This window comes from Aquarana catesbeiana, linkage group LG12, assembly GCF_042186555.1.
Source record: "Aquarana catesbeiana isolate 2022-GZ linkage group LG12, ASM4218655v1, whole genome shotgun sequence".
NCBI classification, from domain to species: Eukaryota; Metazoa; Chordata; class Amphibia; order Anura; family Ranidae; genus Aquarana; species Aquarana catesbeiana.
The window spans coordinates 35,406,655-35,475,128 of record NC_133335.1 but is presented as its reverse complement, the minus strand read 5'-3'; the positions used below and the strand labels follow the sequence as shown (position 1 = coordinate 35,475,128).

Below are 68,474 nucleotides of genomic sequence, written 5' to 3'. Positions count from 1 at the left end.
CATGTTAAGACAGTTATGGATGTTCAATAGGAGCCGTGTCTGAAGAAGGGTGGTATGCGCCCTTTAGGCGCAAAGCGGCATATGTTGGAATTCAACGTGAATAACAGATTTCTGGATTTTGTACATATGTTTCCTTACTCCCAAGAGAAGCCAGGCTCCCATGGTTTTTGAAAGAAAGAGAGTTTCACACTTCCAGGAGGACAGGATACTGCCCCCCCCGGTTGGAATGTAGCTCGTTAAGCTTCTAGCTGTGCATGACAATGCTGGCTCTAAACTGTCTATGGGAATTGTCTGATTAGCTGCTCTGCAAGCGAACTTCAAAGAGAACCTAACTGACAGGGATAATAAATTAGTTGGGACACAGGAGATCAAGGACCCAGATATCTGTGAAAGTTGACTCCGGTCGGATAATGGCAGTTCATGGACAAACACTGCCCCCAGAGGCCAGTTATGGCAAGACGGTCAGTGATATAACCTGTTGAGGAAACGCCCCAGAGATACTGTGATTCGTCCAAAAGCAAAGTTGGGCAGGCAATGGGAGGGGGTTTGGATGAGGTGTGTTTGTGAAAAAGGAATGTTTTCAAGCAGAGCTCCCTCTTTTCAACACCTAGAGACCAGCCGATAGGATGTGTTAAGTATAAGTCTGGTATTGTGTTCTAATTGTAAGCTTTGCAACATTGCAATTTCTTGTAATACCTTTATGTTAGTTTTATGTTAGTTTTTTCCTAATTCTGCTGTTTTAGTACATTCCTATTTTATTGGGAAATAAATGTAACTTGTTTACTAAGCAGAGGTGTTTGTTATATCATTGTGCTTATCAGACTCTTATAGATTAGCAACTATAGGGATTAGACAAATTATTACATGTATGCAATAGTTATATAGGATATATTAGATTGTATAATATTGCACCGATTACATCAGGCGCGAGAAAGTAAGAAGAATGTAAGGGCTGACGCCCTAAGAATGTAAGGGCTGATGCTTTGCCACGACAATTTTCCTCCACTTCCAAGATGGAGTCGGTTCCTGTGATTCCTCCTGATCGTATTCTGGCTACAGTTCGCACCAGTCTCACTTCTCCTTTGGGTGACAAAATTCTTGCTGCTCAGGTTCATGCTCCTCCTGAGAAACCTTGTGACCACTGCTTTCCCCCAGAGAGTGTCCATACTGCTGTGCTCTAGACTTACCATTCTCCCAAGGCTGCTGGCCACCCTGGGAAGAATCAACTCTTTTGGGCCATTTCCCAACAATTCTGGTGGCCTAGTCTACGTGCTGATGTAATTGCCTTCGTAGCTGCCTGTTCCGTGTGTGCTCAGAATAAGACTCCACAGCACCTTCCAGTGGGCCTCCTACAACCCATACCCAATGGAGAGAGGCCCTGGACCCACCTGTCTATGGATTTCATTGTGGAATTACCCAACTCCTAGGGCAACACAGTTATCCTTATGGTGGTTGACCGGTTCTTGAAAATGTCTTATTGTATTCCATTTAAGAAGTTGCCCACCTTCTATGGAACTGGCTTCTATTTTTTCTCGGGAGATCTTTTGCTTACATGGGCTACCCAAGGTGATTGTCTCGGACAGGGGTAGTCAGTTTGTGTCCCGGTTCTGGCGAGCGTTTTGTGCACAGATGGGAATTCAGCTTGCTTTCTCCTCTGCGTATCACCCGCAGTCTAATGGGGCCACAGAACGAGCCAATCAGTCCTTGGAGCAATTCCTACATTGCTATATTTCTGACCATCATAACAACTGGTCAGATCTCTTACCATAGGCGGAGTTTGCTCACAATAGTGCCTTGAATTCTACTTCCCGATTATGGTGAACTATGGTTTCCAACCTTCCATGTTGCCTGACTCTTTTGTTCCGCAGAGTATTCCTGCTTTAAAGGAGCATAAAGGCTTTGCGACATGCTAATGATAGGTACAGACCCCATGCTGACCACAGACGCCTGCCTGCGCCTTCCTACCAGGTTGGGGACCTTGGTTTATTGGGCCTTTCTGTATTCTTCGCAGAATTAACCCAGTGGCTTACGCATTAGACCTTCCTTCTAATATGCAGATTTCAAATGTATTTCATGTCTCCTTATTAAAACCTTTGGTCTGCAATCGCTTTACCACCTTGGTGCCTTGTCCTTACCCTGTACAGTTTGAGAACCATGACTAGTATGAAGTACAGTCCATTGTTGACTCCCGTAGGACGCATACAGTACCTGGTGCATTGGAAAGGGTACTGTCAAGGAATCTAATAGACCAAACTGTGTGGACTGCACAGAGGAAACCCAAAACACATATAAGTGAAATAATGGTGTTTAATAAATAAGTGACAAGTAAAAGAAATATAAACAGTGCAAAACCAATACAACAAACCCACTACAAACAACAATATATACAAGGAAATGGAGATACCGTAATCGTAAACAAAGCCAGGCCAAGGTCATACACAGGGAGATCAAACCAGCAGGACAGGAAGAGGGTGGATGGATGGGATACAGGGCAGGGATCCAAGGTAACCAGGAACAGAGGGGATAGGCTCAGGATAGGGATGGGATAAGATCAGGTCAGGTCAGGACAAGGCAGATGCAGGCTCAAGGTCAAAGTAACGGGCAGCAAGGTTAGAGTGCAGGGAGAGAGAGAGAGATACCAAGGCGAGCAAGTGAGGGCTCGCCGGGTATTTATAGGGCTGACTAATTGGCTTCAAGTTACACCTGAGCGCAGGGAGTGTTGTCTGCCCCCTACTGCCAGGATCCATCCGCTGGTGGACATCAGTACTGCAGCCAAAAGATGACAGGACACCAGCAGGGAAATATTCTCCTGACAGTTCAACACTGCCAGGAGACACCTGCTGGTGGACCCCAGTACTGCATGCCAAATAATATAACTTACCAGCGAATGGACCCTTTCCTGACAGTACCCCTCCCTAAAGGAGCGGCCTCCGGACGCTCCAACTGGTCTTAATTGTCCATGGTCTATGGCATCAGGCAGAATGGTGGAGGAAGGTATGTCAGGCTGGTCATCAGGCACATCTGGGCAGACGGCTGGCATGTCAGAGTCATTAAGCTGGGCAGCAGACGACAGGAACCACTCAAGCTGGGCAGCAGACGACAGGAACCACTCAAGCTGGGCAGCAGACGACAGGAACCACTCAAGCTGGGCAGCAGACGACAGGAAACACTTGAGCTGGGCAGCAGACGACAGGAAACACTTGAGCTGGGCAGCAGACGACAGGAAACACTTGAGCTGGGCAGCAGACGACAAGAAACACTTGAGCTGGGCAGCAGACGGCAGGAAACACTTGAGCTGGGCAGCAGACAGGGACAACTTGAGCTGGGCAGCAGACAGGGACAACTTGAGCTGGGCAGCAGACAGGAACAACTTGAGCTGGGCAGCAGACAGGAACAACTTGAGCTGGGCAGCAGACAGGAACAACTTGAGCTGGGCAGCAGACAGGAACAACTTGAGCTGGGCAGCAGACAGGAACAACTTGAGCTGGGCAGCAGACAGGAACAACTTGAGCTGGGCAGCAGACAGGAACAACTTGAGCTGGGCAGCAGACAGGAACAACTTGAGCTGGGCAGCAGACAGGAACAACTTGAGCTGGGCAGCAGACAGGAACAACTTGAGCTGGGCAGCAGACAGGAACAACTTGAGCTGGGCAGCAGACAGGAACAACTTGAGCTGGGCAGCAGACAGGAACAACTTGAGCTGGGCAGCAGACAGGAACAACTTGAGCTGGGCAGCAGACAGGAACAAGCCGAGCTGGGCAGCAGACAGGAACAAGCCGAGCTGGGCAGCAGGCTCCGGGTCATCGAGTTGGGCAGCAGGCTCCGGGTCATCGAGCTGGGCAGCAGGCTCCGGGTCATCGAGCTGGGCAGCAGGCTCCGGGTCATCGAGCTGGGCAGCAGGCTCCGGGTCATCGAGCTGGGCAGCAGGCTCCGGGTCATCGAGCTGGGCAGCAGGCTCCGGGTCATCGAGCTGGGCAGCAGGCTCCGGGTCATCGAGCTGGGCAGCAAGCTCCGGGTCATCGAGCTGGGCAGCAAGCTCCGGGTCATCGAGCTGGGCAGCAGGCTCCGGGTCATCGAGCTGGGCAGCAGGCTCTGGAACATTGGGCCGAACAGCGAGCACCGTAAGGGCAGGCCAGATTACAGGCACCGGCTCAGCAAGCTGGGTAACGGACCCTGGCCCAGTGGGCTGGGTAACAGGCCCCGACTCAGCGAGCTGGACACCGGGCACTGGTTTGGCAAGCCGGATAACGGATACTGGCTTGACAGGCCAAGTGACGGACTTCGGTATAGCAGACTGGGTAACGGGCACCAGTTCAGCGGACCGGGTAACGGGCACCGATTCAACAGACTGGGTAACGGGCACCGATTCAGCAAGCTGAGACACGGGCACCAAAACTCCAGGCTGAAACACGGGCACCGAAACTTCAGGCGGAGACACGGGCACCGAAACCTCAGGCTGGGATACCAACATCACGACATCAGGCTGGAAGACAGGTACCAGGATATCAGGCTGGAGGATGGACACATGAAACCGGAAAGCAGGCTCATCAGGCTGAACAGTGGGCACATCAGGCAGAACAACAGGTACTGGCACAACAGGCGGAACAGGTACATCGGACTGGTCAGTAGTCGCTGGAGCGTCAGACTGGAACATGGACACTGGGATTTTGGGCTGAGCAGCAGGCACTGGGACCTCAAACTGGGCAGCGGACACAGGCATTGGCACAACTGGCTGAGTCGTAAACACTGGCACATCAGGCTGGAAAGCGGACTGGAAAGCCGGCACCGAGACATCAGACCAGGCAGCGGGTGCTGGAACTTTAGACTGGGCAGCAGACACAGGCGCTGGCACATCGGGCAGAACAGCAGGTACATCAGACTGGTCAATAGTCGCTGGGGCGTCAGACTGGAACATGGACACTGGGATTTCGGGCTGGAAGGCAAGCTTCAAGACTTCCGACTGGAAGGCAGGCATATCAGACTGGATAGCAGGTGCATTAGACTGGAGAGCGGGTGCGTCAGACTGGAAGGTGGGCACACCAGACTGGAAGGTGGGCACACCAGACTGGAAGGTGGGCACACCAGACTGGAAGGCAGGGACATCAAGTTGGAAGGCAGGGACATCAAGCTGGAAGGCAGGGACCAAGACATCAGGATGAAAAGCAAGCTTCGGGGCATCAGGCTGGGAGGCAGGCGTGAAGACATCAGACTGGGGAGGGGGCACAGACTGAAAAGCGGGCACCGGGACTTCAGGCTGGAAGGCAAGCTTCAAGACATCCGGCTGGAAGGCAGGCATATCGGACTGGATTGCAGGTGCATTAGACTGGAGAGCGGGTGCATCAGACTGGAAGGTGGGCACACCAGACTGGAAGGCAGGGACATCAAACTGGACAGCAGGCACAGGCATTGGCACAACAGGTTGCGTAGAAGACACTGGCGCATCAGGCTCGGTAGCAGGCACTGGTTTGACAGAATCAGGTGGGTTAGTTGGTGTGGAAGCAAGTTGGGTTACTGGCAGGATCGTGTGGGTAGGAAAGAATTTTTGTTTCTTTTTTGGTTTAGCCCGTGCAGTCTTGTATGTAGGTGCAGGGCTGAAAGAAAAGAAAGTAGCTGGATCGAAGGAAGACCAAGGAACTGTAGCTAGAGAGGGGTTTTGTGGGACTGTTACAGGTGGAGGAGAAGAGACAGGTGGATTGAAGGCGGGATAGGTGCTACACTTGGAGACTGGGTAGTAGTATTTGGTAGGGGGTTTGATAAACTGGGCTGTAGCTGAGGTTGCCATAGGCGACGGGGAGATACATTTTTGGGGAGACAGAGGATTAATGGCAGGGCTGGAGTATTGTGGCTTAGCAAAAGACAGGAGATCTGACCATACCTGCAGCACAGGTTGAACAAACGCTGATTCACACACAGCCTGACTAATCAAGGATTGCACTGACTGGATGCAATTAGACAACACTTGCTGTGAACAGTTGGAATAATGTTCCATAAAATAGGCTGGATCATCCTCTAACAACCAAACCAGGGATTCAACTTGGCCATAATTGAAGGGGGGTGAAAAATCATCACTTCCCTCGGGAATGCATGACAGGGCTGGTTTTGCACATAACTGGATCAGGGGCTGAACATCTTCAAAAGACATATACCCCTGATCCACTAGGGAATGAGCTGATCGGATAGTTTCCATCAGCCTGTCACTAGTCCACCCTTTTAAAATCTGGCGACAATATTCACCATCCTCTTCTGCTAGCAGAGAATAATAAAGGATTTCATCGAAATCCATATTAGCAGACCCGATAAACCAGGATGGTTTCCTCAATGCAGCCACGTCTGGTCAGGGATGGCCTTGGTATACTGTCAAGGAATCTAATAGACCAAACTGTGTGGACTGCACAGAGGAAACCCAAAACACATATAAGTGAAATAATGGTGTTTAATAAATAAGTGACAAGTAAAAGAAATATAAACAGTGCAAAACCAATACAACAAACCCACTACAAACAACAATATATACAAGGAAATGGAGATACCGTAATCGTAAACAAAGCCAGGCCAAGGTCATACACAGGGAGATCAAACCAGCAGGACAGGAAGAGGGTGGATGGATGGGATACAGGGCAGGGATCCAAGGTAACCAGGAACAGAGGGGATAGGCTCAGGATAGGGATGGGATAAGATCAGGTCAGGTCAGGACAAGGCAGATGCAGGCTCAAGGTCAAAGTAACGGGCAGCAAGGTTAGAGTGCAGGGAGAGAGAGAGAGATACCAAGGCGAGCAAGTGAGGGCTCGCCGGGTATTTATAGGGCTGACTAATTGGCTTCAAGTTACACCTGAGCGCAGGGAGTGTTGTCTGCCCCCTACTGCCAGGATCCATCCGCTGGTGGACATCAGTACTGCAGCCAAAAGATGACAGGACACCAGCAGGGAAATATTCTCCTGACAGTTCAACACTGCCAGGAGACACCTGCTGGTGGACCCCAGTACTGCATGCCAAATAATATAACTTACCAGCGAATGGACCCTTTCCTGACAGGTACGGTCCAGAGGAACGCTCTTGGGTCTCATCCTCGGATGTACATGCCCCTGTCCTCCTTTGTGATTTCCATAGACGTTTTCTCCTATCTCTCCACAATGACTCACCTGTTGATGATATCCTGCTCGTCAGTCCGTTTGAAAATAAAATTTTTTTCTCAGTTTCTGTCATATATAAAATTTTATCTTCCCCTTCACTGATGGGCACTAATGAGGTGGCACTGATGGGCACTGATGAGGCAAGACTGATAAGGTGGCACTGATGGGCACTGATATGTAGAATTGATGGGCACTGATAGGCGGCACTGATATGCAGCACTGATGGGCACCAATAGGCGGCACTGATATGCAGCACTGATGGGCACTGATAGGTGGCACTGATGGGCACTTACAGGCGGCACTGATTGGCACTAATAGTTGGTACTGATTGGCACTGACAGGTGGCACTGACAGGTGGCACTGATGGGCAGCACTGATGATGAGGTACTGATGTGTTACTGACAAGTGTTACTGCTGGGCACTGATTAGCTCTGTAATGGGCACTGATTGGCACTGTGGTGGGCTCTGATTGGCACTGTGGTGGGCACTGATTGGCACTGTGGTGGGCACTGGCAGTCTTTTATTATGGGGACACTGCTGGGCACTTATTGGCATGTGATTGGCACATCTGAGGGGGCTGTGCTGATAATCAATGTGCTGATTATCAGCACAGACCCCCCTCTGACAGGGAGAGCCGTCGGTTCTCCCTGTCAGCGCAAACTGAGGAATGCCATTTACCGTTTACTGTGAGACATCATATGACGCCCAGTCAGGATAACAGAACCACTTCCCGGATGTCAATATGCTATTGCCAGGGCGGGAAGTGGTTAAACAAGTGAGATTTAACTGTACTTCTATTTCAGTCTAATTCATGGTTTCTGACACATGGGGACTCCACCAGCATTTGACGTTCACATGGAGACTCCACCAGTATGTGACGTTTACATTGAGACATCACCAGCATGTGATGTTCACATGGAGACTCCACAAGCAAGTGACGATCACACGGAGGCTCCACCAGCATGTGTCATTCATATGGAGACTCCACCAGCATGTGACGTTCACATTGAGACTTCACCAGTATGGGATGTTCACATGGAGACTCCACCAACATGTGACATTTACACGTAGACTCCACCAGAATGTGACGTTCACGTTGATACTCCACCAAAATGCCAGGGGAATGTCTCCAGTGAAGATTGGGGCAAGGTTACAAGAAAGGATAGACAAATACTAGTAGTAGGGGATTCAGTTATTGGAAGGATACAGAGGGAAATCTGTCACAAAGACCATTATCGCCAAACAGTATGTTGTTTACTGGGAGCTTGGGTTTGGAACATTGCAGATTGAATGGACAGATTGTTGGATGGGGTTGGAGAGGACCCAGCTGTCATGGTATATAACGGTAACAATGACAACGTTCGAGAAAGATGGAGTGCCCTACAAAATGATTTCAGGGACTTAGGGGCTATATTGAAGAAAAGGTCCCCAAGGGAATATTTTTTTAGAAATACTGCCTGTACCTTGAGCCACACCAGAGAGGCAGCAGGAGCTTATGGTGCTTAACAAATGGCTGAGGAACTGGTGCAGGGAGAAGGAGTTTGGGTTCATGGAGAACTGGGCTGACTTTTCAGTCAATTACTTGCTCTATAGCAGGGGCGGACTGCAGTTAAATGGGCAGGGTGCTGCTCTGTTGGGAGAGAAGATGACCAAAAAGCTGGAAGAAATTCAGGTTGACACTCCAACAGAATGTTCACATTGAGAACCCACCAGAATGTGAGGTTCACATGGAGACTCCATGAGTATGTGACGTTCATATGGAGACTCCACCAGCATGTGACGTTCACATGGAGACTTCCCCAGCATGGGATGTTCACATGGAGACTTCACCAGCATGGGACGTTCACATGGAGACTCCACCAGCATGTGATATTCACATAGAGACTCCACCAGCATGTGACTCTCATGCTGAGACTCACCCTGAATGTGACGTTCACATCAAGACTACACCAGGAAGCTATGTTCACATTGTGACTCCACCAGAATGCGACATTCAAATTGTGACTCCACCAGAATGTGACATTTAAGATGAGACAAAATGCCAGAGGAACCTTGGGAACATCTCCTCCAAGGAAGATGGGGGCAAGGTTACAGGAAATAATAGGAAGATACTGATGGTAGGGGACTCAATCAATAGGACAGAGAAGGTTTTCTGTCACAAAGACTGTTATTAGTCCGAACAGAATGTTGTTTACCGGATACTCGTGTTTGGGCTGTTGAAGAACAGATGGACAGATTGTTGGATGGAGCTGGGGAGAACACAGCTGTCTTCATACATATTGGTACTAACGACAAAGTTATAGGAAACTGGGCCACCCTAAAAAATGATTATAGGGACTTAGGTGCTATATTGAAGAAATGGACCTCCAAGGTTTCAGAAATCCCGCCTGTACCTCGAGCCACACCATAGAGGCAGCAGGAGCTTAGGGAGCTTAACAAGTGGCTGAGGAACTGGGGCAGGGAGGAGGGGTTGGTTTCATGGCAAAGTGGGCTGACTTTTCAGACGGTTACCATCTTTATAGCAGTGACGGATTGCACTTAAATGGGAGAGGTGCAGCTTTTTTGGGAGTAAAGATGGCCAAAATGTTGGAAGAAATTTTAAACTAGGCGATGAGGATGATTTGCTAGTGAATATGAGGGAGAGGGTCTTCAAGTCAAGCCATCATCACCAGAGTCCACTATGTCATCACTCTCTTGAAAGATTCTCATCAGCACCTTCAAAAGAGCAATACCACCAGCTTTCTTTACCAACAGGAGTGCCACAGTACCTTTTCTGCATAGTCCAAGTTTTGTGTGTGGGGATAGAGTGTTATAAGACTCAGTGGAAAGCCTAAAGAACCCTCCCAGGGACCAGGTACAGCTGTATCAACACATGTCTCTAAACTGGTGGCGGCTGTCACTCCAGTAACTAGGGAGGTCCTCCATCGGCCCTTTATTTCCCTTTCTGCAGCTTCTGAATCACCAACTATAAATGTATCTGGACAAACAAGACAATTGGCTGTTCCTAGAAGAAGACTCAACAAAAAGTCTGAGGAACCCTCCCAGGGACCATGTACGGCTGTACCAACAAAGGTCCCTACACTGGTAGTGGCTGCCACTCCAGTAACCAGAGGGTGTTCCTATTAGCCTACCATTTTGATATGGAGCTTCTGGATCACCAACTGCAAATGTATCTGGGCAAACAAGACATTTGGCTGTTCCTAGAAGAAGACTCAATGGAAAGCCTGACGTGCCCTCCAAGGAACCAAGTACGGATGTACCAATACAGGTCCCCACAGTGCTGGCAAATACCACTCCAGCAACAGGAGGGTCATCCCATCAGCCCTCCCAGGGACCAGGTACAGCTGTACCAACAGAGGTCCCCACACTGGTGGCAACGGCCACTGCAGTAACCGAAGGGTCTTCTAATCAGTCCTCCCAGGGGCTCGATATGGCTGTAACAACACAGGCTGCTACACTGGTAGGGGCTGCCACTCCAGAAACCGAAGAGCCTTCCTGTCAGCCCTCCCAGGAATGCGGTATGTCTGTACAAACACAGGACCCTACAATGATGGTGGCGGCCAATGCAGTAACCAAAGGGTCTTCTCATCAGTCCCCCCCAGGGGACCGATATAACTGTAACAACGCAGGTTCCTACACTGGTGGCGGCTGGCTGCCACTGCCGTAACCGGAGCGTCTTCTAATCAGTTCTCCCAGGGGCCTGATATGGCTGTAACACAGGTTGCTACACTGAACCAAATAAGTTTATCTTGGTCTCATCAGACCACAGGACATGGTTAAAGTAATTCCCCACCCCTTCAACCTCTGCAGCAATGCTGGCAGCACTCTTACGTCTATTTCCCAAAGACAAACTCTGGATATGATGCTGAGCACGTGCACGCAACTTCTTTGGTTAGCCCTGGGCGAGGCCATTTCTGAGTGGAACCTGTCCTGTTAAACCGCTGTATGGTCTTGGCCACCGTGCTGCAGCTCAGTTTCACGGTCCTGGCAAACCTCTTATAGCCTAGGCCATCTTTGTGTAGAGCAAAAATTCTTTTTTTCAGATCCTCAGAGAGTTCTTTGCCATAAGGTGCCATGTTGAACTTCCAGTGACCAGTATGAGAAAGTGAGAGCGATAACACCAAATTTAACACACCCGCTCCCCATTCACACCTGAGACCCTGTAACACTAACGAGTCACATGACACCGAGGAGGGAAAATGGATAATTGGGCCCAATTTGGACATTTTCACTCAGGTGTCTACTCACTTTTGTTGCCAGCGGTTTAGATAATAATGGCTGTGTGTTGAGTTATTTTGAGGGGACAGCAAATTTACACTGTTATACAAGCTGTACACTCACTACTTTACATTGTAGCAAAGTGTAATTTCTTCAGTGTTGTCACATGAAAAGATATAATAAAATATTTACAAAAATGTGAGGGGTGTACTTACTTTTGTGAGATACTGTAGCTGTATCGACACAGGTCCCCACACTGGTGGTGGCTGCCACTCCAGTAAACAGAGGATCTTCTCATTAGCCCTCCCAGGGACCAGGTACGGCTTGAAAAAACATGCATGATCTATTGGCGCCTGCCATCTCAGCTATCTGGAGGAAATTGTAATCAGCCCTCATCCATCTGCTGAGCACACCTAAAAGGTATTTCCAATTTTTCAGCCACATTTTTACACCTACTTTATATTTGTTACGTGTTCCCATTCACATAGCAGAGCTTTAAGAAAATTGTAAAAATTGCTGCTCACCATTAAAGGTGAAACCCCATGGAAAAAAAAAAACATGGCCACCCAAAACCCAGACCCACTCCTGAGTGCGCATCCTGGCAGTCCAGGAAAGGGGAGGAGGGGGGTTAACATGCACCGCCCTCTTCTCCTCATCCATACCAGGCCACGTGCCCTTGACAGGAAAAATTCTAAAAAACGCCTCTGAAGAAGGGACATCGTCCTGAAACATGTTAGGCCTATGGAGGAATTTGTATTTGGTTTTGAAATTGTAGAAAATGTATTATATGCAAATCTTGTTCTGCACGAATATTTTGTATAGATTGCTATCATGTTTTTATAAATATGCTTTTTTTAAGCAAAAACTTTTTTCTAATAAACAATATGTTTTTATATGTTTTTATAAACTTTTGACTGTTCGCCTTCAAGGTCCCGGGGGGTACACTCTTTTTTGAGGGTTCCCTCTATGACATAATTTGGGATGTTGGCAACTCCTTATTGAGAATTTAATTGCTTCTCTTTGTGGTTCACCACTATACTGATACAAGAGATGGTCAGAGACTGTGGACATGAAACAAGAGATGGTCACAGACTGCAGACATGCTACAGGAGATGGTCAGCGACTGCAGACATGATACAAGAGATGGTCAGAAACTGCAGACATAGTGCAGGAGATGGTCAGAGACTGCAGACGAAGTACAAGAGACAGTCAGAGACTGCAGACATAGTACATGAGATGGTCAGAGACTGCAGACATAGTACAGGAGATGGTCAGAGACTGTGCTCATGCTACAGGAGATGGTCAGAGACTGCGGACATGATACAAGAGATGGTCACAGACTGCAGACATGCTACAGGAGATGGTCAGAGACTGCAGACATGATACAAGAGATGTTCAGAGACTGCAGACATGCTACAGGAGATGGTCAGAGACTGCAGACATGATGCAAGAGACGGTCAGAGACTGCAGACATGATACAGGAGATTGGTTTGTTCCCCCATTAAGGAGATCGTTCTTTATTTCCTGTCAGGACAGGAAGTGAGGGGAATTCTCTGCAGCGGGGACCTCCACGTAGTATTATATCTAGACATGTGACCCCTGGAGGGCGAATTTATAGGACGGTGACACCATTTCGGTGGTGGGGGGTGTGGCTTGGACTCCAGTGAGGGGAATTCTGGGAGAATTGTGTGTGGTGTGACTTTAGCTCTCCAATGATCTTATGACTTCCTGTCCCAGTTAAAACCACTCTAAGACCCCACCTGTTGTCACACAGACAGGAAGTGAGGGAAATCTCCACAGAGGGATCACAATAATTGAAAAAAAAACTGGAACAAGTAATAAAACAATTCCTAATTAAATCCAAAAAGAATGGCATGCGTCTTTGCCGTCTCTATTGTGCGATAAAATAACAAACACAGAACAATGAACCAATCCACCTCTGATGAGACCGGCCAGCCCACACTGCCTTCTGCTACCCAGCCAATCAGCTCCCAGAATGGAGTGACATACGCGGGCACGCAGTGGGCATGTGGGAAGGGGGTGTATCCCGGCGGTGATGATTGATAGCTGAGATCTGGAGGTGTGTACCTGGCGGGAGCCGTGTCAGCAAAGGTAAAATGGCAGGAGAGGCGTGCGAAGGAGGGGTGGGTGTAATATGAGGTGAAGAAATTACACTTTGCTACAATGTAGAGTAGTGAGTGTACAGCGTGTATAACAGTGTAAATTTGCTGTCCCCTCAAAATAATTTAACACACAGCCATTAATGTCAAAACTGCTAGCAACAAAAGTGAGTACCCCCTAAGTGAAAATTTCCAAATGGGGCCCAAAGTGTCAATATTTTGTTTGACCACCATTATTTTCCAGCACTGCCTTAACCCTCTTGGGCATGGAGTTCACCAGAGCTTCACAGGTTGCCATTGGAGTCCTCTTCCACTACTCCATGACAACATCAGGGAGCTGGTGGATGTTAGAGACCTTGCACTCCTCCACCTTCCGTTTGAGGGTGTCCCACAGATGCTCAATAGGGTTTAGGTCTGTAGACATGCTTGGCCAGTCCATCATCTTTATCCTCAGCTTCTTTAGCAAGGCAGTGGTCGTCTTGGAGGTGTGTTTGGGGTCCTTATCATGTTGGAATACTGCCCTGCCGCCCAGTCTCCGAAGGGAGGGGATTATGCTCTACTTCAGTATGTCATCCTGTTGGCATTTATGGTTCCCTCAGTGAACTGTAGCTCCCCAGTTCCGGCAGCACTCATGAAGCCCCAGACCATGACACTCCCACCACCATGCTTGGCTGTATGCAAGACACACTTGTCTTTGTACTCCTCACCTGGTTGCCGCCACACACGCTTGACACCATCTGAACCAAATAAGTTTATCTTGGTCTCATCGGACCACAGGACATGGTTCCAGTAATCCATGTCCTTAGTCTGCTTGTCTTCAACAGACTGTTTGCGGGCTTTCTTGTACACCATCTTTAGAAGAGGCTTCCTTCTGGGATGACAGCCATGCAGACCAATTTGATGCAGTATGCAGTGTATGGTCTGAGCACTGACAGGCTGATCCCCCACCCCTTCAACCTCTGCAGCAACGCTGGCAGCACTCATATCTCTATTTCCCAAAGACAACCTCTGGATATGACGCAGAGGACATGCACTCAACTTCTTTGGTCGACCATGGCGAGGCCTGTTCTGAGGGGAACCTGTCCTGTTAAACCACTGTATGGTCTTGGCCACCCTGCTGCAGCTCAGTTTCAGGGTCTTGGCAATCTTCTTATAGCCTAGGCCATCTTTATGTAGAGCAACAATTCTTTTTTCAGATCTTTAGAGATTTTTTTGCCATGAGGTTCCATGTTGAACTTCCAGTGACCAGTATGAAAGAGTGAGAGCAATAACACCAAATTTAACACACCTGCTCCCCATTCACACATGAGACCTTGTAACACTAACGAGTCACATAACACCGGGGAGGGAAAATGGCTAAATGGGCCCAATTTGGACATTTTCACTTAGGGGTGTACTCACTTTTGTTGCCAGCGGTTTAGACATTAATAGCTGTGTGTTGAGTTTGAGGGGACAGCAAATTTACACTGTTATACAAGCTGTACACTCACTACTTTACATTATAGCAAAGTGTAATTTCTTCAGTGTTGTCACATGAAAAGATACAATAAAATATTTACAAAAATGTGTGGGGTGTACTCACGTTTGTGGGATACTACTCCTATATACATGTATAGAGCCATGACAGGTCCTCTTTATACTCCCATATACATGTATAGAGCCATGACAAGTCCTCTTTATATTCCTATATACATGTATAGAGCTATGACAGGTCCTCATTATACTCTTATACATGTATAGAGCCATGACAGGTCCTCTTTATACTCCTATACATGTATAGCACCATGACATGTCCTCTTTATACTCCTATATACATATATAGATCCATGACAGGTCCTCTTTATACTCCTATACATGTATAGAGCCATGACAGGTCCTCTTTATACTCTTATATACATGTATAGAGCCATGACAGGCCCTCATTATACTCCTATATACATGTGTAGAGCCATGACAGGTACATGTCTGGGTGTCCCCCCGAAGGAGAATGATAAGGAACGATTGTGGGGGTCTAAGATGATAATTCGTTTTTTGATGTTTGGGTGTTCTTACAGGAGGTGGGTAGTATGGATTAGAATGTTGATTATCATACTGTTAGTTCTGATTTGAATTTCGATCTTGTTGGTGGTGCTGGTTATTGCTTTGAGAGTAAGGTAAGGGATTGTTGTTTGAAGTGGGTCCATTCCTGGATCCACCCTGTGATGGATGGTCACTTGTATTTTTCCCACCTTGTTCTCTATCACCATTGTTGGTATTCTGTTTAACCACTTCCATTGGAACTACCTCATTTTTTTGCCAGCCAAAAATATAACCTAATTAGTAGTCACCCATATGCCTCATATATTTATTTTTCTTTTTGAGTCTCTGTTCTTTCTCTTCTTTCTCCAGAGTGTTCCTCAGATTAGAAGAGAAAGCTAAATATTCTGCACCTTCTTTTAAGGGGAGAAGTTTATCCTTAATCTCCAGAATTTCTTTATCAACTGAAGAAAGTTTGTTCTTTTTTTTAACAATTAGGAAGCTCAAAAATTTGGTCCTTGCTTTGTTAAAGTATTAAAACCAAGCTTCTATATCAGATTCCCATTTATTGGGGTTAACATCCCAATGTAAACTACGCTGTACCATTTTCTCCTTAACATACTACTCGAGAAACGCTATGTCCCATTGAGCATGCAGTTCAGATAACATAAGATTTTTGAGTCTTAGAAATATTCCTTCCAACTCAGTTTCTACGGTGGGTGTGATTAATCTATATTCAAAAACATCCATATTTATGTGGTCCATATGAGGATATGTAAGTGCCACAATACGTTGATTGATAATATGTCGCTGCGATATTAATATCTATAGAATGTATACAAGGGGAGGAGTTAACACGCTGACATACATTAGCTGCTAACAAAACCAGTCAGACAAAAACTGTGCAATCAATATTAGAATAAAAAATATGCAGCGCTAATAATAAAATATATTAAATGCAAAATAAGTTTTAAAAAAACACACACACATCAAAATATGTATTTTAAATTAATGAATAAGAAAAATAAGTCCCAAAGAAAAAAGAATGTCACTGTAATTATGAAATCACAGTAATCCAAATGCATATGTGATCTACTTTCACCGACGTGATTCTCCACTGTAAGGAAACAGAAGATCTGTGCAAGCTGGTGCGCGATTGCGGGTGCCAATGCACGTGCACGCGATTCCTGGCGCCTAACGGGCTATTTAAACCAGGCTGACACACAGAAACATTGCTGTCTGATCTACAGCATTCCCTGTGTGATACCTGCGACTCTGCACCTGTTCCTGTGTTTATCCGGCTGGCCTTTGACTACCCCTGCTGTCCGCCTGCATCTGACCCCGGCTTGTCTTTGACCTTGCACCTGCCTTCACCTCTGGTACCTCTGCTGCCCACCTGATACCGACCCGGCTTGTTCAAGTAACCCTGCTCCTGCCTCTGCATCTGTTTCAGTATTACCTGTCTGTGTATGACCCGGCTTGCCTGACCTTCCTGCGTTCCAGTCCCACTGGAACCTCCTCTCTGCCTGCTCACCTCTGCATCCCTGTGCGTGGCACCCAGACACGAGCCTGCTCCAGTCTCCAGTCAAGTCTGCCGTTCCCAGCTCCTCATTCTGCTGAGTACCCTGCTCGGTGCCATTTGAAACTCTGGACCTGCCTCCCCGCTGGTGATCTTGCCAGGCACTCGTGCCACTCTGCACTCTCACGCTGATCATCAGTGCCCTGATTACAATACAGCGCCAGTGCCAGCAATACAATACAGCAATCAGTGTCCACCAGTGCCCAGAAGTGCCACCAATCAGTGCCCATTAGTGATGCCAGTCAGTGCTGGCTATCAGTGCTGCCCATCAATGCTCATCACTGCTGCCCATCAGTGTCACCCATCAGTGCCACCCCATCAATGCCACCTATCAGTGCTGTCTATCAGTGCCCACCAGTGCCATCTATCAGTGCCACCTATCAGTGCTGCCTATCAGTGCCCATCAGTGGCGTCTATCAGTGCCCATCAGTGCGGCCTATCAATGCCCATCAGTGCTGCTTCATCAGCGCGCATCAGTGAAGGAGAAAAATTACTTATTTACAAAATTTACTGACAGAAACTTAGAAAAACTTTTTTATTTGTTTCAAAATTTTCAGTCTTTTTTTTTTTTGGGTAAAAAAAAAAAACAGCAGTGATTAAATACCACCAAAGGAAAGCTCTATTTGTGTGAAGAAAATGATACAAATTTCACATAGTTACAGTGCAGCATGACTGTGCAATTGTCATTCAAAATGTGACAGCGCTGAAAGCTGAAAAATTGCCTGGGCAGGAAGGGGGAGAATGTGCCCGGTATTGAGGTGGTTAAAAACAGACCAGAACAATAAATATAAAAAAATTCATCATATCAAACAATGTGTCAATATTAATGTCAAATTCATCAAATCCACACAGAGGGCATCAAAGACCGCTCTTTGTGAACAAATGTCCCAACACGATTCAACTTCCAAACATCATGCGTCTTCTTCAGGGGGTTAATGGACTGATGAGTTTCTAAAATAAAAATAAAAAAAAATAATAACAATGCCTTGAAAATCATGGTACATGAGTGATAACGGAGGTATAATATATAACAGATCACAATATTTAAGATGTTAGAGTGACAACTGAGGTAGATGCATTCACCAGATATCAGCTCCACGATGTGGATTGAAATGGGTACAAAGGATACTAATGCCACTAATCTCAATATTATCAAAAGTGAAAGTAAAAGAAATTCCCCAATTTTGGGTTGACATCGGAATACTAATAGAGGTCCATTTATGGATGATGGAGACCACTGTGCTCATTGGGACCTTCAATGCTGCAGTAATATTTCTGTACCCTTCCCCAGATCTGTCCACAGGTGGACTCCAATCAAGTTTTAGGAATATCTCAAGGATGATCAGTGGGAACAGGATGCACATGAGCTCAATTTTGAGTGTCATGGCAAAGGCTGTGAATACATTATGTACATGTGATTTGTTTTTTATTTGTAATAAATTTGCAAAGATTTCAAACAAACTTTTTTCACAACGTCATTATGGGGTATTGTTTGTAAGATTTTGGAGTAAATAATGACTTTAATCAATTTTGGAATAAGTCTGTAACATAACAAAATGTGGAAAAAGTGAAGTGCTATGATTACTTTCCGGATGCACTGTACTTCACTATATATTCAGTTATTTGCTTGGAGTTCAGCTTCAGGCCCTGAATAGGACAGGCCTCATCAGCAGGAGATTCCAATGGGTGCCACTCTTAAGCCGAGGACAAGAAAAATTAGGCTATGAGGGGCACTGCATAAAAACTGAAAAGTTTTACCTTTTATGGAACACCAGGGTTAACTGCATTGGAACCTGTATCCAGGAAAATCTGCAGAAACCCCATGTTTTTTTTCAAGGACCAAATTACTTCAGAAAATTCCCAGCTCCTCGCTGAATCCATAGCACAATGAATTCATCTCTATTAGGTTACATCACAAAAAGAAAGATCAAAGAGGTACTGCACTTTGTGCTCTGGCGTATGCTTTCCATCAATTAACTTGTTACACAACTTTATGTACACTGCATTATTGGTGATGAACACAAGAGGGCAGCAAAGTTCTTCTAGGTCCTGCTACTTTTAGTTTCCTACAGAATTGCAGATCCAAAACTGGCATGATAATGATTAGATCAGGAAATCACATGGAATACATAACTCTATAAATGCAATGCATTACAAATTATTCAGTAAATTGTGTTCAATGTAGCAGATTTATGAGCTTACCAAAATTGTAAATCTCTCGTAGGGCTAATTTATGTGGAAGCCAAGTGGACAGCTGGAGAAAACAGGAGGCAACTCTTAGGCCTCTTTTATACGGGTGTACTACAGCGTACACCCATGCGAGGGCTGTGTTTGCCCACACAAGGATGCACAGGTGTTACATGCATCCCTGTGCAGGCAGTCCCATTTATGTCAATTGGGATGCAGCGGCTGCATGGACACAGACACTGCTCCCAATTTGACAGCTGTGTATGGCCCCAAATGCTCACTATCTGTGCTTGGGCTGTACATTCACACTACGGACAGATTGAGAGCAGTGTCTGTGCAGCCGCTGCGTCCCCATGTGGGCAAACACAGCGTTTGCATGGGTATATGTCGTTATATGCCCGTGTGAACAAGGCCTTAGAAACACGGCAACAGATCATACAGACTCCAAGCAGATCAAGTCTCAAATAGTAACTAATCTCAGGAAGGATCCAAAGATCTATTATCCATAGTGACCCGTTCCACCATTTCACTTTTAAATCTGCTCTAGAAACATGGAAGGAAGGTGATTGGTTGCCACAGACAATGCAGTTCTCTCATATTCATAACTGTCAAAAGAGAAACTCTACTTTAGTTGAGAACAAAATTCCCTTCAGGTGTCTACACAGTGGGGGAAATAATTATTTTCCCCCCTGCAGATTTTGTAAGTTTGCCTACTTACAAGGTAACGGAGGGTCTAAAATTTTTATCATAGGTGTATTTTAAATGATAGAGACAGAATATCAACCAAAAATTCAGAAAAAAAAAAAAACACGTGATGCAAATGTTATAAATTGAGTTACAGTTCAGTGAGTAAAATAAGTATTTGATCCCCTACCAACCAGCAATAATTCTGGCTCCCACAGACTGGCTACAGTATGTGCTCATGTGGTATACAGATTAGTCCTGTAAATTTAAGAAGGTGCTCCTAATGACAACTCGTTATGTGTATAAAATACACCTGCCGACAGAATCGCTTTCTTCCATTTAGCCCAGGTTCACATTGATGCGATTTGACTTGTCAAATCGCATGCCAAATCGGCGGCAATGGCACTGTCGGAATCGGTGCAACACCGCCTTTGAGTTGCTGCACCGATTCCCAAAAGTAGTTACTGTACTACTTTTGGAGACTTTGGGTGCAATTTCAATAGACTTCTGTCCACGACTCACACAGATGTCTCTGAAATCACCCCCGAAGTCGGACTGACAAGCGATTATGAAATCATGTGAGTTCAGCTGAACTCGCACGATTTCAATCCCACAGCAGTGTGAACCTGGGCTTAGGCTGGGTTCACACATATGTGAATTTGATGCGGATTTCTCCGCATCCAATTCGCATGACAGGAGAGTGTGACTGCCTCTTAATGGAGCTAGTTCACGCAGGTCCGGGGGGCCACGTCTTTGTGTCTGAATCAGGTGCGAATTTGGGCATAAATTTGGTGATTCAAACCTGAACCATTGAACAGGGACACACCAGACCCCAAGCACGAACCCGCGGCCACAGATATGTGAACCCGGCCTCAAACCTCAACATCATGGGCAAGACCAAAGAGCTGTCAAAGGACATCAAGGATAAGATTGTAGACCTGCACAAGGCTGGAATGGGCTACAAGACCATCAGCAAGAAGCTTGGTGAGAAGGAGACAACTGTTGGAGCGATTATCCAAAATACAAAATAACCATTAATCGCCCTCGGTCTGGAGCTCCATGCAAAATTTCACCTCATGGGGTAAGGATGATCATGAGAAAACTGAGGGATTAGCCCAGAACTACACAGGAGGAGCTTGTGAATGATCTCAAGGCAGTTGAACCACAGTCACCAAACAAACCATTGGTAACACAATACCAAATCCTGCAGTGCCTGCAAGGCCCCCCTCCTCAAGAAGGCACATGTACTGTACAGGCCTGTCTGAAGTTTCCCAATGAACATCTAAATGATTCAGAGAAGGATGAGGCGAAAGTGCTGTGGTCAGATGAGACCAAAATTGAGCTTTTTGGCATTAACTCAACTTGCCATATTTGGAGGAAGAAAAATGCTGACTATGACCCTAAAAACACCATCCCTATAGACAAGCACGGAGGTGAAAACATTATACTTTGGGGCTGTTTTTCTGCTAAAGGTACCAGCTGACTTTGCCGCATTGAGGGGCCAATGGATGGAGCCATGTATTGTAAAATCTTAGATGAGAACCTTCTTCCCTCAGCCAGAACACTGACGATGGGTTGTGGATGGGTCTTTCAGCACCCAAAACATACCGCCAAGTCAACAAAGGAGTGGCTCAAGAAGAAGCACATCTCCAGACCTTAATCCTATAGAAAATTTATGGAGGGAGCTGCAACTTCGAGTTGCCAAGCGGCAGCCAAGAAACCTTAAGGATTTAGAGAAGATTTGTAAGAAGAGTGGACCAAAATCCCTTCTGAGGTGTGTGCAAACCTGGTAACCAACTACAAGAAACGTCTTACCTCTGTGCTTGCCAACAAGGGTTTCTCCACCAAGTACCAAGTCATGTTTTGCTTGGGGATCAAATACTTTTTTTTACTCACTGAACTGCAAGTCAATTTATAACATTTGGATCGTGTTTTTTCTGGATTTTTGGTTGATATTCTATGTCTATCATTTAAAATACGCCCATGATAAAAATGATCGGCCTTTCATTTCTTTGTAAGTTTTCCCACTTACATCCCAATCTGCAGGGGATCAAATAATTATTTTCCCCACCGCACATGTTAGCAAATGTTTCTGCTGATTCTTACCTTTTTTCTGTTCGGGAGATACTGATGTAGGCTTTGCCAGCACTTTAATCAAGCTGTTAACCATGTCATCAGGCAAATATGCAATTAGAAAATTTTCAGCCCAAGCATCACTTTTTGCATGTACAGGTACAAGCCTTCAGAAGAATGGCTCTTAAACTAGAACTAAAGCAGGCCATAGATGATGCAATTTTCTTTCCTGCAACGGGTTGCCTGCCCATAGATGGTTCCAATCTCAGCCAGTCTCTGCTGAACCAGCCGACATTTGAACCATCTATGGCTGGCTTAATTCAGAGGATGCCTATAATGTGATTTCAAACTTGCAGACCTCTGGGAAAAGAAAACTATGCAGACCTCTGAAAAAAAAAAAAAAAAAGAGTCAACCATAAAGGAAGGAAGTGGAGATTTCTTTATTTCACAAACATCATATAAGCCCCAACAAAGCAGTCTGTATGGCTACAAGGAAATTACATTTTAATTCTTGGCAGTTTTGAAAACTAAAGTGGCTTGATATTGAAGCGGAAAGAGAATTTTTCAATATAATTAAACTAAAAACTGCATGTTTAGAAATGATATCTGTTATATCTTTTTTTTAGTGAAAGTTGAGTTTCCCTTTAATAGCCATTAGCTGCATGTTGGAAGTGGTTAATGCTTGGATGCCATCCAGCGATGATTAATACCCAGCTTCCTTTACCCGGAGCTACAATAGCGCAGTTTGGCCCAAACCGCTTTATTAAAGTCACCCAGAGTTCGTCATCAAACAGGTTAGCCCCTGGCCCTTCTATGTGAAAGGGTTAATCAGGCACGCCTGTCGGATCACATTCTCCGCTCTCTTTCTGAGTAGGCAGCGTGCCTTTGAAAGCTGAAAGTCTCTTATATTCACACTCTTTGCCCCAGACGCCCAGTGAAAAGGCCATTTTCAGATCTGTGTCACTGGCACCCCAGTTCCCACAGGGAAGAGGATAAAGGCTCGGTAGGAAAAAAGGTGACGTACTGTGGCTGTGATCAGGGACCACCCGGCTAGTGCTGGAAAGAGGGGACGGGAAGCGAAAGGGTAAGCTTGAGAGACAAGAGCCTGAGAGAGCAATCATTGTGTGGTCAGGGCATAGGGTGACAGCAGCTTCCTATATGACCACCAACATACTAGCTAACCTCACAATTCTCAACCTCCTCGTATTATGTACCAAAAGTTTTTCGCCATACTTCCTGGTGACCATCTCAGGCGCCTCGGTGTACATTTCCAGCCAGGGACTTCTAATAAGCACATGCAATGCTGAATGCAAGAATAAACAGTCGGGGTCTATGTGGCTTTCTGACCACATTCTGGCTGACCAGGAGATACTGACAGAGGAGATAAAGCCAGGAATATGATTTATTAAAAGGGCTTTCAGAGCCAAGTCAGTGGTTGTGGAGAGAAATTGGATACATAAAAATAAAATCCTATGGATGCAGCCCCAGGCAATAAAAGAAAAGAAGTAGCTGCTGGAAAGAGATGTCATGACCGAAGAAGCTGAACGCCAAGCTTTTTTTTAACCAAAGGTTATTTATTTTTCTTATTCAGTCTGGTGATAAATGTACACCTGCAAGCCAACACAAGTATAATCAGGACAAGAGGGCCAAACCAAAATCTTGGAAATCCTAAGTCTTAAATCATTCCACTGACAGCAATAAAAATTATCACTACTATTATTATTATACAGGATTTATATGACACCAACAGTTTGCGCAGCTCTTTACAATATAAAAGGGAGGCAGTACAGTCACAATACAATAAAATACAAGAGGGTTAAGAAGGCCCTGCTCATAAGCATTTACAATCTCATAGGATGGAGCAAGTGGTACAAAAGGTAATAACTGTGAGGGATGAGCAGATGGAAGAATTAAAAGTTCAGTTGTTAGTTGGAGGCGTGGTAAACTTCCCTGAAGAGATGAGTTTTCAGGGATTGCCTGAGGCTTGGTTCACACTGATGTAGTGCGCATTGATGTAATTTCACAGTGCGATTTGTGTTTTGACAGGTGCAAATTTAATGCGATTTCAACTCAACTCATTTCACACCAGATCGACATGAATGATTTTGACAGAAAACAATGTATTTTTAGATGACATACGAATCTATGAATTTTGGATCGCATCAGATACGTATCAGTGTGAACCAAGCATAAAGGGGGACATAGTAGGAGATAGACAGCTTGAGGCAAAAAGTACCAGAGGATGGGAGAGGCGCTGGAGCAGTCCTGGAGACGAGCATGGGAGGAGGAAACAAGAGAGCAGGAGGTCCTGGGAGAAGCGGAGAGGGCGGTTTGAGTAATATATTGAGTCAATATTGGTGATGTAGCTTGAGACACAGTTGTGAATGGCTTTGTAAGTTGTTGTTAGTATTTTTAATTAAATTTGCTGGTCAATCAGAAGCCAGTGGAGGGATTGGCAGACACCGGGTTTGTAAGGTAGAGGAGTCGGGCAGCCGCGTTCATGATAGACTGCACAGAGGCACAGTGAATATAAAAAGTCTACACACCCCTGTTAAAATGTCAGGTTTCTGTGATGTAAAAAAATGAGACAAAGATAAATCATTTCAGAACTTTTTCCACCTTTAATGTGATCTATAAACTGTACAACAAACAAATATTTTAGGTGGAGGGAAGTAAAAGTAAAAAACTAAAATAATATGGTTGCATAAGTGTGCACACCCTTAAACGAATACTTTGTTGAAGCACCTTTTGATTTTATTACAGCACTCAGTCTTTTTGGGTATGGGTCTATCAGCATGGCACATCTTGACTTGGCAATATTTGACCACTCTTCTTTGCAAAAACACTCCAAATCTGTCAGATTGTGAGGGCATCTCCTCTGCACAGCCCTCTTCAGATCACCCCACAGATTTTCAATCGGATTCAGGTCTGGGCCAATCCAAAACTTTAATCTTCTTCTGGTGAAGCTTTACCTTTGTTGATTTGGATGTATTCGTTGGGTCGTTGTCACGCTGAAAGATGAATTTCCTCTTCATGTTCAGCTTTCTATCAGAAGCCTAAACCTTTTGTGTCAATATTGACTGATATTTGGAACTGTTCATAATTCCCTCTACCTTGACTAAGGCCCCTGTTCCAGCTGAATAAAAATAGCCCCAAAGCATGATGCTGCCACCACCATGCTTCACTGTGGGTATGGTGTTCTTTTGGTGATGTGCAGTGTTGTTTTTAAGCCAAACATACAGTGCCTTGAAGAAGTATTTATACCGCTTGAAATTTTCCACATTTTGTCATGTTACAACCAAAAAGGTAAATGTATTTTTTGGGATTTTATGTGATAGACCAACATAAAGTGGCACATAATTGTGAAGTGGAAGGAAAATGATAAATGTTTTTCATTTTTTTTACAAATAAATATGTGAAAAGTGTGGTGTGCATTTGTATTCAGCCCCCCTGAGTCAATACTTTGTAGAACCACCTTTTCCTGCAATTACAGCTACAAGTCTTTTTGGGGATGTCTCTACCAGCTTTTCACATCTAGATAGTGACATTTTTGCACATTCTTCTTTGCAAAATAGCTCAAGCTCTGTCAGATTGGATGGAGAGCACCTGTGAACAGCAATTTTCAAGTCTTGCCACAGATTCTCAATTGTATTTAGGTCTGGACTTTGACTGGGCCATGCTAACACATGAATATGCTTTGATCTAAACCCAGGGTCGGCAACCTGTCGATGGCGGGCTACCCGTCAACCGAGGGTAGGTGACAGGTAGACCGGGATCTCTCTCCACTCTTGCCACACCTTCGGTCCTCATCTCTCCCCACCCCAGCCTCCTCCACCGCTGTCATCAGTGAAAAGCGGAGAGCGAGAGGCAGCAAAGCTCAGGGCGGGGGGGGGTGGAGCTGGCCAAGTTAACTTTTTAAGTTAACCTGCAGGGGATTGGTTGCTAGGTCCTAAGCAACCAATCACCAGCTTGTTAATATTAAAAGTCACTCAGCCAGATCCCACTCCCACCCCCTGTCCAGAACTGTGCTGCCTTTCACTCTTGTGTGTGCACGCACAGGCAGTATGCCATGGGAGGGAAGGGGAGGGAGGGAGGAGAGGACACTACTGTGTGTGTGTGTGTGTGTGTGTGTGTGTGGGGGGGGGGTGATGTGAAGGGGGCAGTACCACCACCATATCAGCGCCCACCCCCATAGCAGTGCCCTCTACCACCCTTCACCTCACCCCCCCAATCCCTGAAATCTGAGCGTAACGTCAGTAATTTAGGTTTTGTGCTGCCCTAGCCCTGATTAAACTCGTGTACCCCCTAATTTAAATACGACCCACCCCTTCCTGTCAAGGCCACACCCCTTGCTTTTTAAGACCTGCCCTGAAATTTTCGAATGGAGACACTAGTTCTGAGGGCCTGGGGGAACAATGGATTCCCTTAATTTGCATAGATTTCCTCTCACTTCCTGTTTGGCTATGGGGCAGGAAGTGAAGAGAAATCTCTGCAATGGGACAGGGATGGTAAAAAATAAACTGACAGGGGTTATAACCCTCCTTTACTCTATCCAAAATGAAAAAAAAAAGTGTTGCCTATAGTTCTACTTTAAGCACAAATTTCTGATAATTTGATGGAGAGGACTAAGAAGATATAACCATGCCAAAAATCCGTTGTCGGAAATTTCGATCGTGTGTACACAATTCTGACGCACAAAATTCCATGCATGCTCGGAATCAAGCAGATTAGCTATTGAACTTCATTTTTCTCGGCTTGTCGTACGTGTTGTACGTCACCGCGTTCTTGACGTTCGGAATTTCCGACATTTGTGTGACTGTGTGTATGCAAGACAAGTTTGAGCCAACATCCGTTGGAAAAAAATCCACGGTTTTGTTGTTGGAAAATCCTATCGTGTGTACAGGGCATAACAGTGTAGCGCAAGCCAGCGGGGACTCTTTCCGTGCTTCCCCCCCCTGCAAAGTGCTGCCCTAGGCCTGGGCCTTGTCGGCCTAGGCCAGGGTACAGCATTGAGTAACGCACTCCTGATCCCTGCATTCTGAGCGTAACACACTCCTGAACCCTGCATTCTGAGCGTAATGCACTGCTTATCCCTGCATTCTGAGCATAACACACTCTTGAACCCTGTTTTCTAAGCGTAATGCACTCCTGAACCCTGCATTCTGAGCGTAACGCACTCCCGAACCCTGCACTGTGTCAGGAAATGTTCCGTCCGCTGGTAATATCTGTCATTTGGCATGCAGTACTGAGGTCCACCAGCAGGTGTCTCCTGGCAGTTTGGGACTGTCAGGAGAGCTTTTCCCTGCTGATGTTATGTCATCTTTGGGCCGCAGTACTGGCGTCCACCAGCGGATGGATCCTGGCAGTGTGGAGCAGACAGTACTTCCTACAATCAGGTGTCACTTGAGGCCAGTCACAGGCCTATAAATACCCGGCAAGCATTCACGTGTTTACCTTGGTTTCTTCCTTGCGCCCTGACCTGCTAGCTTGTGATCTGATCCTGATTCTGAACCTGTTCCTGTGCCCTGAACCTGTTACCCGTGTTTCTGATCCTGTCTCCCTGTCCAGATCCCTATCCTGTCCCACCTGTTACCTTGCATCCCTGCCTGCAGTCTGATCCATCCATCCTCTCCCTGTCCTGTGTTTCTTACCCCATCTGCTGATCTCTCGGTGTATGACCTTGGCCTGGCTTACGTTTATGTCTCTAGAACACCCCCTGTCCATCTGCTGATCTGCTATGTATGACCCTGGCCTGGCTATTGTTTATGATCCCGGTATTTCCCATTTATTGTACTTATCTGTCTGTTGTTATTTGTGGGTCTCTGTCTGTGGTTGGTTATTGCACTGTGTCATACTGGAGGTGGTTGTACTATATTATTCACTTACTTTAATAAATTATTATATTTTCACTCATATACGTTTTGGTGTCCTCTGTCGCAGATCACACGGTTCTGGTCACACCTGTTCATGACACACTGTCTTGTAAAACTTTTTTTTTGTGTCCACTGCATTTGCAATCTACATTTGGGGTTAACAATGTATCATCACCCATGTGCTTCCGCAGGAGGGGGCAAGGGGGATCAAGTGCCCCCCCTGGAATCAGCAAGGTGTCCACACACTAGGGAGGAAAGTGCAGGAAAGTAAAGTTAAACATGATAAGAGAATGTCCACTTCACCAGAGCTTAGCCTTATTTATTGTGGGGCTTACACCTGGATCTCCTTCCCCTGCTGTCACAGGCTGCCTGATCTCTCTTATCTTCTGTTATCAGTGAACTGCTTGTGGAATGTGCCTCCAATTGCCTGACTGTGGGACCTGTCAGCATAGAATCATAGACTGTGTATCACTTTACACTGTCATCCAGGTTGGACATCAGGCTGAACCTTCTGTTATCATGTGACAAGACTTAACACTTTACTTCCCTGCATGCTTTTGCTTGGCTACTCTTAGGGCTCCTTCACATGTGTAGAAGTGACTGTTGCTTCCCTGAAAAGATCCATGCTTGGATCGCTTTTCAGAGTTGTTTAAGAGGTGGTGAGGAGTAAGGATGAGCTCCGGCGTGTTCGTATGGCGCACGTGCCGAGCCCGCCAGGAAGTCGGCACGGCGCAGCGCTAATCACAAGCAGTGAGACATTTCCCGATGTGCGGCTGCAGAGATCGGGAAATGTCTCCCTGCCTGTGATTAGCGCTGCGCCGTGCCGACTTCCTGGCGGGATCGGCACGTGCGCCATGCGAACACGCCGGAGCTCATCCTTAGTGAGGAGGTAATATATTGCCTCCTCACCACCTGAATTAACCCAATAATTGCCATACAGTGGCCACATTGAACTACATTATTCTTTTTCACAGCACCACCCGCTAAAAGCAACATGCTGTTTAACCAGTTCTATCAGTGCCACCTATCAGTGACCATCAGTGCCACCTCATCAGTGTACATCAGTGAAGGAGAAAAACTACTTATTTGCAAAATTTAATAACAGAAGCTAAGCAAAACTTTTTTTTTTTTTTTTAATTGTCAGTCTTTTTTGTTTGTTTAGCAAAAATTAAAAAAAAACCCAGTGGTGATTAAATACCACCAAAAGAAAGCTTTATCTGTGTAAAAAAATGATAAAAATGTTACTTGGGTACAGTGTTGCATGACTGCACAATTGTCATTCAAAGTGCGACAGCGCTGAAAGCTGAAAATTGGTCTGGGCAGGACAGGGGTGAAAGTGCCCTGTAGGCAAGTGGTTAAGCACAGCAACATAGCATAAAGATGTTATTGCACTAATAAAGCTGCTATTGTGCCCATATAGAATTTAAGATCCCCACTGGCTTAAGCCAATGCTGTACCATGCAGGTGTAGATTATTTTTGTAATTGATCGATTGACTAATTGTATGTTTATTTATACCTTCGCTTGCTGCAGTCGCAGCATATTTTGCATGGTATTGTACGTGGCTCAGATCGCCACAGCAAACCCAGGTACATTCTTCCCCCCCCAAAAAATGCCAAATGTGGCAGTGGAAGGGGGGAGGGTTATCATGCTTTATGTGATAATGATAAAGCCCCTCCCCTTTATGTAATTGTCAAAAAGGGGTGGCGCATGGGTGACCTTAAAATGATGCCCCCCCCAAAAAAAGTTCTGCGGACGACCATATCATCACCCACAGTAGATCACAAAGGCAACGCATTTTGAACACAGTGCAGGAAACACACATGGAACATGCCTTTCTGGCATTGTGTTCTGCTGTGAACGGGCCCTAACAACATAGGACACTGTGCCCGGTGATCTTTGACTTCATCAGTGTTGTTCAAGTAGATTTCCACCTCCCGAAGGTTGCCTACCCCTTAACTAAACCATTCCATTGTAGCTCTGGCTGTATGTTTAGGGTCATTGTCCTGCTGAAAGGCGAACCTCCGCCCCAGTCTTAAGTCTTTTGCAGACTCTAACAGGTTTTCTTCTAGGATTGCCCTGTATTTGGCTCCATCCATCTTCCCATCAACTCTGACCAGCTTCCCTGTTTCTTCTGAAGAAAAGAATCCCCACAACATTGTGTGTTCAGGGTGATGTGCAGTGCTAGTTTTCCAACAAACATAGCGTTTTGCTTTTAGGTCAAAAAGTTCAGTTTTGGTCTCATCTAAACAGAGCACCTTCATCCACATGTTTGCTGTGTCCCCCACATGGCAAACGGGACTTCTTATGGCTTTCTTTCAACAGTGGCTTTTTTTTTGCCACTTTTCCATAAAGGCCAGATTTGTGGATTGCACGACTAATAGTTGTCCTGTGGACAGATTCTCCCACCTGAGCTGTGGATCTCTGCAGCTCCTCCAAAGTTACCATGGGCTTCTTGGCTGCTTCTTTGATTAATACTCTCCTTGCCCGGCCTGTCAGTTTAGGTGGACGGCCATATCTTGCTAGGTTTGCAGCTGTGCCATAGTCTTTCCATTTTCAGATGATGGATTGAACAGTGCTCCGTGAGATGTTCAAAGCTTGGAATATTTTTTTAAAACCTAACCCTGCTTTAAACTTCTCCAGAACTTTATCCCTGACCTTTCTGGTGTGTTCCTTGGCCTTCATGATGTGATTTGTTTACTAAGGTTCTCTAACAAACCTCCGAGGGCTTCACTGAACAGCTGTATTTATACTGAGATTTAATTACACACAGGTGGACTCTATTTACTAATTAGGTGACTTCTGAAGACAATTGGTTCCACTAGTAGTAGTAGTAGGGGTATCAGAGTAAAGGGGGCTGAATACAAATGCACGCCACTCTTTTCACATATTTATTTGTAAAAAAAAATGAAAACCATTTATCATTTTCCTTCCACTTCATTATGTATCACTTCGTGTTGGTCTATCACATAAAATTCAAATAAAATACATTTACATTTTTGGTTGTAACATGACAAAATGTAAAAAATTTCAAGGGGTATGAATGCTTTTTCAAGGCAATGTATCTTTTGGAATTATAGCCTTGGTTTCATCAGACCAGAACACATTTTCCCACATGCTTTTGGGAGACTTCAGATTTGTTTTTGTAAAATTTAGCGGGGTTAGATGTTTTTCTTCGCAAGAAAAGGCTTCCATCTTGCCACTCTACTCAATAGCCCAGACATATGAAGAATAAGGGAGATTGTTGTCACATGTACCACACAACCAGTACTTGCCAGATATTCCTGCAGCTCCTTTAATGATGCTGTAGGCCTCTTGGCAGCTTTCTGACCAATTTTCTTCTAGTTCTTTCATCAATTTCGGAGGGACGTACAGTTTTTGGTAATGTCACTGTTGTGTCATATTTTCTCCACTTGATGACGACTATCTTCACTGTGTTCTATGGTATATCTAATGTCTTGGAAATTCTTTTGTACCCTTCTCCTGACTGCTACCTTTTAATAATGAGTTAAAAACTGTAAAGGATACTATACTTCTATGTTAAAAAAAAAAAAACATTTTAATTATTTGGAAAAGACCCTTTTTGCCAACTCTATTGGAATAAGTTAATAAATTCTGTTCTTCCTCTGTACCAACTCACCTACACTGTCAGAGGTTTGCCTAAAAGCTTTGATAAGATATTGGGGTCTATGGACTCTATACATTCTTACCACCTAACCTCTGTACTCACTTCTGGGTGAAAATATCAGTCATATGCAAAGCTACTACTGTACATAAAATATACATTGTTAACACTTGTATAAAGACCTAAGATTTCACCAATTATCAGTTTTTTAAATGGACTGTTGTTTGTATTGCAACTGTAATTATGTACTGCAACATGCTTATAAGCAATAAACAGCATCTTAAAAAAAAACACAAGTCGGCATAAACCTCTGAAGTGCAAAATTAACAGAGCATACCCTGCTATAGTGTACTTGCCTTAATCCAAAGCACTTAGTGTGATTTGTGGCTGCTGCCTCTTTTGTGTGCTATCTGCAGGAGTCACTTCTGACAATCTCTGCTAACACCAGAGAATACTAGGACATGGCGGCGCCCCACCTCCCCTCAGTACAGAGTATGTGATTGACAACCTCAGCTAGCTGTGCATGATTCTGTATCAGACTGTGTAAAGGGAGGGGGGTTATGCACTTTCTTCACTCCCCATTGATTGACCACTAGAGGCTCACCTTCTTTTAACCTTCTTCTTGCCATCCAAGACAATTCTGACACTTCTCTCCTACGTATAAAAATCATATTTTTTTTTGGCTACAAAATTACCCAGAACCTCCAAACGTTATATATGTAATTTTTTTTTAGCAGAGACCTTAGGGAATACAATGGTGGTCATTGCAACTTTATATCTTGCACGGTATTTGCGCAGCAATTTTTCAAATGTGTTTTTTTTTTTTTTTTTTTTTAAAAACCTGTTTCATGCATAAAAAAAAATAAAGTTAGCCCAATTTTTTTGCATAATGTGAAAGATGATGTTAAGCAGCGTAAATAAATACCTAACATGTCACGCTTTAAAATTGCGCACACTCTTGGAATGGCACCAAACTTCCTTCTCCAGCTTGCCGATTGCATGGAAGCACAGAAGCACCGGAGAGCAGCGGGGGGGTGGGGTGGGGGGGTGGGGGGGTGTCCCCTCCCGCCGCCTGTAAAAACAATCAAGCGGCTGAACAGCTACTATAATTGTTTTTACGATAATACAAGTAAAAAGGCGCAAAGCACAGTTACCTTGAAAGTAAAACCGATTAGTCCAGAAACTGAAAACTGTAAAAATGCATGTGTAAGTTCATGCATATATACTGGGAGTATATACAAGAGGTCAGTCAGGGCGGCCACCAAAGGAACCAAAAGCAGGGTCCAGCAAGCTAAAACAAACAACAAGGAGAGGGGCGCCTCTGAGTATAAATCATAAATACATTTTATTAAAACAACAATATCCACTCACATGGAAGTTGGAGAAGTTGCATTAGGGTCGGTTGGCTGGGCTGGAGAGATGCGGTGGAACTACAGGTCACAGCGGTTCCTGCAGGGCATGCCAGGTCCAAAGAGGATTAGTTCTTGCAGCCAGGTTCAGTCTCTTGCAGCGAACAGTCCAACACAAATCCTGCTGGGTTGGGAGCCAGGTTATGTCCCAGATGCACAGATAGGGGTTCCAGGGAAGGAAGGGAGAGATGTGTAGGACGCCAGAGCATCCGTTCAGCCGTGCTGCTGCTCACTGATAGAATGGTGTGAAGCCTCTAGGAAGGGAAAAAGGCCGGCCGAGCCGAAGATCTCTAGCGAGGCTTGGAGAGCAAGTACAGCGTGGCGCCCGGTGATGACGTCACACGCATGCAACGCGTTTCAGAATAGGCTTGCCATTGGTGGACGAATGGCCGCATTCCTTTGTCAAGCATCTGCTTGACAAAGGAATGCGGCCATTCGTCCACCAATGGCAAGCCTATTCTGAAACGCGTTGCATGCGTGTGACGTCATCACCGGGCGCCACGCTGTACTTGCTCTCCAAGCCTCGCTAGAGATCTTCGGCTCGGCCGGCCTTTTTCCCTTCCTAGAGGCTTCACACCATTCTATCAGTGAGCAGCAGCACGGCTGAACGGATGCTCTGGCGTCCTACACATCTCTCCCTTCCTTCCCTGGAACCCCTATCTGTGCATCTGGGACATAACCTGGCTCCCAACCCAGCAGGATTTGTGTTGGACTGTTCGCTGCAAGAGACTGAACCTGGCTGCAAGAACTAATCCTCTTTGGACCTGGCATGCCCTGCAGGAACCGCTGTGACCTGTAGTTCCACCGCATCTCTCCAGCCCAGCCAACCGACCCTAATGCAACTTCTCCAACTTCCATGTGAGTGGATATTGTTGTTTTAATAAAATGTATTTATGATTTATACTCAGAGGCGCCCCTCTCCTTGTTGTTAATTGTTTTTACGGTGCAGGGAATCGCCGGCTGAAAAATAACTGCAGGCATCATTCAGATATCACCACTCAAAGTCTGCAACGTCATATGACGGCAGGCAGGTGTAAAGTGGTTAAAGTTTATGGACAATCCCCCCTCCCCCCAAAACACAGTGAAAGTTTTCTGTCACCAGGTGAACGATTAAATCAGGGTTTCTCAACTAGGGTTCCTACAGAGGTTGCTAGAGGTTCCTTGAGCAATTTCTGCCCCTCGGATAAGTTCCCACTGACACCATTGATCTTTTTTGCAAATCTACAAGGGGCTAGTTCTTCCTAATGATCACAAGTGTAAGGATCATTCTTCTCACTGACTATCACACTAATGTATTATGAATTGTAGATATAGTAATTATTAGCAGGGGTTCCCTGAGACCGTAAAGTTAGTTCAAGGGTTCCTCTGCAGTGAAAAGGTTGAGAAAAACTGGATTAAAGACTTTGGACTTTCCTTTGGTTTATTGACCTGACTACATGTGAAATTCTCAATTCATGTAATCCTCTTCCTTTGAGAAGCTCCTGCCTAGAGGACAGATGTCAAACTCAAAGCACTAAGCTCTATGAATGACTTTATTGACCTTCAAATATTCGCATGCAAAGCCTCGCTTCCTCCTGTTTTTAGCCAACAACAAGTAGTCTGCGACATCTCTTTACCCCCTGCAGTTTAGTAATACATCAGCAGTACCAAAATACAGACTGATTCAACAAATGTTTTTATTGTGAAAGCATCTAGAAGAGCACCACTGAAAAGCCCAGCATATTACCCCCACCCCCCATTGACTCAGAACCCAAAAGAGCACGTCTTACGCTCTGTTACCATCAACAAACATTAAAGTGGGAGTCCGGCGACCAATCTTTTTTTTTTTTTTTTTTTTGTGGTCATTGAGACACTTTGCTAATCCCAAAATAATACTCACAGTTTGGGTGTAATATTTCCGCCTCTGTCTGTTTGCGTACTGAAGAATAGAGATGAGCTTCGAGTTCGAGTCGAACTCATGTTCGACTCGAACATTGGCTGTTTGCAAGTTCGCCGAACAGCGAACAATTTGGGGTGTTCGCGGCAAATTCGAATGCCGCGGAACACCCTTTAAAAGTCTATGGGAGAAATCAAAAGTGCTAATTTTAAAGGCTTATATGCAAGTTATTGTCATAAAAAGTGTTTGGGGACCTGGGTTCTGCCCCAGGGGACATGGATCAATGCAAAAAAAAGTTTTAAAAATGGCCATTTTTTCAGGAGCAGTGATTTTAATAATGCTTAAAGTCAAACAATAAAAGTGTAATATCCCTTTAAATTTCGTAGCTGGGGGGTGTCTATAGTATGCCTATAAAGGGGCGCATGTTTCCCGTGTTTAGAACAGTCTGACAGCAAAATGACATTTCGAAGGAAAAAAGCCATTTAAAACTACTCGCGGCTATTGCATTGCCTGTCCGACAATACACATAGAAGTTCATTGATAAAAACGGCATGGGAATTCCCCACAGGGGAACCCCGAACCAAAATTAAAAAAAAAATGATGTGGGGGTCCCCCTAAATTACATACCAGGCCCTTCAGGTCTGGTATGGATATTAAGGGGAACCCCGGCCAAAATTTAAAAAAAAAAATGACGTGGGGGTCCCCCTAAATTCCATACCAGACCCTTTAGGTCTGGTATGGATTTTAAGGGGAACCCCGCGCAAAAAAAAAAAAAAAAACGGCGTGGGGCCCCCCCAAAAATCTATACCAGACCCTTATCCGAGCACGCAACCTGGCAGGCCGCAGGAAAAGAGGGGGGGACGAGAGAGCGCCTCCCCTCCTGAACCGTACCAGGCCACATGCCCTCAACATTGGGAGGGTGCTTTGGGGTAGCCCTCCAAAGCACCTTGTCCCCATGTTGATGATGACAAGGGCCTCATCCCCACAACCCTGGCCGGTGGTTGTGGGGGTCTGCGGGCGGGGGGCTTATCGGAATCTGGAAGCCCCCTTTAACAAGGGGACCCCCAGATCCCGCCCCCCCCGTGTGAAATGGTAAGGGGGTACAAAAGTACCCCTACCATTTCACTAAAAAACTGTTAAAAATGACAAGAGACAGTTTTTGACAATTCCTTTATTTAAATGCTTCTTCTTTCTTCATTCATCTTCTTCTTCTTCTTCTGGTTCTTCTGGTTCTTCCTCCGGCGTTCTCGTCCAGCATCCTCCGCGGCTTCTTCTATCTTCTTCTCCTCGGGTCGCTCCGCACCCATGGCATGGGGGGAGGCTCCCACTCTTCTCTTCATCTTCTTTTCTTCTTCATCTTCTTCTTTTCTTCTCTTCTTCATATTCGTCTCCGGGCTGCTCCGCACCCACGCTGGCATGGTGGCAGGCTCCCGCTGTGTGACGGCGTCTCCTCTTCTGATGGTTCTTAAATAACGGGGGGCGGGGCCACCCGGTGACCCCGCCCCCTCTGACACTCGGGACATGATGGGACTTCCCTGTGGCATTCCCCGTGATGTCACAGGGAAGTACCGTCAAGTCACCGTGCGTCAGAGGGGGGCGGGATCACCGGGTGGCCCCGCCCCCCGTTATTTAAGAACCGTCAGACGAGGAGATGCCGTCACACAGCGGGAGCCTCCCACCATGCCAGCATGGATGCGGAGCGGCCCGGAGAAGAAGATGAAGAAGAGAAGAAGAGAAGAAGATGAAGCAGAAGATGAAGAAGATGAAGAGAAGAGCGGGAGCCTTCCCCCATTCCATGGGTGTGGAGCGGCCCGAGGAGAAGAAGATAGAAGACGCCGCGGAGGAGATGCTGGACTAGAACGCTGGAGGAAGAACCAGACAAGCCAGAAGAACCAGAAGAAGAAGGAAGATAGAAGAAAGAAGAAGCATTTAAATAAAGGAATTGTCAAAAACTGTCTCTTGTCATTTTTAACATTTTTAACAGTTTTTTTAGTGCAATGGTAGGGGTACAAATACCCCCTTACCATTTCACACAGGGGGGGCCGGGATCTGGGGGTCCCCTTGTTAAAGGGGGCTTCCAGATTCCGATAAGCCCCCCGCCCGCAGAACCCACAACCACCGGCCAGGGTTGTGGGGATGAGGCCCTTGTCCTCATCAACATGGGGACAAGGTGTTTTTGGGGGCTACCCCAAAGCACCCTCCCAATGTTGAGGGCATGTGGCCTGGTACGGTTCAGGAGGGGGGGCGCTCTCTCGTCACCCCCTCTTTTCCTGCGGCCTGCCAGGTTGCATGCTCGGATAAGGGTCTGGTATGGATTTATGGGGGGACCCCACGCCGTTTTTTTTTTTTTTTTTTGGTGCGAGGTTCCCCTTAAAATCCATACCAGACCTGAAGGGTCTGGTATGGAATTTAGGGGGACCCCCACGTCATTTTTTCAAATTTTGGCCGGGGTTCCCCTTAATATCCATACCAGACCTGAAGGGCCTGGTATGGAATTTAGGGGGACCCCCACATCATTTTTTTTTTAAATTTTGGTTTGGGGTTCCCCTGTGAGGAATTCCCATGCCGTTTTTATCAATGAACTTTTATGTGTATTGTCGGACCGGCAATGCAATAGCTGCGAGTAGTTTTAAATGGCTTTTTTCCTTTGAAATTTCCTTTTGCTGTCAGACTGTTCTAAACACGGGAAACATGCACCCCTTTACAGGCATACTATAGACACCGCCCAGCTATGAAATTTAAAGGGATATTACACTTTTATTGTTTGACTTTAAGCATTATTAAAATCACTGCTCCTGAAAAAACGTCCGTTTTTAAAAGTTTTTTTTGCATTGATCCATGTCCCCTGGGGCAGGACCCAGGTCCCCAAACACTTTTTATGACAATAACTTGCATATAAGCCTTTAAAATTAGCACTTTTGATTATTCATGTTCGTGTCCCATAGACTTTAACGGTGTTCGCGTGTTCGAACGAACTTTTTTCCTGTTCGCATGTTCTAGTGTGAACCGAACAGGGGGGTGTTCGGCTCATCCCTACTGAAGAATAACTTTAAAAATGTGATGCTGGCTGTTTCCATCTTGCTTGTGGGCATGTGAAGCCCACAAGCATTGATTTCCTGGATGCGGTGAATGCTGTTCATTCACAGCTTGTTCACGCACATGATCATTGTTCCCGCACTGAATCTTGGGAAGCCTGACACTAAGCTCCCAGGAGACAGAGCGGCACCAGGGAAAGGCAATAAACACGCCTACTCCCATGGGAGGAGAGACAGGAAGTGCCACAATAAAGTACAATATAAAGGTAATTACAGCGATAAAAAAAAAATTTGTGCGGCATTTGAACATCTATGCAATTAACTGAAGGGGTAAGATTAAGTTAAAAATTTGAGTGGAGCCCTGCTTTAAGAAGGAGGCCGCATGCCATACATGTTAACCTGATCATCCAGTCAAGGAATGGCCTCAGCTCAAAACTCCTCCCATAGACAACATCCACTGATGCATTTCACTTCAATAGGACCCTATCAATGTGAAACACATCAGCGGGGTGTGGTCTATGGGAGGAGTTTTGAGCTGAAGCCAATCCTTGACTGAACAATCTGGATGACACGTATGACATGTGGCCCCTGCCTTCTGTTTTTCCTGGCTGTTTACAATTTTCTGATTATTCATTTCTAATTTCATTTAATACTTTCAAATTGATTACAAAATAAAGAACAATACAGCATTTTTTTTGTCCAATATTTTAATAAATATTTAATTGCTTTTTTTGCTATTTCCCGTACCTAGATCACCCACAATTGTGTATGGCCCCCCCCCCTAAAGTGATTGTAAAGGGAACATTTTTCTAAAAAAAAAAAAAAATGTCATACCTACCTGCTCTGTGTAATGGTTTTGCACAGAGCAGCCCTGATCCTCCTCTTCTTGGGTCTCCCCCGCCAGCGCTTCCCCATGCAGAGTACCCAATAGCAAGCCGCTTGCTGTGGGGGCACTCATGCGTGGTTGCCCCGAGCTGGCTCCCTGCGTCTGTAAGACACAAGAGAGCATTTCTCAGCCCTGCCCCCCCCCCCCCCGCCTCACTGGTTGTGATTGACAGCAGCGGGTGCCAATGGCTTCTGCATCTCAGCCAATCAGGAGGGAAAAACCTGGGAGAGCCTCAGGCTTAGGTTAAGTATTGGGGGGGGGGGGGGGGGGCTACACACTGAAGGTTTTTTTACCTTCATGCATAGAATGACTAGGGGAACCGACTCCTGGAAGAAGCTGGGAATAAAATGCTGGCAAAAGCGAGAGATCTCATTTGCGCCAGACTGTTGGAGCACTGGTGAATATTCTTGCCTTTTGGCTCCTTGTTTAAACTATTGTCAGGTCTTGATTGTTATTTATAGGATACCATGCCTGACAAAGAATTACTATTTGTGCATGGATTTCTAACCTTAAACAGAACTAAAATTTCTTGGATTTAAAGTTTACATTGATACAAAATGAAAGAAGATACAAATTGACTAAATTATGGCAGAAATAGGAGAGTTGGGAGTCAGACAAGGAACACTAAAAGTAATGGGCACAATGGAAAGAGAGAACATTGTATGGGAGATCTGAGATAATTTAACCCTCCTACCGCCATTTCTTTTAAAAGAACACTCGCCAAACAAAACAATTCTCCGAGAAGGTTGATAGAGACGCAACCATTGCCAAAGTAACTTAGGCCGGTCATACACGGTTCGAATGCTGAACCAGCCAAGATTCAAACCGTTAATGGGCATAGCTGCTAGAGATAATCGCAAGAGAATCCAGAAGGGTGGTCCAATCACAGTCTTCTCCAAGTGGGAATGGCTTCCCCTCGCCCACCTCCACCCCCCCTCCCCTGGGTGAAGACAATTGCTGATTTCCGAGTCTGTGTTGATGGGAGAACCTTGCAAATTTCCTTCCTGCAATCAGTGGTTGGAAGAAATTAATTTGCACAGTGTATGGCCGGCCTTAATCTATGCTAGTTTCAGGGCTGTAAGGCTGAATTTATTCACAAAATATCTGTTACAAGTATGAGTGTATGGCATAGGGAATGGAAGCTTCCTTTAAAGGCCTTTTTCTACGCACTTTGCAAGAATGAAAATACCTTACAAAGTATGACTGCAACTGTAATTTTATTTTAGCGCGGGTTACAATGGTAAAAGGCAACACTTGACAGGTAGCTCTAAGCTACAAGCCAATTGTTTAGAAAGGAGCTTCTCTGTAGCAGAAACAAATGCTGCCACGGTTTGTTAACATTCAGAATTTTACAGATGTAGCTGCTATAATTCCTGTGTTGTGATTGAACATTTGTTGAAAATCTCCCCTGGATGGTGAAAGAGACAGAATAGGGACCCTGTTGTGACCCACAGGCCTGGAGGTGCCTCCTCACTGTTTTAAGATAATCTACTGCTCTGAATTAAATTTCCCCCCCAACTCCAAGTTTAGAGGGAGACACGCAAGTCCATAGGAGGGAGACGGCTCAGGTTTTTCAGGAAGTCATCTAACCCACCACAGATGTACTGCTGCTAAAGCCCACCTGGGGCCCTCTTTTCTCTGTCGAGTGTTCGGACTGCAGAGATGCAGGGCAGCCATAAACTACATTTTTGTTTCCATAGGAGCAATTCTAGCGTTGCTGGAGTAGATAAAGAAATGTAAAGATAAATCTAAGAATCCTTTAAAGAGGTTATCCATGCATTCATGTTATATTTCACAGTGAATGAGGGCTGGCATTAAAGTGTCATCACCCACTAAACTACACTTACTTTAGCTTTTGAAAATCTGTTCTTCAAATTACAGTGGAACCCTGGACTACGAGCATAATCTGTTCCAGGAGAATGCTTGTAATCCAAAGCACTCGCATATCAAAGCGAGTTTCCCCAGAGAAGTCAATGGAAATTAAGATAATTTGTTCCACATTGACTTCTATTGCATGCAATACCGCATGTGGCCAGAGGTGGGGGGGGGGCGCCGGAGAGACTCGGAAATACTCGTAGACCGCTCGGATGCACTCCAAAACTGAGTATTTCCAAGTGTTTCCGAATGGCTCCCAGTGTCACAGGCAACCCCGCTCCTCTAGCCAAATGCGATACTGCACACCGCAGAGGCTTGAATCCTGCTCGTCAGGTTTTTAAAAAAATAATAACTCGTATTGCGAAACGCTCGTTAACCGCATTACTTGCAATCCGAGGTTCCACTGTAACTGCAAAAGGAATGTAAATAGGATAATTGTTAGGGGGTCACACTAATTCAGCCCAGATAGAGTTTGTGGCCCTGGCCCTTTAATGACATAAAAGGAGGCACAGAACCCCCCCTCCCGAAAGCCCAGCAGTAACAGCGGCATTCTTATCTTAAAGTGAAGCTCCATCCAAAATCTGCTCCCCCCCCTCTACAACATTTGGCACCTTTCGGGGGTTTGACAATTTTTTCTGAACACATTAGCTACTTTTTTGTCTTGTACCCCTGACTTTAATTAACGGAATAAAGTTGTATCTGGACTTAACACTAGTTTGGCACGCTAATGATCTGGGGACCAGATCATTTACACCAACATTAATACTTTAAGATAACAACGCATGCCAGCAAGATATATTTTCACTTTCCTCAGCAGGGACACAGGGCTATGTACACATTATACAGTACATAGTGGCATGCTCCCATGTGCTTGTCATATTTGTTGCTAAGCAGCTGTGGATGCAGGCTGAGCTATAAGCGTTTCTATGCCCACCTTACAAAAGGGTGATAAACGTCACATTGGGCTCCAATTACTGCTAGACATGGGCATGATCCTTAAGTAGTAGCCTTCCCCTGGGACATGTATGTATGTGTATATATATATATTATATACATACACACACACAGATCTACACACATTTAAATTGGGCCCAATCAGCCATTTTCCCTCCCCAGTGTCATATGACTCAGTGTTACAAGGTCTCACGTGTGAATGGGGAGCAGGTGTGTTAAATTTGGTGTCATCGCTGTCAGTCTCTCATACTGGTCACTGGAAGTTCAACATGGCACCTCATGGCAAGGAACTCCGAGGATCGGAAAAAATAGGACTTTTTATTACAGCTTACCTGTAAAATCCTTTTCTTTCGACGGACATCACGGGACACAGAGCCACAGTAATTACTGATGGGTTATAGGGTATCACTAGGTATTGGACACTGGTTACACCCTAATCAGGAAGTTCAACCCCCTATATAACCCCTCCCCTTCCAGGGATACCTCAGTTTTGTAGCAAAGCAGTATAGGTGTATTAGAAGAGGGGCGGGACCTCTGTGTCCCGTGATGTCCGTCGAAAGAAAAGGATTTTACAGGTAAGCTGTAATAAAAAATCCTATTTTCTTTTCTCGGACATCACGGGACACAGAGCCACAGTAATTACTGATGGGATGTCCCAAAGCAATGCCAACTGAGGGGGGGGAATCACAACCAAGTAGGGTGCTATCAGACCTGAGGACCTTGTACCGCTGTCTGCAGCACACTACGCCCAAAGGCGATATCCTCATGCCTTCTCACATCCACCTGATAGAATCTGGTGAATGTATGAACTGAAGACCAGGTTGCGGCCTTGCAGATCTGAGCCATAGAGGCCCGGTGATGCACTGCCCAAGAAGCACCAATAGCCCTTGTGGAATGTGCCTTGATCTGAAACGGGGGAACCTTCCGTTTCAAACCGTAAGCTTGAATAATCAACTGTCGAATCCATTTAGAAATGGTCGCTTTTGACGCTGCCTGTCCTCTATTGGGACCCTCCGGCAGCACGAACAAGACATCCGTCTTGCGAATCTGAGCAGTTGCCTCCAGATAGGTCTGGACTGCTCTTACTACATCCAAAGAATGTAATGACCTTTCTTCCGAAGAACAAGGTTCTGGAAAAAAGGAAGGTAGCACAATGTCTTGGTTTAGATGAAAAATCTGAAACCACCTTCGGTAAAAAAACTAGGATGAGGGCGCAGTACCACTCTATCCTTGTGTATAATCAAGTAAGGCTCTTTACAGGGAAGAGCTGCTATTTCTGATACTCTTCTAGCAGAAGAGATAGCTACCAGGAAAATTAGTTTCCTCGTCAGTAAGACCAAAGGAATCTGACGTATTGGTTCAAAAGGTTGTTTTTGTAACACCGATAGAACCAAGTTCAAGTCCCAGGGGTTTAGGGGCGCCTTAACCGGAGGATTAAGACGCATCACCCCCTGTATAAAGTTTCGGATCAGAGAATGCGAAGCAAGCGGCCGTTGAAACAACACTGATAAGGCCGACACCTGGCCCTTGATGGTACTCAAGGCCAGCTTCATCTCAAATCCTAATTGTAGAAAATCCAGAATTCTACCTATGACATATTTCCTGGGATGCCAACCCCTGGATTCACACCAGGATACATAAGCTTTCCAGACACTATGATAAATCATTCTGGAAGCTGGCTTCCTTGCCTTGATCAAGGTAGATATGACAGGACCTGAAAGCCCACGATTTTTCAGAACGTGGGATTCAATAGCCCACCCGTCAAATCTAGCATTTGTGAGGCAGGCTGGAACACCGGACCTTGAGCTAACAGGTCTGGGTGTATCGGTAGGGTCCACCGGGAACCCACCATCATCCCTGCTATTTCTGCTTATCAGGTTCTTCTGGACCAAACGGGGGCCACCAGAAGTGCCGACTTCCCTTCTTGCCTGAGTCTGCGAAGGAGCCGTGGCAGTAGCAGAATGGGAGGGAATGCATAAATCGGTGAGAGCCGATGCCACGGAATCACCAACGCATCCGTCCTGCCTGCAAGAGGATCCCAGGCAACCGGTAGGAAGGATTTCCCCTTCTGTAGGTTTTCGGGTATGAGCCATCAACTGAGGCTCTGACACATCGCATGCGATAGGTGCATTGGAAAGTTTAATGCCTGCACCTTCCTGTTCCAGGTCAACAGAATACTGTGTTACAACAGTTCTGCTTGGAACTGCGCATAGGGAACTGCTTCGAATGAAGCCACCATCTTCCCCTGCAGCCTTATACAAAGGCGGACAGAAAGACCCTTCTTGGCCCTGACTGTCAGAATCAGCTCCCTTAGAGCAGTGATCTTTGCCTGCAGACACTTCAGTTAAGCAGGAAAACTGGGCACATATAGGCCTGCATCTCTGATGCCTATTGATATCAGAAATTCTCCTCCCTGCAGGACGGAGATTACTGTCTGAATTGATTCCAAACGAAAGGACTGCATCCTTGGGAATCGTTTCAGATCTCTCAAATCCAAAATGGGTCTGTCGTCCCCATTTGGTTTTCGGACCATAGAAAGATTGGAACAAAGTCTCAATCCTTGATCCTTTGTGGGAACCCCCACAATGACCTCTTGCGACAAAAGTCGCTTTATCGCTAGAAGGAGCGACTGCTTCTCTTCTGGCTTTCTGGGAACACCTGATCTGAGGAAACGAGGAGAGGGACATTCTTGGAACTCCAGTCTGTACCCTAAGGTTACCGTGGAGATCACCCATCTGTCCTGGAAGTCCTTCTGCCAGGGCCCTGAGAGCTGCAGCAGTCTTTCCCCCCACTCGAGCAAGCGGGGCGCCCCTTCATGAAGAGGTCTTAGTGTCTTGCTTAGAAGACCTTTTCCCCCAGGATTTCTTGTGTCCCTGGGGTTGACTCTTGTTTCTTGCCCCATACGGAGGAGACCCTCGTGACTGCCTGGAGGCTGATGCCCCTGGCGCTGGGGAAAGAGTCCGTTTAAAAGAGGGACGCTTACTCTTCTTCTTATCAGGTAAGAGAGTGCTTTTCCCACAGGAGATCATCTTGATATAATTATCCAAGTCCTCTCCAAACAACCTTTCACCACGGAAGGGAAACCCAGCCAGTAGCTTCTTACATGGTGCTTCGGCTGACCAGTTTTTCAACCATAAGATTCTACGTATATGCACCAACCCAAGCAAGAGGCGAGAGGTTTGCACGATAGAATCTCTAATGGCATCAACAGCATAACATAAAGCCGCAGGAAGGTTAGCAAACCCCTGGGCCTGCTGTTCAGGTAATACTTTGATGACCTGTTTAACATGGTCTCTTAAGTATTGACAGACTCCAATCGCTGCTACTGCAGGTTGGGCCACTGATCCTGCTAAAGAGAACACATCTTTCAATAAGAAGTCCATCTTTTTATCCACAGGATCTTTGAGCATCTGAGCGTTGTCTACAGGACAAGTCAGATTACTATTTACAGAGGAAATGGCCGCATCAATGGCCGGTATTCCCCACCTCTTAATAAACTTTTCTTCCATAGGATAAAGTGTAGAAAACTTTTTCGGCGGAAGAAATCGCTTATCTGGGTGATCCCACTCAGAATAAAGCAGCTTTTCAAGTAAATTATGAACAGGAAAAGCATGTGCTGCTTGGAAAGGTTTCAGTGACCCCAAAGCAGAAGAGGTTTCTGTAGTAGTTTCAGGTAGGGACAACTTAAATGTGGAGCGGACCAAACCAGTGAGGATCTGCACTAAGACTTTCTCCTCTTGGGAAGTCGCAGAGGGTCGCTCTCCACCTGAATCCTCCGAAGAGGAATCATCTGTCCCATCCCGATCCTCTGAAAGGGATTCATCTCCTTTATCCCAGAGCTCCTCTGACTGAGGGTCTTGGGAAGCAGAGGAAGGCCTTGTGCGTTTTCTTTCACTGCGTGAAGATGTAATCGCGGCCATTAGCTTTTTCTCTAATCCAGAAATGGTTGAGGAAAAAACTTCTTGTGTAATGTACACAGGGGCTGAAGTGCCGGCAGCAGATGTAGCCCCTAACCCCAATGGCTCTCCCTGTCCAGCTGCCCCTGGTCCCTCAGGAGGGGATGGTGTAGCAGACAGGGGGTCCTCAGAACCTGAACGAGACCCCCTAGTGCCTCTGGTTCTTGGGGTGCTTGAACCTCTTCTACCCATAGTGCAAAGCAACAAGGTGTGAGGTATCAAAAGCGAACACTGACTGCTGAGCGATGTAGTCTGGCTAAAAGCCTTGCTACCAAATGCCCAGTCCGGTGTTCTTTAGTAAATGCAGCCTAGGGGAATGCCTGTGTCCCACCTTACATGCGACTGTCAGCTCTGTGTCTCTCCAAAGCTCAGAGCACCTGTACAGTGTGCTTTAAATGGCCATGCTTTCTGGCACTGTGGGCGTCTGGGCACGCTGACGCTGTGCTGACGCCCCGCCCCCCCTTCCCCCCCTCGTTTTTGAAAAATAAGCGCTTCCCGCGCGAGCCGACCCTTTCTGACAAGCCTGAAGGGAGGCTGGGGTTGGGGGAATAAGGAGGAGGCCGGCAGTGATGGGCCCTGCATCGCAATGCGGCTTCGGTGGCGGCGGCTGTGACAGTGCGGTCTCACCCGCCTTACAGCATACCTGAGCCTTTCCCTAGCCTGGGGGGACCATCCCAGCAGAGAAAACCCCCCACCATCTACCTTTGGAGCTGGAGGAAGAGCTAATGCAGCGGACGCTGAGACAGATCAAACATGAAAAGGTTTGTGCTCTTGGCAGCCCCCGGTGGTCACAATAGGCACAGCATGCATTCACCTTAAAGGAGAAAAGCCACTAGAATTAAAATTCTGTGGAATCTCCTCTTACCTTATCCAGGCCGCAGGGTTCAGTTTACACAGACCCAGCCTTCGCCTCTCACGGTGGGCTCCGTTTGTGGAAAAACCGTCAGAGACTGGGGCCCCCATCAGTAGGGGGATCCTTCAGTTCTGGGCCTGTAAAGCACCTCGCCAGAAATTAGGAAGTTTAAAGCCATTTTCTGATCCGCGGGTCCAGCTCTCTAAAAAGAGAAGCGTTACAGGTAAAACCTCGTTTCTTCGGACACGAGGCCCGGGTACCATCCAATTCGGCCATGAAAAGACACTTTGAATGGATCCGGTCGCCTGGCTTGCCCCAGTATAGGATCTTAGAATATTCCTTTTGGAGCTTCAGCACAGGACATCTTTACACGTCCAACACCTAAGACACTGGTGTAAAAACTGAGGTATCCCTGGAAGGGGAGGGGTTATATAGGGGGTTGAACTTCCTGATTAGGGTGTGACCAGTGTCCAATACCTAGTGATACCCTATAACCCATCAGTAATTACTGTGGCTCTGTGTCCCGTGATGTCCGAGAAAAGAAAAAAAATTGTTGCTCTAGTCTACATAAAGATTGCCTAGACAGGTTCCACTCAGAACAGGCCTCGCCATGGTCGACCAAAGATGTTGAGTGTACGTGCTCAGCGTCATATCCAGAGGTTGTCTTTGGGAAATAGACGTACGAGTGCTGCCAGCATTGCTGTAAAGGTTGAAGGGGTGGGGGGGTTAAGCCTGTCAGTACTCAGACCATACGCCGCATGCTGCATCAAATTGGTCTGCATGGCTGTTGTCCCAGAAGGAAGCCTCTTCTAAAGATGATGAACAAGAAAGACCGCTAACAGTTTGCTGAAAACAAGCAAACTAAGGACATGGATTACTGGAACCATTTCCTGTTGTCTGATGAGACCAAGATAAACTTATTTGGTTCAGATGGTGTCAAGCATGTGTGGTGGCAACCAGGTGAGGAGTACAAAGACAAGTGTGACTTGTATACAGTCTAGCATGGTGGTGGGAGTGTCATGGTCTGGGGCTGCATGAGTGCTGCCGACACTGGGGAGCTACAGTTCACTGAGGGAACCATGAAAGCCAACATGTACTGTGTCATACTGAAGCAGAGCATGATACCATCTCTTCGGAGACTGGGCTGCAGGGCAGTATTCCAACATGATAACGACCCCAAACACACCTCTAAGACAACCACTGCCTTGCTAAAGAAGCTGAGGGTAACGGTGATGGACTGGCCAAGCATGTCTCCAGACCTAAACCCTATTGAGCATCCTCAAATGGAAGGTGGAGGAGCGCAAGGTCTCTAACATCCACCAGCTCCATGATGTCGTCATGGAGGAGAAGAAGAGGACTCCAGTGGCAACCTGTGAAGCTCTGGTGAACTCCATACCCAAGAGGGTTAAGGCAGTGCTGGAAAATAACGGTGGCCACACAAAAATATTGACACTTTAGCCCCAATTTGGACATTTTTACTTAGGGGTGTACTCACTTTTGTTACCAGCAGTTTAGACATTAATGGCTGTGTGTTGAGTTATTTTGAGGGGACAGCAAATTTACACTGTTATACAAGCTGTACACTCACTACTTTACATTGTAGCAAAGTGTCAGTTCTTCAGTGTTGTCACATGAAAAGATATAATAAAATATTTACAAAAATGTAAGGGGTGTACTTACTTTTGTGATATATATGTATTAATTTTTATTCTTCTGCTCACACATTTACCAAATATAAAACGTATGTACTCTTCCCATTAAAGACTATGCAGTGAGGGGAAAAAGTATTTGATCCCCTGCTGATTTTGTACATTTTACCATGGACAAAGAAATGATCAGTCTATAATTTTAATGGTAGGTTTATAACACGGAATAAGTATTCTGTATGGCAAATAGGTCTTGAAGGATCTCAGACATCCAAGTGTCAAGACATAAACTACCTTGTTGCTGAAATTATCAGGCAAAATGGCTCTAGTCTCTTCCAACACTATACAAAGGTGTATAGTGGGTTAGAACATCATCCTTCTGGCATGTCCAAACTAAAGTGTTTGAAGTACCACAAACATTGAAAATAGATTCAAGGTTGAAGATAGAATTGGCCCTTCTTCAAGAAGCAAAACGATAGGCTCCTCAGGCCTAATGACATCAGAAGACAAGCACTGTCCAATGAAGACAATCGCAGGGGTGTGGATCAAGTCAAAGGGCTTAGATGGCTAGGACAAATCTATCACATAAGGGCAGAGACCGCTCTTTCAAACTGATTGCCCATCCATGGGCTGAACTCCAAAAGGAGTCCCTCCAGAGTTAAACTAAGACCTGGTCTACATTCAATACGCTGGGGGTCCATTCTTGTGGACCAGCAGCCTTAACTATAATACATCTCAGTCGTTAGTGGGGATAGATCTAATCCTCAACTTAAACACTTCAACAGTACCCACCCTTATCGTCTGGTGAGTTGGTACAACCCATATGTATAAGCTGTGTCAGGAATGAGGAAAATTTTATACTTACCTAACAGCAATTTTCCTTTCCTGATGCAAGCATGACAGCATATAGGTCCCTCCCATAAAAAAAAAAAAAAAAAAAAAAAAAAAAAAAAAGAAAAACAAAAGGCCTTGCAGTGATACTAAATTACGAGAATGCTGCAGGTAGGGAGGAGACCTAATCTTATAGTATAACCGGTCCTGTGATAGGGCAGGAAGCGGAGCCTACCCATATGTATATGCTGTCATGCTTGCATCAGGAAAGGAACATTACCGTTAGCCAAGTATAAAATTTTCCTCATTCCAGCCTTGTGTAGGTCTACAATCTTGTCCCTGACATCATTGGACAGCTCCTTGGTCCTGCCCATGGTGGAGAGATTGGAATCTGATTGATTGCTTCTGTGGACAGGTGTCTTTTATACAGGTAACAAGCTGAGATTAGGAGCACTCCCTTTAATAAAGTGCTCCTAATCTCAGCTCATTACCTGTATAGAAGACACCTGGGAGCCAGAACTCTTGCCAATAGGGGATCAAGTACTTATTTCACATGCAAATTTAAAATGGAAATCAATTTATAACTTTTTTGAAATCTGTTTTTCTGGATATTTTTGCTATTCTGGTCTCTCGCTGTTAAAATAAACCTACCGTTAAAATTATAGACTGATTATTTCTTTGTCAGTGGGCAAACATACAAAATCAGCAGGGGATTAAATACTTTTTTCCCCCTCACTTTAAGGCTGTGGGTGAGATTTACTAAAATCGGTGCACACAAACTGGTGCAGCTGTGCATAGTGAGCAATCAGCTTCTAACATCAGCTTGTTCAATTAAGCTTTGACAATAAAACCTAGAAGCTGATTGGTTACTATGCACAGCTGCAGCAGATTCTGTGTGCACCAGTTTTAGTAAATCTCCCCCAGTGACTTTGCGCACTAGGTTATCCTTTGAGGCCCGGTTAGCACTGCCTCAACTTTTCATGCGACTTGAGAGTTCAAAGTCGAATGACAAGTCACACCCTATTAACTGCAACTTAGAAAAAAGGTTCCTGAACTACTTTTGGTGCGACTTCAATACGACTAGCACTGACTTCTGTTAAAGAAGTCATATGCAAGCCGCGCAGTGATATTGGATTCAAAATCGCGGCAGTGCGAACCCAGCCTAATGGCACCAACAACCCTAGGGGAGACAAGAGGAATGAGTTTTAAAACAAGCAGGTCTGATTCGATTAGGTGTTGCATTACATGTCACCGCTGTATAAATGAATAAAATAAATAAAGACAACTCAGTATATTTATAAGAGTTTATGTACATACCAAAGGCTGGATGCAACAAACATTTAACATTTCCTTCATTAAATATTATCCAGGCCAATGCCAAAGCCTTTTGCAAAGGGGCGTCAAGTCTAACAGGCAATTACATTCAACAACCGAAACTACTCAAGTATGATCCAGGACCCTGAAAATGGGATGTAACCCAACTTAATTTATTGTGTGAAATTTTCTTTACTTGTTTGTTAACCAATTGGAATGTTCCATCTGGCATGTTTGTTAAAGCTGTGTAAAGAACAAAAACCGCAGTACCTCTCCGCAGCCAGATTTCAGTTTCCTAAAGTCAGATTAAAGCGGTTGTATACTCCGCTTGGACATTTTTACCTACAGGTAAGCCTATAATAAGGCTTACCTGTAAATAAAATTTGTATCTCCTCATCAGCAGAGCATGAAGGTTCGCCAAAGGTCTGGCGTATCGTGCCGGAACGGAGGACTCCCACGCGCATACGCGGGAGTGACGTCATTGTGGCTCCGGATGAAACAGCGAGGCAACATGTTAGCCCCCTCAGCGCTGACCGGGTCAGGCTGTGGGAGCTTCGTTCTAAGGTAAGCATTTCATAATGTGCTAGCATGCGATGCATACTAGCACATTATGCCATTGTCTTGCAGGTTTTTTTTTTTCTCAGCGGTTTACTACCGCTTTAAAGAAAGAGAAAAAAAAATTTCTGGCTGGTTGACAAGGGTGTTTTTTGTAAATAAACCTGCATTGCACTGACGTACATGTACAGGATAACATGGAGAACAGGTATTTATTTATATTTGTGTTCATGTGTTGATGTTAAAGAGGACCTGTTCTGTAAGGCTGGTAAATACAGCGCTCCAAAAAATACATGACTACCAACCTACCTTTTGTAAAGCAAATGTTGATAGTAACATTTTCTATGTAAAAGGGACAGGTACTCTTTAAGTGAGGAAAGGAAACATCTCTTGGAACACGCACCAGGCAATTCCTATGATAGAGACATACCGATTTGTGCTGAATGCCACACCTTTGCTGTGATAAGCATCTATTTAGAACTTTTTACCTTACACAAACATCTTCTTTAAACTTTAAGAGCACAGCTACATTTTGATTGGACACTAGAGGGCAGAACAGATCTAAATCTTGAAAGATTTAACTCAACAGCAAAAAAACAAAGCAAAAAAAAAAAAAAACAGTAGAAGTGTCACATAGCATAGACAATAATGGAGGGGAATGCAAAATAAAAAAAAAATGTAAAAAAAAACAAAAACCTCCTTCCTATACTACAATCAACAAGATGTCACATAAAAGTTGTTATAAACAGTTCATGTCATAGAAAACAGTGCCAAAACCTCTCAAAGTCTTGTGGTGATGCACCACCCCCCCGCCATTACTCCTTCATCAGACAGCACAGCCACAGAATAACAGACTATGGCTGGACAGTGCATCCTTCAATATTTAGGTCCCCATCATGTAAACAGAGCTTATAATCAAGTATCTCTTTAAATCTCACTTGGCAGGCAGTGGTAGAAAATACAATAAACTGTCCTGAAGTTCTTTCAGTAGCAAAAAAATACAAATAAAAAGTGCTTGTCCAACCACTGAGATCCTGGAGAAAAACAAAAACATTTCCTTGACTGATCTCATCTCCTGCATGTAGCTGGAATCCCATAAAAACACAGCAGTGATATCTAAGGTCGCTCGTCGAAATGTAGAATGATTTACCTGTACGAATCAGCAAAAAAAGATTAAAGTAAGTTGTATCCCCCTGCCAGCAACAGAGGAAAATTTATTGGACCATTAAAAAAAATTATATATAAACAATAAAAGCCCTGAATCATTAGTAGTGCCTTTAGTTCTTCTTTTTCCTCCTCCTTTTAGATGGGCGACCAGATCCTGTAGAGTATAATAGCATAGGTTATCACTTCGGATAGCTAAAGGCACATCATATACTGTATAAAAATACACACACATAAATAAAAACACTAAAAGCCCATCTTCAGGATAACCAAAGCCCCCTTACATCCCCTCTGATGGCTGGATTGAAAAAAAAAAAAAAAAAAACGTATCTAAACACCTTTTTTACTTACCTATTGCCAGTCATGCAACACTCCAGACCCAAATTTTTTTTCCTCTTCTGTTTATATCCAGCTGGGTTCTTCAATGGGTGTCCAAGTCACTGCCTATGTGACGTGAACAGTTCCTACTGGCTGTCCAGTGGCTGGGTTCTCTCAGAAGAACAAGAGTGACATCAGCCCCAGGGGATAGTAGGGGCCCAAACCGCAAGGGGCCATTTAAATCACAGGGTTAGTGGTCCCTGGCACCTGGAAACTGCCCTGGCAAGGGATCTGAATGGCAGATAAGTGAGCAACGTGGGGGAAAGAAGCCCCCAACCTTTTAAATTGTGCTGCATTGAGCCGCATGCAGCTGCAGCACCATGTAGCTTGGCAGTTGTGAACAAATGCCGCAGATGCTGACACGTTGGGGCACCATTAAGAATTAATGGAACCCCTATGCATCTGCTAAAGTGCAGTGCATTTCTCTGCAGGTCGGTTACGCATTAAATTTTGCACACGTTTCCCAGCTGCAGAGATGCAAACCTACCCTAATTGCTGTAAGGCAGTTAATACAGTTTTTATAAAACCGTTTTATAGAAAAAAAAAAAAAATTATGTGAAGATAGCTATGCAAAGCAACAATAACTTACCCCAACGCCAGTGAGTCAAGAACTCTCCTATATAGTAGAACGGAACCATGACAAGAAAACTTGCCACAAAGAACACAGTCATTCCAACAGGGTCCAGCTTAGCAAGGATGGGATACACCCAGATATCAGCTGCATGATGCACCCAGAGGACCCTGCAGAGAGATTGGTGGGTATTAGTATACAAGTATACAAACACAAACACACACACACAAACACAAACACAAGTTAAAGAGGAAGTAAAGCCTCCTTCAGAAAAAAATTAAAAGACAGCAGCTGCTGACCCTGTCCAAGGATCCAGATTACCTACCCCCCCCCCCATCAGCTCTCGGGTGCTGCCGCCACCATTGCATGTAAGGGAAACTGGCAGTGAAGTCTTGCAGCTTCACAGCCGGTCCCCTACTGTGCACGCACGAAGCGTGCTGCACTTTGTGAATGGCCCGGCGGCGTGCTGGGGGGTGATGGCTGAACTTCCGGGTGATCTCACTGCGGCGAGATCACCCAGAAGTGGGAGCAGGTACCTGTCAAAAACAGATACCCGCACCCCCCCGAAATGTGGCACCAGAGGGGGGGGCCAGAGGAGGCAGATAAGCGGAGGTTCCACTTTTGGGTGGAGCTCCGCTTTAAGCTGCTTTGCAATAGAATATACCACCCTAACATAACAATACTCAGAGTAGCAGTTTACTGCATCTGCTTAGCAACACCCACAGCAAAAGCAGATATTTCAACCCTTCAATACTCACTAGGTTCAATATTTTACCACAGAGCTACATGAAACCACCTTCACATGTTCGCTTCCAGCCCTGACTGTGTGCTGACAGGCACAGGCACCACAAAGCAACCAAGGTAAAGGAGAAGTTCATTTAAAAAAAAAAATAATAATTAATACAATAAAATGATTAATTCACTATTTTGCATGTAAAAAAAAAAAAATTTTTACTCTTTTTTGTTGCAGGAGCCTAGAAAGCATTGCACCAGCAATCAGCAGATCTCTGATGCCATGCAGGTCTCCTGCATACGGTCAGGTGTACAGTGCATCCCGTACGGGTAAGCCGATACTCCCTGACAAGAACACTCAATGAAATACCACAGTGCCGTAGTTCATTGAGAACTACAAGCCGACAGTCGCTAAGGATGTCGGGGCTTGTAGTTCAATTAGACACACTGAGATGTGCGTCTGAATGACGCGGCCATTTGGGCGGATCCCCGCAGGGCCGCACTGTTTTTCAAACAGTGGCAGGTAGTACTGGGAACTTCTCCCCGTACTGCTGCAGCACTGAGAACATGTTACATGCTCCACCGTAAAATTGGATGGAACATGTTCCCAAAAGTGAACTTATCCTTTAAAGCAGGGGGTCTCAAACTGGCGGCCCTCCAGCTGTTGCGAAACTAGGCATTGCAAGGCTGACAGTTACAAGCATGACTTCCACAGGCAGAGGCATAATGGGACTTGTAGTTCTGCAACAGCTGGAGGTCCGCCAGCTTGAGACCCCTGCTTTAAATACTTGGGCGCAGGCACTGGTGCTTAAGGTTGGCAGCACAGGAAATTATAGGACTTGTAGTCCCAATGCAGTGAACCACCTGACTGCTGAATGATATGAACAGTGCAAACTTTGGCCAGAAATTCAGGGAAGTGCTGTAAGGACGATGGAAGCAATGAGACTGAAAAAGTGAGTCTTTGAGGCAGAATAAGAATTTTTATGTCTAGGGTTTAATACTACTTTAAGGATTATAACCGTGAAGGTAGCCATTTTATTACAGCTTTCCTCCTTAGTCATCCTGCAAGAATGCATGCTGGTCTTTATCATTGGAACAGAAAAGTAAGAAACGCTATACACTCTCACAGTGCAATGTACGAGAATGATTAGATAAAGTCATTCTGTGCAGTTTTACAATTACAACAATTCCTGAACATCTTTTATATAATTACCATGATAAGTACACCGAGGCGAACAGAGCCAGCAAGCCAAGCCCACTTTTCCTGCCAGGATACTGATGAGAATAGGCAAATACCTCAATGAGCACCAGAGGAAGGATAACGGTGTGCTGAAAAATAATACAATATATATTTTTAGTCGACACTGCACAAAGACCAAAATAGCCAAGTCAATGGAAAATGATCAGCTCACTTAGCATCAGAGGGACCCATGATGATAAAGTAAGTGCAATGATCAGTACAAAGCCTCCTTACCATTGTGTGATTCAGCCATTCTGGAATGATGCTGTCCAATACCTTTGGATACACAAGCTCCCGATCATACACATAAAGACTCCAGAATGAAGTGACTACAAACTAGAGAGGAACACAGTGTTCGTTATCTGTAATTTCATACATACAATACAGAGTACAGAATATCAATAAGCTGCACCTAACACTTAATGCTTGAGACTCATTGTTGCTGGTTTATAAAAACCAGAGCAAAGCGCAGCTGTTGCCATAACAAATCAATCAATTTTCCCTTTTCACTGAAAAGGAGATCTGAATGGTGGTTAAGGACATTGGATTATTTCACTCTAATTGTCCATCCCATTGACTGGTTGAGGAATTCTAAGATTGTATCTTTTCCTATATTCTGTCTTCCCGCCTCCTACCCCAGTTCTTCAGGCGCCATCTAGTTTTCAATTAACGGTCTATTATTGCAGGGCATCAGAGTCATTACACTATTCCCGAGTATCTTCACAGGAAAGGACATATCAGAAGGTGGTGGACAAATCACAAAAAGGGTGCAAATGCCTAGTGTATTACCTCCAGCACATTAATTAAGGGATTCAAAAATACAAGTCCAGAAGCTCACCTTCTAACCTCATGGAATGGTGAGGATGACAGAACCAGCTTATGCGTTGTTGGAATGGTCCCAAAAGGTTATTGCTCCGAGGAAGGAGGCTAGTCCCACGAAACGCGGAAGCTGGTTCTGTCATCCGCACAATTCCATGAGGTTGGAAGGCGGACTTCTGGACACTGTCATTTTGACACGCTACTATTCCATGTTGGTTTGCGAGTATAATTTGTATTTATTAATCACTTAATAAAGTGCTGGAGGTAATGCACTAGGCGTTTGCGTCCTTTTTGGGTTTTTTTTTGTTTGTGTAGTACCGGATTCTCTGATCTGAGGAGGGCCGCACCGCCTTAACCATCCAAGCGAAACAAGCTGAAGCAGCAGAATGCAGAGCTTAGCTGATAATGTTTTAAAGGAGCTGGTCGTGGAGCTTGGATCTTATGGAGAAACAGCCTTGATAGTGCAGTGATCATCTGTCCAGGACATATCCACGGAGGAGGAAAAGAACACACCAGTGTTATAAGTTTGTTGATGCACGACTAGACCCATTGGGGTCTATTTTTAAGGTGAGAGGCTAGCACACACAGGGTGTGGATTGGAGAAAGATACCTACAAGTTATCATTATACCAGCAATTGGACTCTGTTCCCCTTCCTTCTCCCTTTTGTTTCACCGTTTTGCACATTTTATTTCCAATTAGCTTATTTCCAAAAGGGACTATTGCACAGTATCTTTAGATACTTTGGATACACTTTGAATTACTTATCCTTATATTGACTTTTTTGATTATTTTTCTGTTGTCATTGTATTGCACATTGAGAAGCGAGAACATTATCAGCATTTTATTATTAGCACTTTATGCCTAAGGATTGGTTTAGGTTATCCTATGATTATTATTAGCACTTTACTATTAGCACTTAAGGATTGGTTTTGAGTTATTTAGCGCTGCTTCACTACAGTTTACATCCAGCCGAGTTGCAGTGTCATTTTATGGAAAGCTTTCCTACAATATCTGAGCTCTGCAGTGTCAAGTTTACATTATTCCCTGGTTTATATCAGGGGGTGGAGCAGTGACACTTGGGTTAAAAAGAGCTTAAATAGATGCTTTTAACAGTCTCAGTGGAGAAATCAAGAAATCTGGTGCAGCTCTGACTGGTAGCTAATCAGCTTCTAATTTCAGCTTGGACAAAAAAAGTCCAGTTAAAGCGGGATTCCGGCCGTGAAAAAAAAAGTAAAAGTCAGCAGCTACAAACACTGTAGCTGCTGACTTTAAATAAGTACTTACCTGTCCTGGGTGCCCGCTATGTCGGACGCCCGAGGCTGACCCGTCCCTCGGCTCTCAGGTCCTGGCACCGCCATCCTAAGTAAGGGAAACAGGCAATGGAGCCTTGCGGCTTCACTGCCAGTTTGCTACTGCGCACGCGCGAGCGGCGTCCTGTGAATGGCCCCGTGGTGTTCTGGGAACACACACAGTTCCCAGAAGGCAACGGGGCTGCTTACCGAGGAGCAGAACACGCCGTGGCATAGGAAGAGGCAGATTAGGAAGACTGCCTAGCAACAAGGGTTTAGGCAAGTTTAAATTTTTTTTATTTTTTTTTATTTTTTTAGGATTTTACATGCAAATTTTTTTTTAGGGTGGCCCTCCACTTTAAATTTAGTAAATCAATCCCTAGGAAACTATTTTTTTGTAATCCAGTAATAAATACCCACCACACCAACTGGGAACACCAGTGTAGCAAAGGCATAGTTTTTTAACCGAGTCAGGAAGGAGCATAATGGATTCCTAATGGAGAAGCACAGCTGGATAAGGTCGCATGACACACAGATGCCAAAGAACACCAGCTGAAGAACCTGCAGAAAAAAAACAACAAGAGCACACAGGTAAAATAGTGCATATGAACATATATCAAATAAATGCAGAATGACAGTTATAGATATAAAGAACAAGTAAGTTCTTGATACCCTTTATTTTTTTCCCAATTCTTTATTTATAGACTTGAACGAGAGTACAGTGAATGATGAAACAGGTCTCTCAATATAAAAAAAAAATCATAAGTGTCTGGGTAGAAAACCAACATTGATCAAGCAGGTGGACTCTGCAAGTTCACAAATATCTCAGACATACCCTATAAAAGAGAAGAGGTCAGACAGGAGTGTTATGTACACAGCCCATTCATTTGGACAAGTCTGATGCAGGGCAAGCTTTTTCCAACATCTGCAAGTCACTGGAGAACTTGTAGATGTTCACTCAAACAGGTCTGTATCCAAAGTGCTGAAGCTTCTAAAAAAGTTTATTTTGAGGAGCTCACAGTGTGCAGTGAAATCAGAATAAGCAATTTCAGTACAGGAAAGGAGGTGTACAACTGTGCAAGACTGAAGGGAAGGCTGTAGTTCCGCTATACTGTCACTTTAACAAGTTTGTATGAGCCATGTTGGCGCAAACAAACCATTTTCTACGCCAGCAGGTTGCACATTGCATGAACAGCATGTACTCTCAGCTACATACAGTATACAGCACTGTGTTCCGGGTACGAGACCTTCCCATCTCACACCCAGGGGAAAAAAAAAAAAATCTGAGAGTGTGAGACAGCTCAGCCATTCATAGGCAGCTTTGTATTCTATGAGTAAATACAGCGCCACCTCTGACTGGCTAAAGCAGAGAGGCAGGTGGATGGGGTCAAGATCTCCAACCCAGTCAAATCAGAGGAAGCTTTTATATTCATTCACAAAATACAAAGCTGCCTATGAATGGCTGAACGTTGCTCAACCCGACTTTATCTTGTTTGGGGTGTAAACCAGGAAGGTCTTGTCTCACACCCGAATACAAGTCTGAATACTGTATGTAGCTAAGGCTACATACCCTCCACACAGCCCACCCGGTGGACACACCGGTTAGTGTAGAAAATGATGTATTTGGACCGTTTTGGCCCAAACTAGTTAAAGTGACAGTAAAGCTGGAGATCAGCTTCAGCTGCTTTATTGCAATCTCTCCACCAACTGAAAGTTTTTTTTGGACATGAGCAAACAGTTTAGAAACTAAAAGCTTTTACCCAAATGTTGATTGGCCAGTTGGAACTCCTTTTTTAATTTTGCATGTTCACGTGAACACCAGACAATGATAAACATCATTTGATGATGTTCATTAGGGATTTTTAAAATGTAAAAAAAAAAAAAGAAAAAAAAAGCGGGACAATACATGTGTGTGAATGTTGTCAATGTAAGGACTCAGAAGTCAGAGTAAGGCCCCTTTCACGCAGGCCAGATCCGGTTTGGCTCAGCAGGGGATCTGTCTGGGGAGCAGACACAGCCCGGTCTGCTCTATGGGCAGCCGGATGTAAACAGACCAGCTATGCGTTTACACCCGACTGCCCTCTGATCCAAACAGATGGAGAGGGACAGATCCCCTTCGTTTTTTTTTTTTTTCCAGATCAGATTAGACCCAGGGGTAGCTGGGTGTAAACAGGCACAAGTCCATTTACATCCAACTGCCCATTAGGGGAGAATAGAAGGTCCAGCTGAAAAAACGGACAGGTCCTAAACAGAGGATATCGTCTGGTAGGTTCACAGAGGAATCCTGTGTAGAGGACAATAGCCATTTCTTCAGATAAGGCTGCAGGTAGCTCCACTTAGTACTTTTTAAACAATAAATTTAATTTATTTATTTCAGGTACTTATATAGCGCCGTCAATTTTCGCAGCGCTTTACATATACATTGTACATTCACATCAGTCCCTACCCTCAAGGAGCTTACACTCTAAGGTCCCTAACTCACATTCATACATACTAGGGACAATTTAGACAGGATCCAATTAACCTACCAGCATGTCTTTGGAGTGTGGGAGGAAACCGAAGTACCCGGAGGAAACCCACGCAGGCACAGGGAGAACATGCAAACTCCAGGCAGGTAGTGGTTGGGATTCAAACCAACGACCCTCCTTACTGCTAGGCGAAACTGCTACCCACTAAACCACGGTGCCGCCCATTCTCATGTTTCTTTGCCTTTAAGGACTTGTCCACACCAGATGCATTGCGCTGTGCTGGGTGGTCTTGCCCAACGCACAGACAAGGCAAAAAAGCCTTCTTCCCTATCACAGCAGTTCAGACCTCTGTAATGAGGTGCAATGCTGCAACTAATCCATCGTACTGTGGCCAAAAGAACTGAATGAACTATCACTTTACTGACAAAGTTCTAACCAAAAAAATATTTAAAAAAAAAATAGCACATCAGCACTGCTGTCTTCACATCACACAACAGCAGCCATGTGATAACACATGCTTATGGGGCAACCCAGCTCTAAAAAGTGCAGCAATAAGGATTATCCAATTAACATTACATAAAAAGCGGTTTTATGCGGTTATCTAAGCACTACCACAAGAGCAGACAGATGATTCACATCTCTTGGATTCCTTAAATTCTCCCGGCATCAGATATTACATTACAAATCAACTAAAGGAGACAGGTCACTGCGCCAGGCCTGCAGAAGAGGATTGGATGCAGGTGTAAAGAGCAGTTCATTTCTGAGTGTATTATGATAAGATGGGACCAGCTGCTGAGGATGAAATGTATGAACTCAGTGGAAAAGACCCTGGAATAACAAAGATCTAGACATCCAAACACACCACATCCATCAGCAGCCATCCTCCCCATACATTTGTAAAGTCAACTGTGGCAGAAAGAGAGGCTCATCTACAAAGAGCACAGCGTTCCAAGGTTGGCAGGTCTCCCAAATTCCAGCTGTATATTCTGTTCTGCGTCCTGTCCATTTCATACATACAGCCTAAGGCCTCATGCACACTGGGCGTTTAGATCTGGCGCATAGGACTCTGGCATTTCGGTGCAGGAAGAGGAGCACCTTTCAGGCAGCCTGTAAAAAAACTCCATGAGAGGCAGACATCTGCTGCAGCTAGACCGTGCGCTGGTACTCTTAGGGCGGTATGTGCCCAAATACGAATGTCATCGCATACTGCCCTAACCATTATAATCGCCTGCTGCACGTCTAGCCGCAGCAGCTGTCCACCTCTCATAGAAGCTTATAGGCTGCCGGCAACAGAACTGGATGATGCACCTCTGCCTTCCGCCCACATCTCAACACTAGGGGGTCTCATACCCCGGAGCTGACCACCCAGTGTGCATGAGGCCTAGGCCTCAATAGTATGTACACCCCAACAATGAATGCTCCCTAAGGGCCAGTTCACACCACATGCAGTCCAGTGTGTTTTTTTTTCTGCAACAAAAAAAATGCATGGAAAGTAGGTTATATGATTTTCAATGGTATAGTTCACACCGGTGCTTGCAGTTCCAGTAAAAAATAAGTTAAAAAAATAGAAAAAGTAGAACATATTGCATTTTTCCTGCACCAGACTGTACAATGCATCAAAAACGCACTGGAATGCACCTGACCGCACCAAAAGGGCACTGGAACACACACATCCTTATTTAAGTTTAGGAGGAGAAAAAAAAAAAAAAAAAAAGGGAAGGAGGGGGGATGCACTGGACTGCATCAAAAACGCACTGGAATGCGTCAAAAACATGCATGCAGAAAAGCATCTGGACCGCATTCGGACTACGTTTCTATAATGTGAACTGGCGCTCATTGTCTTTTCAATATACCACCAAGAATGTGTTGTTATATGTTATCTGTTCACCTAGTGCAAATAAAGACCCCTTGATACTACCAGAAATCCAGCAAGTTGAAAACTTCTTGTGCTCGCTGCTGTTACCAGTAAGAATCATTCCCAGTTCTCTGTGAACTACAGAAGATCCTTCTTGTGTTATGGATATTAGGAGAAAGGAAGGTGCTCTGTAGTCCTTATACACTTCCTCTACTAAGGTGAATACACTGCTACTCCATAGATAAAGTAGGGTGAGTGAGCAGCAGAAAGTGTGTTACTGGAGGGATTCTGTGAATAGAATATAAGTGAATGGACAAGGGGAGAAGAAATGGATTGAGCCCAAGTTTACATTGATAGCAGGAATGAAATTGTGAGAGTTCGCACATGGTGGTGGCAGCATCATGCTGTGGGGATGTGTTTCAGCAGTCAGGACTGGGAAACTGGTCAGAGTTGAGGGAAAGATGGATGGTGCTAAATACAGGGATATTCTTGAGCAAAACCTGTACCACTCTGTGTGTGATTGGAGGCTAGGATGGAGGTTCACTTTCCACCAGGACAATGACCCCAAACACACTGCTAAAGCAACACTTGAGTGGTTTAAGGGGAAACATGTAAATGTGTTGGAATGGCCTAGTCAAAGCCTGGACCTCAATCCAATAGAAGATCTGTGGTCAGACTTAAAGATTGCTGTTCACAAGCACAAACCATCCAACTTGAAGGAGCTGGAGCAGTTTTGCAAAGAGGAATGGGCAAAAATCCCAGTGGTAAGATGTGGCAAGCTCATAGAGACTTATCCAAAGCCACTTGGAGCTGTGATAGCCGCAAAAGGTGGCTCTACAAAGTATTGACTTTAGGGGGGTGAAAAGTTATGCACATTGACTTTTTCTGTTATTTTGTCCTATTTGTTTGCTTCACAATTAAAAAAAAAAAAAAAAAAATATCTTCAAAAGTTGTGGGCATGTTCTGTAAATTAAATGATGGAAATCCTCAAACAATCCATGTTAATTCCAGGTTGTGAGGCAACAAAACACGAAAAATGCCAAGGGGGGGGGGGGGGGGAGATTGGGTGTGAATACTTTTGCAAGGCACTGTAGTTCACAAAGTATCTCAGTTATATATTGTACATAGAGTACACTACACCCCGAAAAAGCTTCATAGGATGGGCAGACTAACAGGCCCCCTGTGTGGTAAATGCAGGCGAACCACTGGGGACCTTATCCATCTCCTCTGGTGATGCCCGAAGCTCCATCGGCACTGGAGCACGGTAATTGGAACACTCTATCGGGTGTTTCAGAGGAGTGCACCTTTATGCCCTGTACACACGAACGGATTTTCCGTCGAAAAAAATCTTGGATGGTTTTTCCGACGGAATTCCGCTGAAGCTTGCCTTGCATACCCACGGCCACACAAAAGTTCTCTGATCTTTCGACCGTCAAGAACGCGGTGATGTACAACACTACGACGAGCCGAGAAAATGAAGTTCAATGCTTCCGAGCATGCGTCGAATTGTTTCCGAGCATGCGTAGGAATTTTGCACGTTGGAATTTGCACAGACGACCGCATTATCGGATAGGAACTTTTCCCGACCGAAAAATAGAGAACATGCGCTCAATCTTTTGCTGGCTGGAATTCCACCAGCAAAAAAGACAGACGGAGCATACACACGGTCGCATTTTCCGACAAAAAAAGCTCTCATCGGAGTTTTGCTGGCGGAATTTCCGATCGTGTGTACGCGGTATGGGATCCAATCTGCTGTCTATTGGAAGTTCTGGAGGAGGTGATCCCAGAGGGGATGTTTAGGATTGCATTCTCCCGGGCGCTATTCCAGGCTAGAAAGCTCATCTTGATGGGATGGAAATTGTCCTCAATGCCCACAGCCGCTTCTTGGACAACACACACGGGACACCCTCTTATTATGGAGCGTTACATTTATTAACATAGAGGGAGCCCGGGTAGGTTTGTAAGGATATGGTCCCCGTGGCTTGATACACCAGGACTATGCCCTAAGGGCTTGGTAATGTCTAGAATTTTACAATGCCCTACACAGTGATTTTGCTATGTTTGATATACTTCGTGCCAAGTGAATTGTATGACCGAGTAGGGGCCCGTATGACTTTGCCTATATTCTTTGAAGTTGCAATGATAACTGCAGTATGTAACTGTCTACATCTGAAACTGAAATGTTTGTACATTGAAAGTTGTTTATTATGTTCAAGATGAAAAAAATTCTGATATAAAAAAAAAAAAAAAAAAAATTAAAAAAAGGGAAGTCCTACACAAAGACCATGAGCAACACTTTGATCTTTGGCTCCATTCACACTTCGCAACTTGGAATCGCGGGCAGAATCGCCATGATTTTGCCGGAGATTCCAAATCATGTCAATCACAGCACAATAATGCACAGTGCATGTTTGGGGTGCCATTATCCTTCCATGGTACCCCAAACATGATGCAATTCTGCTGCAATTGTCGTGCAGCAAATCACATGAAGCTTGTCACCCAAAAAGGAGCAGGAGCTTCTTTTTCTGCGCTATTCAAGTGAATAGGCTGCCATATGGGACATGCAGAATCGCGTGAAAATTGCGCTGTCAAAAAAAAAAAAAAAAAAAAAATCATAGAGGGACTGCTCATTCCTGCTAAGCTGTAATGTGAACAGGGCCTTACGCAGCGATCCAGACCTACATCACAGGTAATCTTGTTGTACATTAAACTGTTCTGGCTTTAATGATGGTTTTACACCTTTCTACATAACCAGCATTCTGGCATCTGTCCATATTGATCATCACCTGGAGGATTTGATATCTGACAAATTGCAGTAAAAAGTTGTGTCTAAGTTTCCTTTTTTTTTTTTTTTTTTTACGCTCACCTTTGATGACCATAAAGATTTTCCACAGGGTAAAGGCCAAGTGTAAGCAGGCAGCTTTGTGTGACTGGGGTATAAGTGAGATCAGGACCAGATATAGAACAGTTGATAAACCCGATAGGGCAAGGTTTAAAGTCTTCTTGGCTTCTATGTACACAAAGCAAAGTGCAACAGCTAATAGCAATCTGGCCAACAAAAAGCTGCCACTGCTTTGATGACCAAAAACATCTGAATATGCTAAAGCAAGAAAAAAAAAAAATCTGAACAAAGACCATCTGAAAGAATGGGGGCTGATCACAGTCATTAGTTAACCAACCTCATCCCAAAACACCAACCAAACCATTCTCCTTGTTTTCTCTCAAGACCTCCTGGGTCACCTCCTCCCATGATCGTCTCCAAGACTCTCCAATCTATGGAACTCCCTACCCCAATCTGTCCAACTATCTCCTACTCGGTCTGCTTTTAGGCGATCTCTGAAAACCTTCACTTCACTTCAGAGAAGCCCATCCTGCCCCCACCCAACAAATGTATTTTCACTTTCCCCATCAACTCATCCCCCACAGTTATTACTTTTTGTATCATTTAACCCTCCCTTTTAGCTTGTAAGCTCTAGCGAGCGGGGCCCTCTGATTCCTCCTGTATTGACCTGTAAGTGTACTGTCTGCCCTCATGTTGTAAAGCGCTGTGCAAACTGTTGGCGCTATATAAATCCTGTAGTATAATATTATTAATTCACAATCCCTGCAGCTTTCCAACTGACAGCCTGTAGAAAAAAGGTACAGGCAGAAAGCTGTAGGGCTTGTCTGCAGAAGCCTGACATTGCACCCCTGATCGTGGGTGAAATGCTCTGCGGACTCCTGTGGGGAAAAAAAAAAAGGGATGCACAACAGCATGCGCATTTATTTTTTCCCTAAAAGGTGAGCTTAGCCTTTGAAAAGTGCATGCAGCGTTTTCAGCAACGCAGAGCAGCGCAACTGTCAGCAGCACATTACCCTGTGTGGGGGCTTGTTGCAGCGTAGGTGAATCAGACGGGTGACTTCACAATGAATGGCAGAGCACTGAGAATGGTAATGCACATTGCTACAAAGTGTAAGTCCGGGGGGCCTGTTCACACCAATGAGCGTGCATCACCTCAGCACTCCGCAACGTGCATCACCGCCGCACCCCGCGACGCGCATCACCTCCGCACCCCGCATCACCTCCGCACCCCACGACACGCATCACCTCCACACCCCGCATCACCTTCGCACCCCGCGACGCGCATCACCTCCGCACCCCGCATCACCTTTGCACCCCGCATCACCTCCGCACCCCGCGACGCGCATCACCTCCGCACCCTGCATCACCTCCGCACCCCGCGATGCGCATCACCTTCGCACCCCGCGACGCGCATCACCTCCGCACCCCGCATCACCTTTGCACCCCGCGTTGTGCATCACCTCCGCACCCCGCGACGCGCATCACCTCCGCACCCCGCGACGCGCATCACCTCCGCACCCCGCATCACCTTTGCACCCCGCATCACCTCCGCTCCCCGTGACGCGCTTCACCTCCGCTTCCCCGTGACGCGCTTCACCTCCGCTTCCCCGTGACGCGCTTCACCTCCGCTTCCCCGTGACGCGCTTCACCTCCTCTCCCCGTAGCGCGCATCACCTCCTCTCCCCGTAGCGCGCATCACCTCCGCTCCCCGCAGCGCGCATCACCTCCTCTCCCCGCAGCGCGCATCACCTCCGCTCCCCGCAGCGCGCATCACCTCCGCTCCCCGCAGCGCGCATCACCTCCGCTCCCCGCAGCGCGCATCACCTCCGCTCCCCGCAGCGCGCATCACCTCCGCTCCCCGCAGCGCGCATCACCTCCGCTCCCCGCAGCGCGCATCACCTCCGCTCCCCGCAGCGCGCATCACCTCCGCTCCCCGCAGCGCGCATCACCTCCGCTCCCCGCAGCGCGCATCACCTCCGCTCCCCGCAGCGCGCATCACCTCCGCTCCCCGCAGCGCGCATCACCTCCGCTCCCCGCAGCGCGCATCACCTCCGCTCCCCGCAGCGCGCATCACCTCCGCTCCCCGCAGCGCGCATCACCTCCGCCCCCCGCAGCGCGCATCACCTCCGCCCCCCGCAGCGCGCATCACCTCCGCCCCCCGCATCACCTCCGCCCCCCGCAGCGCGCATCACCTCCGCCCCCCGCAGCGCGCATCACCTCCGCCCCCCGCAGCGCGCATCACCTCCGCTCCCCGTAGCGCGCATCACCTCCGCTCCCCGTAGCGCGCATCACCTCCGCTCCCCGTAGCGCGCATCACCTCCGCTCCCCGTAGCGCGCATCACCTCCGCTCCCCGTAACGCGCATCACCTCCGCTCCCCGTAACGCGCATCACCTCCGCTCCCCGTAACGCGCATCACCTCCGCTCCCCGTAACGCGCATCACCTCCGCTCCCCGTAACGCGCATCACCTCCGCTCCCCGTAACGTGCATCGCCTCCTCTTCCCATAATTCGCATTACACGCATTGGTGTGCTATGACACTATTCATTATAAAGGCACCTTAATGCATCCCCACAATGCATGCAATCACCCGCTAACACACTACATGGCGGTGCACTGCAATACAAAAAAATATATATAAAAATAGAAAAAAATTGCGCAATAGGCAATGCATTAAAATTGATGAGATGCCCTCACACAACACATAATAATATGCTCACCACAATGGAACCGGCTGGTGTGAATAGGCCCCAATGCTGGGGGATGTATAAAGAAGCATGCAGGGTCCTGTCATGTCTTCTCTCACCTGGTTAAGGAAGGTCAGGTACTTCCATCTGCCCCCGTAGGTGTGGGCCCCGTGTCCCTGCGATGAGCCGGTGATGATCACATTCTGCCAGACCCCGAACACACACCAGGCCAGGAGCCCCACATGAAGGACGAGCCCCAGCGCCGCCATCTTGCTACACCCACTCTCGGGAGCTGGAGGACAACGACGCCGCCCTGTCACACTGCTGTCACCTCCGGACTCTGACAGAGGCTCAGCCTAGAGACAAAGTACACAAAAGGCGCTCAGGTTACCAGGGGGAAACAGCTGCTGAGAATATGTCCCCGGGAGGGCTGGATGCGAGAAGCGAAGGCGGCCATGTTTATGGAGACCAGATTGTAAGGCTTCTCACACAGAGAATCCGCCTAGAGTCCTTTGTGGAATTAAGTCCTTTATGTCAGAGGACAGGTCGTTTTTAACAAGTTATAGCATTGCCTTAACCCACACATGGCTGCCCCTAGCAAAGAGAACAAGAATATTATATGAATGAGTCCACAAAATGGCGGCCTTGGCTGGGTCTGACTATTATTATCTCAAACAAGGAATTGTTGCCATTACTGTTTAGTACTATTATTTCAGTCATGAAGTTGCTGCTTCTAATAATTCCATATTGCTTTTTCTAGGTATATATTATCGTAGTCAGAGAATGGCTGGTTCCTTGACCTGACCCGGGTTATAACAGTTACCTCAGAAAATAGCTGGTACTCCTGTGTGCGACTTTTACCTAAGAAAATGGATGGCTCCTCTGGGTATAACTATTACAGAAGAAATGGCTGGCAGTCCTCGGTATACTGTAACTATTAGAAAATGTATGGCTTCCCTGGGTATGAATTTACCTCAGAAAATGGCTAACTCCCTGGCCTACTTATAACTGTTGACTCAGAAAATGTCTGGCTCCCCTGGTGCGACTTTTACCTAAAAAATGTCTGTCTCACCAGGTTATTATGATTTTCATCTAAAAAATGACTAGGTCCCTGGCCTGGGTATAAATTTTGCCTCAGAAAATTGCTGGCACCCCGGTTATAACTATTATCTCAGAAAATGCCTGTCTCCTCTGAGTTTGACCTAAGAAAAGAAAGGGATGGCACCACGGGTATGATTTTTATCTCAGTAATTGGCTGGCTCCATGGCCTGGGTATGACTATTACCTCCGAAAAAATGGCTTCCTGCCCTGGGTATAACTATAACCTAAGAAAATGGCTGGCACTCTTGGGTATAAGTATTAGAAAATGTATGGCTTCCCTGGGTATGGATCTTACCTCAGAAAATGAATGGCTCCCTGGGCATAACTATTACTTCAGAAAATATATGGCTTCCCTGGGTATGAACTTTATCTCAGAAAATGGCTGACTCCATGACCTACATAGAACTGTTACCTCAGAAAATGGCTGACTCCATAGCCTACATACAACTGTTACCTCAGAAAATGCCTGGCACCTCTGAGTTTGACCTAAGAAAATGGATGGCACACCTGGTATGATTTTTATCTCAGTAGTTGGCTGGCTCATTGGCCTGAGTATGACTATTACCTCAGAAAAATGGTTTCCTGTCCTGGGTAAAATTTATTAAGGGCACTTTACGCTGCCCTGTTGTGGTATG

The 68,474-nt window shown here is 45.7% G+C and overlaps 1 protein-coding gene across 1 annotated transcript; it reads right to left on the bottom strand.

Moving 5' to 3' along the window:
• Positions 1-50,115: 50,115 nt before the first annotated feature.
• Positions 50,116-67,138, bottom strand: LOC141114085 (androgen-dependent TFPI-regulating protein-like). Its single transcript, XM_073607558.1, has 6 exons — positions 66,858-67,138; positions 57,309-57,449; positions 55,014-55,115; positions 54,753-54,868; positions 52,826-52,977; positions 50,116-52,015 (listed from the first exon to the last, which is right to left on the bottom strand). Exons 1-6 carry the CDS (start codon positions 67,005-67,007, stop codon positions 51,972-51,974), a joined length of 705 nt encoding a protein of 234 aa, XP_073463659.1. The 5' UTR covers positions 67,008-67,138; the 3' UTR covers positions 50,116-51,971.
• Positions 67,139-68,474: the final 1,336 nt, after the last annotated feature.

Coding starts and splice junctions, on each gene's coding strand:
- LOC141114085 (XM_073607558.1), bottom strand. CDS start 67,007: ATGGCGGCGCTGGGGCTCGTCCTTCATGTGGGGCTCCTGGCCTGGTGT. Junction 55,116..57,308: donor TGGTGTTCCCAGTTGGTGTG/GTGGGTATTTAT, acceptor GTTCCTCTCTAG/TTTGTAGTCACTTCATTCTG. Junction 52,016..52,825: donor CTTGACTCACTGGCGTTGGG/GTAAGTTATTGT, acceptor TATACTCTACAG/GATCTGGTCGCCCATCTAAA.